At 37.7% G+C, this 72,089-nt stretch overlaps 1 protein-coding gene across 2 annotated transcripts; it reads left to right on the top strand.

Annotated features, from left to right (window-relative positions):
- The first annotated feature begins 22,550 nt into the window (after positions 1-22,550).
- Positions 22,551-67,475, top strand: LOC134855140 (prominin-1-like). Of its 2 annotated transcripts, none has more exons than XM_063871556.1 (25): positions 22,551-23,437; positions 28,155-28,224; positions 30,043-30,094; positions 30,741-30,955; positions 31,481-31,604; positions 33,102-33,168; positions 36,282-36,362; positions 36,696-36,901; positions 37,316-37,405; positions 37,920-37,974; positions 38,077-38,156; positions 39,613-39,689; positions 40,899-41,051; positions 41,727-41,850; positions 44,646-44,749; positions 50,773-50,863; positions 51,566-51,730; positions 58,612-58,749; positions 59,909-59,986; positions 62,085-62,138; positions 63,128-63,208; positions 63,503-63,571; positions 64,090-64,179; positions 65,297-65,547; positions 67,138-67,475. In XM_063871556.1, the coding sequence occupies exons 1-25, from the start codon at positions 23,143-23,145 to the stop codon at positions 67,271-67,273; spliced, it is 2,946 nt and encodes a 981-aa protein (XP_063727626.1). In that variant the 5' UTR covers positions 22,551-23,142; the 3' UTR covers positions 67,274-67,475. The 2 variants fall into 2 exon arrangements, with proteins under 2 accessions (XP_063727626.1, XP_063727625.1); XM_063871555.1 differs by having other exon boundaries at positions 22,552-23,437; positions 67,132-67,475.
- The last annotated feature ends 4,614 nt before the right edge of the window (positions 67,476-72,089 follow it).

Genomic DNA, 72,089 nt, shown 5'->3' with positions numbered 1-72,089 from the left:
TGCCGATGATCAGCAGGTTGCAAAGAAATTACCCGTTAGACGAGCCAGGAAGGGGCTGAAGCGACTAAAAGGGAAGACAGGGAGTCGAGCCATGAACCCGAGAGTGGTGAAGTCGAGAGCCAACGCAGTGGTGACCTCTTTAACGAGCGCAGGTCGTTCAGGCGAGAGCGGGCAAGGAGATAGTGCAACGCTGACAGGGGGAGAAAAAGAGAATCTGATACCCCCTATGCTCTTGGATGGTCTGACCACGACTGCCGTAAGATCAAAGAAAACAGCACGAACCCTGGCAGACACTAAATTAGAGATGGAGATCATCAGTCAATGTGGATCTGGAGGACTTGAAGATTACAGGCCCTCGCGGACCAACATAGCCAAGTTGAAGCTGGAAGGACAACTCGACGTGGTCGAGTACAGTCGAGTTACTGTGCCAGAATCAGTCCACATGGGAGATCCAGCAGGAGGTTATGTGGAAATGTTGAAAGCGAGAAACTCCGCGAGAGGGCACCTGATGGGTTACAGTGAGGGCACCTGATGGGCAACTTGGATTACAGTGCACCAAAATTAACCGATTTGTTCAATATTCTCCTCGGAAGTGTTTCAATAATTTCGTTCAATCGGTGGTTGATGCAAGAAGAGAAGGAGATGAAAACCCTTTGTCAGGAATTGTAGCAGAAACAATGAAGCTCTTGGGCAATTCCTCCTATGGATATCAGATCATGGATAGATCGAGACATACAATCACAAAATATCTCAACGATGAAAAAACTCATAAGGCAATCAATGAACCACTGTTTAAGAAACTTAACACAGTTGAGAAGGACTTATATTAGGTGGAGTTATTGAAGTCAACCATTGAGCACAGAGAACCCATCATTGTTGGTTTTTTCATATTTCAGTATGCAAAACTGAGAATGTTGGAACTCTACTACAACTTCTTTGACAAGTTCTGTGATGTGAATAAATTTGAAGAGTTGGAGATGGATACAGACTCACTTTACTTGGCACTTGCAGAAGAAAATTTGTACGATTGCATCCAACCAAATAAGAGAGCTGCTTGAGAAAAATTGAGGGAGAGTGATTGCAGAAATTCCTTCAAGGCGGATGCAAAATCTAATTTCCTTCCTCGAACGTGTTGAAGTATCCATAAAAAACATGATAAGCGGGAGCCGGGACTTTTCAAAGAAGAATTTAGGTGCACAGAAATGTTTATGTAGTAAGACATATTGCTGCTATGACAACAAGTCAGACAAATTCAAATTTAGCAGCAAAGGATTGAATAAGCGGGTTCTAGAAGACTCTGGAGATGGACCTTTAGCAAAGTATAGGAGAGTACTCGATGAAGTTATCAACCTAACATCTACTAATAGAGGATTCAGAACTATAAATGATTTGGTTGCTACATATGAACAGACAAAGAAAGGACTAAGTTATTTTTATCCTAAAAGACAAGTGCAAGATGATGGAATTCATACAAAACCATTGGACTTATAAGAACTCTTCTGACGTATTAAATTATATAAGATGTCAGATTATTATGGTTTCATGAAAATAAAATGTAAATTATGGCAGTAAGTTTACTTTATATACTTTATATATACTTTATGGCAGTAAGATTTATATACTTTCTTTGTAATTTAATTTTTTTCTCTCAAAAAGTTCGATTTTTTTTTCGATGTCTCTGTGGGTTCAGAATAGATTCAGATAGGTAGAAAGTAAAAGTTAGATCAAATTAAACAAAATCTTATCGTGTTTTGAATTTTTTCGAAAAAATTTTTTTGATAAAAATTCCAAGTTTTTGCACAGTAAATCTTACCATTGACTTACCATGCACCAAAAAACTAAATATATAACCTTTATTCTACAATCTACACTTAATTAACAATTAACTGTTCCCAATTAGATAACGCGCGCCAAAAACTTTGCGAAAAAAATAAACAAAAACCAAAAAATTTTCAATTTCTTACCATTATCTTACCATCACACAAACCATAAAACCTTACCATCGGTATTCCCTATCTTAATACATTGTAGACTCTATACCCAATCTTAATACATAGCTTGAAGACCGGATGCTCTATTCCCTATCTTAATACATGTGGGTCTTCAGGGTCCCCCCCCCCTGATCAGCTCCAACATCTACTACTGACTTGTGCGAGGTAAAAGCTTACCAAGAGCTAAAATGGGGCCATAAGAAGTGTGAGAGTTTGGTTCTTAGAAACTAAATTGGGGAATTAATGTTTGTTGCAGGTAAGATTTTAGCAAGACGTAATACGAGTGTCTAAGTTTTGCGAGAGCTTAAATGATAACAAGAGCTGTGATGCGGCTCTAAGGCTTGGAAGAGGTAAGATCTTAGCAAGTGCTTAGGCGGGGTCTATGAATTGCGAGATGTAAGAGCTTAGAAAGAAATAAGATGGGACTCTAAGACTTGGGAGAGGTAAGATCATAGCAATTGCTAAGATGGGCTCTAAAACTTGTCAGAGGTAGAATCTTAGAAAAAGCTAAGATGGGCTCTTAGACTTGTGAGAGTTTATTTCTTAGAAAAAACTAAGTTGGGACATAAATGTTTGTTGCAGGTAAGATAATAGTAAGAAGTAATACGAGTGTCTAAGATTTCCGAGAGCTAAACTGTTGACAAGAGCTGAGATGCGGCTCTAAGATTTGTGAGATTTAAGACCTTAGCAAAAGCTAAGGCGTGGATCTATGAATTGCGAGATGTAAGAACTTAGAAAGAGATATGATGGAGCTCTAAGACTTGTGAGAGGTAATATCATAGAAGAGTTTAGATGAGGCTCTAAGACTTGTGCGAGGTAAAAGCTTACCAAGAGCTAAAATGGGGCCATAAGAAGTGTGAGAGGTTGGTTCTTAGAAACTGAATTGGGGAATTAATGTTTGTTGCAGGTAAGATCTTAGCAAAAAGTAATAAGAGTGTCTAAGACTTGCCAGAGCTAAACTGTTGAGAAGAGCTGAGATGCGGCTCTAAGATTTGTGTGAGGTAAGACCTTAGCAAGAGCTAAGACGGGGATCTATGAGTTGCGAGATGTAAGAACTTCGAAAAAGATAAGATGGGGCTCTAAGACTTGGGAGAGGTAAGATCTTAGCAAGTGCTAAGGCGGTGATCTATGAATTGTGAGATGTAAGAACTTAGTAAGAGATAAGATGAGGCTCTAAGACTTGTGCGAGGTAAAAGCTTACCAAGAGCTAGAATGGGACCATAAAAAGTTTCAGAGGTTGGTTCTTAGAAACTAAGTTGGGGAATTAATGTTTGTTGCAGGTGAGATCTTAGCAAGAGGTAATACGAGTGTCTAAGACTTGCGAGAGCTAAACTGTTGACAAGAGCTGAGATGCGGCTCTAAGATTTGTGAGAGCTAAGACCTTGGCAAGAGCTAAGGCGGGATCTATGAATTGCGAGATGTAAGAACTTAGAAAGAGATAAGATGGGGCTCTAAGACTTGGGAGAGGTAAAATCTTAGCAATTGCTAAGATGGGCTCTAAGACTTGTGAGAGGTAAGATCTTAGAAAAAGCTAAGATGGGCTCTTAGACTTGTGAGAGTTTATTTCTTAGAAAAAACTAAGTTGGGAATTTAGGTTTGTTGCAAGTAAGATCTTAGCAGGAGGTATTACGAGTGTCTAAGACTTGCGAGAGCTAAACTGTTGACAAGAGCTGAGATGCGGCTCAAAGATTTGTGAGAGGTAGTAAGACCTTGGCAAGAGCTAAGGCGGTATCTATGAATTGGGAGATGTAAGAAATTAGAAAGAGACAAGATGGGGCTCTAAGGCTTGGAAGAGGTAAGATCTTAGCAAGTGCTTAGGCGGGGTCTATGAATTGCGAGATGTAAGAACTTAGAAAGAAATAAGATGGGACTCTAAGACTTGGGAGAGGTAAGATCATAGCAATTGCTAAGATGGGCTCTAAAACTTGTCAGAGGTAGAATCTTAGAAAAAGCTAAGATGGGCTCTTAGACTTGTGAGAGTTTATTTCTTAGAAAAAACTAAGTTGGGACATAAATGTTTGTTGCAGGTAAGATAATAGTAAGAAGTAATACGAGTGTCTAAGATTTCCGAGAGCTAAACTGTTGACAAGAGCTGAGATGCGGCTCTAAGATTTGTGAGAGGTAAGACCTTAGCAAGAGCTAAGGCGAGGATCTATGAATTGCGAGAAGTAAGAACTTAGAAAGAGATAAGATGGTGCTCTAAGACTTGGGAAAGGTAAGATCCTAGCAATTGCTAAGATGTGCCCTAAGAATTGTGAGCGGTATGATCTTAGAGAAAGCGAAGATGTGCTCTTCGATTTTTGAGAGGTAAGATCTTAGAAAGAGTTTAGATAGGCTCTAAGACTTGTGCAAGGTAAAATCTTACCAAGAGCTAAGATGGGAATACAATAAGTGTGAGAGGTTAGTTCTTGGAAAGAACTAAGATGGGGCGTTAATTTTTGTTGCAGGTAAGATCTTAGGAAGAAGTAATTTGAATGTCTAAGACTTGTGAGAGCTAAACTGTTAACAAGAGCTGAGATGCGGCTCTGAAATTTGTGAGAGGTAAAATCTTAGCAAGAACTAAGATGGGCTCTCAGACATGAGAGAAGTAAAATCTTAGCAAGAATTAAGATGGGCACTTAGATTTGTGAGAGGTAAGATCTTAGCCCGAGGTAGGATGGCGATCTAATACTTGTGAGGGGTAAAATCGTAGCAAGAGTTAAGTTGGTTTCCAAGACTTGTGAGATGTAAGATCTTAGCAAGAGCTAGGTTGGGGATCTAGGACGTGAGAGTTTTAACCTTAGAAAGAACTAAGGCGTGGCTCTAAGTCTTGTGAGAGGTGAGATCCTAGCAAGTGCTTAGATGGGCTCTAAGACTTGTGAGAGGTAAGATTTTAGCAAGAGCCAGGTTGGGGCTCTAAGACGTGTGAGAGGTTAGATCTTAGAAACAATTAGGATGGGGCACTAAAGTTTGTTGCAGGTAAGGTTTTAGCAAGAGCTAGGTTGGGGCTTTAAGACGTGTGAGAGGTTAAACCTTAGAAAGAACCAAGATGGCGCACTAATGTTTGTTGCATGTAAGATCTCAGGAATAGCTACTTTGAGTGTCTAAGACTTGCGAGAGCTAAAACAAAAACAGGAGCTGAAATGGAGTTCTAAGATTTAAGAGAAGTTAGATCTTAGCAAGAGCTAGGATGGGGCTCTAAAAATGTGAGAGGTAAGACCATAGAAAGAGCTAAGGCGTGGTTCTAAGACTTGTGAGAGGTGAGATCTTAGCAAGTGCTAAGATGGGCTCTAAGAGTTGCGAGAGGTAAGATTTTAGCAAACGCCAGGTTGGGGCTCTAAGATGTGTGAGAGGTTAGATCTTAGAAAGAATTAGGATGGGGCACTAATGTTTGCTGCAGACAAGGTCTTAGCAAGAGCCAGGTTGGGGCTTTAAGACGTGTGAGAGGTTAAACCTTAGAAAGAACCAAGATGGCGCACTAATGTTTGTTGCATGTAAGATCTCAGGAATAGCTACTTTGAGTGTCTAAGACTTGCGAGAGCTAAAACGTAAACAGGAGCTGAAATGGAGTTCTAAGATTTATGAGGAGTTAGATCTAAGCAAGAGCTAGGATGGGACTCTAAAACTGTGAGAGGTAAGATCATAGAAAGAGCTAAGGCGTGGTTCTAAGACTTGTGAGAGGTGAGATCTTGGCAAGTGCTAAAATGGGCTCTAAGAGTTGCGAGAGGTAAGATTTTAGCAAACGACAGGTTGGGGCTCTAAGATGTGTGAGAGGTTAGATCTTAGAAAGAATTAGGATGGGGCACTAATGTTTGTTGCAGACAAGGTCTTAGCAAGGGCTATTTTGAAAATCTAAGGTTTGCTAGAATTGAAATATTAACAAGAGCTGAGATGGGACTCGAAGACTTGTGAGAGGTAAGATCTTAGAAGAAGCAAAGATAGGGTTCTAAGACTTTGTAGAGGTAAAAACTTAGCAACTGCTAAGGTGGGCTCTAAGACTTGTGAGAGGAAAAAATTAAGCAATAGCTAGGTTGGGGTTTTAAGGCACGTGAGAGGTTAGATCTTAGAAAGAAGTAAGACGGCGCACTAGTGTTTGTTGCATTTAAGATCTTTGCAAGAGCTAATTTTAAAATCTAAGGTTTGCAAAGAATTGAAATATTTACAAGAGCTGAGAAGTGACTCGAATACTTGTGAGAGTTAAATTCTCAACAAGAACTAAGATGGGGCTCTAAGACTTGTGAGATGTTAGATCTAAGAAAGAACTAAGATGGGAAGTAAATGATTGATGCAGGTAAGATCCTAGAAAGAACTAATAAACTCCTAGCAAGAGCTAGGTTGGGGCTCTAAGAAGTGTCAGAGGTTGATCTTAGAATAAGCTAAGATGGGGCTCTAAGACTTGGGAGAGGTAAAAACTTAGCAAGAGCTGAGATGAACCTCCAAGACTTGTGAAAGGTAAGATCTTAGGAAGAGCTAAGTTGGGTTCTCAGACTTGTGAGAGGTAAGATGTTAGAAAAAGCGAAAATGAGGGTCTAAAACTTGTGAGAGGAAAGATCATAGCAAGAGCTGAGATGAGGTTCTAAGATTTGTGAAAAGTAAAATCTTAGGAAGAGTTAAGTTGGGCTCTAAGACTTGTGAGCGGTAAAATTCTATCAACTCTAAAATGGGGCCCCAACAAGCGTGAGAGGTTAGATCTTAGAAAGAACCAAGATGGCGCACTAAGACTTGAGAGCGGTAAAATTCTATCAACTCTAAAATGGGGCCCTAACAAGCGTGAGAGGTTAGGTCTTAGAAAGAGCGCTAAGATGTGGCTCGAAGACTTGTGAGGGTTAAGATCTTAACAAGAGCTAAGATGAGCTCTAGGACTTGTGAAAGGTAAATTATTAGCAAGAGCTAAGATGGTGCTCTAAGACTTGTGACAGGTAAGATCTTAGCAAGAGCTAAGATGAGGGTTTAAGACTTGTGAGAAGTAAAATCTTAGCAAGATGTAATATGGTGCTCTAAGACTCGTTTGAGGTAAGATTTCTGCAAGGGCTAAGATGGGTATCTAAGACTTGTGAGAGGTAAGACCTTAGTGAGAGCTAAAATGAATATCTATGACTTGTGAGAGATAAATATTAGCAAGAGCTAAGATGGTGCTCTAAGACTTGTGAGTGGTGGGTTTTCAGCAAAGACTAAGATGAGGATCTAAGATTTGTCAGAGAAAGATCTTAGCAAGAGCTAAGATGATGATCTAAGTCTTTTGAGGTGGGCTCCAGATTTTGTGAGAGTTAAGATCTTGGCAAGAGTAACTATGAAGATCTCAGACTTACTAGAGGTAAAGTCTTAGCAAGAGCTAAGATGGGGCTCTAAGACTTGTGACGTGTAAGATCTTAGCAAGAGCTAAGATGACGATCTAAGACTTGTGAGAGGTAGGATTTCAGAAAGGGTTAAGATGGTGCTCTAATAATTGTGTGTGGTAGGATTTCAGCAAAGGTAAGATGAGGCTCTACGATTTGTGAGTGGTAAGATCTTAGCAAGAGTTGAGATGAGGATCTAAGTCTTTTGATAGGTGAAGTCTTAGCAAGAGCTAAGATGAGATCCAAAACTTGTGAGAGTTACCATTTTAGCAAGAGTAACTATAAAGATCTCAGACTTATTAGAGGTAAAGTCTTAGCAAGAGCTAAGATGGGGCTCTAAGACTTGTGACGGGTAAGATCTTAGCAAGAGCCAAGATGACGATCTAAGACTTGTGAGAGGCAGGATTTCAGAAAGGGTTAAGATGGTGCTCTAAGAATTGTGTGTGGTAAGATTTCAGCAAAGGTAAGATGAGGCTCTACGATTTGTGAGTGGTAAGATCTTAGCAAGAGTTGAGATGAGGATCTAAGTCTTTTGATAGGTGAAGTCTTGGCAAGAGCTAAGATGAGATCCACAACTTGTGAGAGTTACCATTTTAGCAAGAACTACGATGGGGATCTAAAACTTGTTAGAGGTAAAAACTTAGCAAGAGCTACGATGGGCTCTAATACTTGTGACAGTTGAGATCTTAGCAAGAGCTAAGATGAGGATAAAACACTCGTGAGTGGTAGGATTTCAGCGAGGGCTAAGATGAGGATCTAAGACCCGTGAGAGGTAAGACTTTAGTAAGAGCTAAGATGGGTTCTAAGTGTTGTGAGAGGTAAGATCTTAGCAGGAGCTAAATGAGAATCTAAGACTTGTGAGAGGTAAATTATTAGCAAGAGCTAAAATGGTAATCCAAGACTTGTGAGTGGTAGGTTTTCAGCAAGTCTTATGATGAGGATCTAAGATATGTGAGAGTTAACATCTTAGCAAGAGCTACGATCGATGAGGATCTAAGACCCATGAGAGATAAGACTTTAGTAAGAGCTAAGATGGGTTCTAAAAGTTGTGAGAGGTAAGATCTTAGCAGGAGCTAAGATGAGGATCTAAGATTCGTGAGAGGTAAAGTCTTAGCAAGAGCTAAGATGAGGATATAACAATCGTGAGAGGTAGGATTTCAGCAAGGGCTAAGATGAGGATCTAAGAATCGTGAGAGGTAAGATCTTAGTAAGAGCTAAGATGAGGATCTTAGACTTGTTAGAGGTAAGATCTTAGCAGGAGCTAAGATGAGGATCTCAGACTTGGGAGAGCTTAAATCTTATCAAGAGCTAAGATGGGGCTCTGTGACTTGGGAGAGGTAAGATCTTAGCAAGTGTTGAAATTGAGCTCTAAGACTTGTGAGAGGTAAGATCTTAGCAAGTGCTAAAATCGGCTCTAAGACTTGTAACACTAAGAACTGAGCAATAATTAAGATAGGCACTAAAACTTGTGAGAATTAGGATCTTAGTAAGAGATAAGATGATACTAAGACTTGTGAGAGGTAAAATCTTAGCTTGAGCTAAGCTGCGCTCTTAGACTTATGAGAGGCAAGATCTTAGCAAGAGCTAAGTTGGTGCTCTCAGACTTGTGAGAGGTAGGATTTCAGCAAGGGCTAAGATCAGCAACTAAGGCTTGTGAGAGGTATTATCTTAGCAGGAGCTAAGATGTGGCTCTGAGACTTGGGAGTTTTAAGATCTTAGCAAGTGCTAAAATTGGGCTCTATGACTTGTGAGAGGTAGGATTTCAGCAAGGGCTAAGATAAGGAACTAAGACAGGTGAGATGTAAGATCTTAGCAAGAGCTAAGATGATGCTCTAAGACTTGTGAGAGGTAAGATCTTATCGAGAGCTAAGATAAGGATCTAAGACTTGTGAGAGGTAAAATCTTAGCAAGAGCTAAGATGTGGCTCTGAGACTTGGGAGTTTTAAGATCTTAGCAAGTGCTAAAAATGGGCTCTAGGACTTGTGAGAGGTAGGATTTCAGCAAGGGCTAAGATAAGGACTAAGACAGGTGAGATGTAAGATCTTAGCAAGAGCTAAGATGATGCTCTAAGACTTGTGAGAGGTAAGATCTTACCAAGAGCTAAGAGGTGCTCTAGTACTTGGGAGAGGTAAGATCTTAGCAAATGCTAAGATGGTCTCTAATATTTGTGAGAGGTAAGATCTTTGCAAGAGCTAAGTTGGTACTCTAAGAACTGTGAGAGGTAGTATCTTAGCAAGAGCTAAGATGATGCTCTGACACTTGTGAGAGATAAGATCTTAGCAAGTGCTAAGATGAGCTCTAATATTTGTGAGAGGCAAGATCTTAGCATGAGCTAAGTTGGTGCTCTAAGACTTGTGAGAAGTAGGGTTTCAGCAAGGCCTAGGATCAGGATCTAAGGCTTGTGAGAGGTATTATCTTAGCAAGAGCTAAGATGAGGCTCTGAGACTTGTGAGAGGTAAGATCATAGCAAGAGCTAAGATGAGCTCTAAGACTTGTAAGAGATAATATCCTAGTAAGAGCTAAGATGAGGATCTAAGACTTGTGAGAGCTAGGATTTCAGCAAGGGCTAAGATAAGGTACTAAAACATGTGAGATATAAGTTCTTAGCAAGAGCTAAGAGGCGCTCTTAGACGTTTGAGAGGTAAGATCTTAGCAAGAGCTAAGTTGGTGCTCTAAGACTTGTGAGAAGTAGGATTTCAGCAAGTGCTAGGATCAGGATCTAAGGCTTGTCAGAGGTATTATCTTAGCAAGAGCTAAGATGAGGCTCTGAAACTTGTGAGAGGTAAGATCATAGCAAGAGCTAAGATGAGCTCTAAGACTTGGGAGAGGTAAGATCTTAGCAAGAGCTAAGTCGGTGTTCCAACACTTGTGAGAAGCAGGATTTCAGCAAGAGCTAAGATTTCAGCAAGAGGATCAGGATCTAGGGCTTATGAGAGGTAATATCTTAGCAAGAGCTAAGATTATGCTCTAAGACTCGTGAGAGGTAGGATTTCAGCAAGGGCTAAGATAAGGAATTAAGACATGTGAGATGTAAGTTCTTAGCAAGAGCTAAGATGCGCTCTTAGACGTGTGAGAAGTTAGATCTTAGCAAGAGCTAAGTTGGTGCTCTAAGACTTGTGAGAGGTAGGGTTTCAGCAAGGGCTAGGATCAGGATCTAAGGCTTGTGAGAGGTATTATCTTAGCAAGAGCTAAGATGAGCCTCTGAGATTTTTGAGAGGTAAGATCATAGCAAGAGCTAAGATGAGCTTTCAGACTTGTAGGAGATAATATCTTAGCAAGAGCTAAGATGAGGATCTATGACTTGTGAGAGGTAGGATTTCAGCAAGGGCTAAGATAAGGAACTAAGACATGTGAGATCTAAGATCTTAGCAAGAGCTAAGAGGCGCTCTTAGACGTGTGAGAGGTAAGATCTTAGCAAGAGCTAAGTTGGTGCTCTAAGACTTGGGAGAAGTAAGATCTTAGCAAGTGCTAAGATGGGCTCTAATATTTGTGAGAGGTAAGATCTTAGCAAGAGCTAAGTCGGGTTCTAACAATTGTGAGAAATAGGATTTCGGGAAGAGCTAAAATTTCAGCAAGAGGATCAGGATCTAGGGCTTGTGAGAGGTAATATCTTAGCAAGAGCTAAGATGAGGCTCTGAGACTTAAGAGAGGTAAGATCATAGGAAGAGCTAAGATGAGCTCTAAGAATTGTGAGAGATACTATCCTAGCAAGAGCTAAGATAAGGATCTAAGACTTCTGAGAGGTAAGATCTTAGCAAGAGCTAAGATGGGGCTCTGAAACTTGGAAAGATGTAAGATCTTAGCAAGTGCTAAAATTGGGCTCTAAGACTTGTGAGAGGTAAAATCTTAACAAGAGCTAAGATTGTGCTCTAAGACTCGTGAGAGGTTGGATTTCAGCCAGAGCTAAGACAAGGAACTAAGACATGTGAGATGTAAGATCTTATCAAGAGCTAAGATGCGCTCTTAGACGTGTGAGAGGAAAGATCTCAGCAAAAGCTAAGTTGGTGCTCTAAGACTTGTGAGAGGTAGGATTTCAGCATGGGCTAGGATCAGTATCTAAGGCTTGTGAGAGGTATTGTCTTAGCAAGAGCTAAGATGGGGCTCTGAGACTTGGAAAGATGTAAGATCTTAGCAAGTGCTAAAATTGGGCTCTAAGACTTGTGAGAGGTAAAATCTTAACAAGAGCTAAGATTGTGCTCTAAGACTCGTGAGAGGTAGGATTTCAGCCAGAGCTAAGACAAGGAACTAAGACATGTGAGATGTAAGATCTTATCAAGAGCTAAGATGCGCTCTTAGACGTGTGAGAGGAAAGATCTCAGCAAAAGCTAAGAGGTGCTCTAATACTTGGGAGAGGTAAGATCTTAGCAAGTGCTAAGATGGGTTTCTAAGACAGGGGAGGTAAAATCTTAGCGAGTGCTAAGTCGGGTTCTAACAATTGTGAGAAGTAGGATTTCGGGAAGAGCTAAAATTTCATCAAGAGGATCAGGATCTAGGGCTTGTGAGAGGTAATATCTTAGCAAGAGCTAAGATGAGGCTCTGAGACTTAAGAGAGGTAAGATCATAGCAAGAGCTAAGATGAGCTTTAAGACTTGTGAGAGATACTATCCTAGCAAGAGCTAAGATAAGGATCTAAGACTTTTGAGAGGTAAGATCTTAGCAAGAGCTAAGATGGGGCTCTGAGACTTGGAAAGATGTAAGATCTTAGCAAGTGCTAAAATTGGGCTCTAAGACTTGTGAGAGGTAAAATCTTATCAAGAGCTAAGATTGTGCTCTAAGACTCGTGAGAGGTTGGATTTCAGCCAGAGCTAAGACAAGGAACTAAGACATGTGAGATGTAAGATCTTATCAAGAGCTAAGATGCGCTCTTAGACGTGTGAGAGGAAAGATCTCAGCAAAAGCTAAGTTGGTGCTCTAAGACTTGTGAGAGGTAGGATTTCAGCATGGGCTAGGATCAGTATCTAAGGCTTGTGAGAGGTATTGTCTTAGCAAGAGCTAAGATGGGGCTCTGAGACTTGGAAAGATGTAAGATCTTAGCAAGTGCTAAAATTGGGCTCTAAGACTTGTGAGAGGTAAAATCTTAACAAGAGCTAAGATTGTGCTCTAAGACTCGTGAGAGGTAGGATTTCAGCCAGAGCTAAGACAAGGAACTAAGACATGTGAGATGTAAGATCTTATCAAGAGCTAAGATGCGCTCTTAGACGTGTGAGAGGAAAGATCTCAGCAAAAGCTAAGAGGTGCTCTAATACTTGGGAGAGGTAAGATCTTAGCAAGTGCTAAGATGGGCTTCTAAGACAGGGGAGGTAAAATCTTAGCGAGTGCTAAGTCGGGTTCTAACAATTGTGAGAAGTAGGATTTCGGGAAGAGCTAAAATTTCAGCAAGAGGATCAGGATCTAGGGCTTGTGAGAGGTAATATCTTAGCAAGAGCTAAGATGAGGCTCTGAGACTTAAGAGAGGTAAGATCATAGCAAGAGCTAAGATGAGCTCTAAGACTTGTGAGAGATACTATCCTAGCAAGAGCTAAGATAAGGATCTAAGACTTTTGAGAGGTAAGATCTTAGCAAGAGCTAAGATGGGGCTCTGAGACTTTGAAAGATGTAAGATTTTAGCAAGTGCTAAAATTGGGCTCTAAGACTTGTGAGAGGTAAAATCTTAACAAGAGCTAAGATTGTGCTCTAAGACTCGTGAGAGGTTGGATTTCAGCCAGAGCTAAGACAAGGAACTAAGACATGTGAGATGTAAGATCTTATCAAGAGCTAAGATGCGCTCTTAGACGTGTGAGAGGAAAGATCTCAGCAAAAGCTAAGTTGGTGCTCTAAGACATGTGAGAGGTAGGATTTCAGCATGGGCTAGGATCAGTATCTAAGGCTTGTGAGAGGTATTGTCTTAGCAAGAGCTAAGATGGGGCTCTGAGACTTGGAAAGATGTAAGATCTTAGCAAGCGCTAAAATTGGGCTTTAGGACTTGTGAGAGGTAAAATCTTAACAAGAGCTAAGATTGTGCTCTAAGACTCGTGAGAGGTAGGATTTCAGCCAGAGCTAGACAAGGAACTAAGACATGTGAGATGTAAGATCTTATCAAGAGCTAAGATGCGCTCTTAGACGTGTGAGAGGAAAGATCTCAGCAAAAGCTAAGAGGTGCTCTAATACTTGGGAGAGGTAAGATCTTAGCAAGTGCTAAGATGGGTTTCTAAGACAGGGGAGGTAAAATCTTAGCGAGTGCTAACATGGGCTCTAAGACCAGTGAGAGTTTAGATATTAGCAACATCTTAGTTGGGGCTGTAAGAATTGTGAGAAAAAAGATCTTTACAGGGGGTAAGATGGGGCCCTAAGACTTGTGAGAAGTAAAACTTAAACAAGAGCTGAGAAGCGGCACTAAGATTTGTACAAAGTAAGATCTTAGCAAGAGCTAAGATGGTCCTCTAAGACTTGTGAGAGGTAAGATCAGAGCAAGAGCTAAGATGAGCTCTAAGACTTGGGAGAGGTAAGATCTTAGCAAGTGCTAAGATGGGCTCTAATATTTGTGAGAGGTAAGATCTTAGCAAGAGCTAAGTCGGGTTCTAACAATTGTGAGAAGTAGGATTTCGGGAAGAGCTAAAATTTCAGCAAGAGGATCAGGATCTAGGGCTTGTGAGAGGTAATATCTTAGCAAGAGCTAAGATCAGGCTCTGAGACTTAAGAGAGGTAAGATCATAGCAAGTGCTAAGATGGGCTCTAATATTTGTGAGAGGTAAGATCTTAGCAAGAGCTAAGATGGGTTTCTAAGACTTTGGGAGGTAAAATCTTAGCGAGTGCTAACCTGGGCTCTAAGACTTGTGAGTGTTTAGATATTAGCAACATCGTAGTTGGGGCTGTAAGACTTGTGAGAAGTAAGATCTCTACAGGGGGTAAGATGGGGCCCTAAGACTTGTGAGAAGTAAAATTTAAACAAGAGCTGAGAAGCGGCTCTAAGATTTGTACAAAGTAAGATCTTAGCAAGAGCTTAGATGGTCCTCTAAGACTTGTGAGAGTTAGGATTTCAGCAAGGGCTACGATGAGGTTCTAAGAAATATGAGAGATAAGATCCTAGCAAGAGCTAACAAGGTGCTCTAAGACTTGTGAGAGGTAAGATTTCCGCAAGGGTTAAGATGGTGCTCTAAAACTTGTGAGAGGTAGGATTTCGGCAGGGGCTAAGATAGTGCTCTAAGACTTGTGAGAGTTAGGGTTTCAGCAAGGGCTAAGATGATGCTCTAAGACTTGTGAGAGCTAGGGTTTCAGCAAGGGCTAAGATGGTGCTCTAAGATTTGTGAGAGTTAGGGTTTCAGCAAGGGCTAAGATGGTGCTCTAAGACTTGTGAGAAGTAGGATTTCGGCAAAGGCTAAGATAGTGCTCAAAGACTTGTGAGAGTTAGGGTTTCAGCAAGGGCTAAGATGGTGCTTTAAGACTTGTGAGAGTTAGGGTTTCATCAAGGGCTAAGATGGTGCTCTAAGACTTGTGAGAGTTAGGGTTTCAGCAAGGCTAAGATGATGCTCTAAGACTTGTGAGAGGTAGGATTTCGGCAAAGGCTAAGATGGTGGTCTAAGACTTGTGAGAGTTAGGGTTTCAGCAAGGGGTAAGATGGTGCTCTAAAACTTGTGAGAGTTAGGGTTTCAGCAAGGGCTAAGATGGTGCTCTAAGACTTGTGAGAGTTAGTGTTTCAGCATGGGCTAAGATGGTGCTCTAAGACTTGTGAGAGTTAGAGTTTCAGCAAAAGCTAAGATGATGCCCTAAGATTTGTGAGAAGTAGGATTTCGGCAATGGCTAAGATTGTGCTCTAAGACTTGTGAGAGTTAGGGTTTCAGCAAGGGCTAAGATGGTGCTCTAAAACTTGTGAGAGTTAGGGTTTCAGCAAGGGCTAAGATGGTGCTCTAAGACTTGTGAGAGTTAGGGTTTCGGCAAGGGCTAAGATGGTGCTCTAAGACTTGTGAGAGTTAGGGTTTCAGCAAGGGCAAAGATGGTGCTCTAAGACTTGTGAGAAGTAGGATTTCGGCAATGGCTAAGATAGTGCTCAAAGATTTGTGAGAGTTAGGGTTTCATCAAGGGCTGAGATGGTGCTCTAAGACTTGTGAGAGTTAGGGTTTCAGCAAGGGCTAAGATGGTGCTCTAAGACTTGTGAGAGGTAGGATTTCGGCAAGGGCTAAGATGGTGCTCTAAGACTTGTGAGAGTTAGGGTTTCAGCGAGGGCTAAGATGGTGCTCTAAAACTTGTGAGAGTTAGGGTTTCAGCAAGGGCTAAGATGGTGCTCTAAGACTTGTGAGTGTTAGGGTTTCAGCAAGGGCTAAGATGGTGCTCTAAGACTTGTGAGAGTTAGGGTTTCAGCAATGGCTAAGATGGTGCTCTAAGATTTGTGAGAGTTAGGGTTTCAGCAAGGGCTAAGATGGTGCTCAAAGACTTGTGAGAGTTAGGGTTTCAGCAAGGGCTAAGATGGTGCTTTAAGAAAGGTGAGAGTTAGGGTTTCATCGAGGGCTAAGATGTTGCTCTATGACTTGTGAGAGTTAGGGTTTCATCGAGGGCTAAGATGGTGCTCTAAGACTTGGGAGAGTTAGGGTTTCAGCAAGGGCTAAGATGGTGCTCTAAGACATGCGAGAGGTAGGATTTCGGCAAGGGCTAAGATGGTTCTCTAAGACTTGTGAGAGTTAGGGTTTCAGCAAGGGCTAAGATGGTGCTCTAAAACTTGTGGGAGTTAGGGTTTCAGCAAGGGCTAAGATGGTGCTGTAAGACTTATGAGAGTTAGGGTTTCAGCAAGGGCTAAGAGGGTGCTCTAAGTCTTGTGAGATTTAGGGTTTCAGCAGGGGCTAAGTTAGTGCTCTAAGACTTTTGAGAGTTAGGGTCTCAGAAAGGGCTAAGATGGGGCTCTAAGACTTGTGAGAGTTAGGGTTTCAGCAAGGGCTAAGATGGTGCTCTAAGACTTGTGAGAGTTAGGGTTTCAGCAAGGGCTAAGATGGTGCTCTAAGACTTGTGAGAGTTAGGGTTTCAGCAAGGGCTAAGATGGTGCTCTAAGACTTGTGAGAGTTAGGGTTTCAGCAAGGGCTAAGATGGTGCTCTAAGATTTGTGAGAGTTAGGGTTTCAGCAAGGGCTAAGATGGTGCTCTAAGACTTGTGAGAAGTAGGATTTCGGCAAGGGCTAAGATAGTGCTCAAAGACTTGTGAGAGTTAGGGTTTCAGCAAGGGCTAAGATGGTGCTTTAAGACTTGTGAGAGTTAGGGTTTCATCGAGGGCTAAGATGTTGCTCTAAGACTTGTGAGAGTTAGGGTTTCAGCAAGGGCTAAGATGGTGCTCTAAGACTTGTGAGAGGTAGGATTTCGGCAAGGGCTAAGTTGGTGATCTAAGACTTGTGAGCGTTAGGGTTTCAGCAAGGGCTAAGATGGTGCTCTAAAACTTGTGGGAGTTAGGCTTTCAGCAAGGGCTAAGATGGTGCTCTAAGACTTGTGAGAGTTAGGGTTTTAGCAAGGGCTAAGAGAGTGCTCTAAGACTTGTGAGATTTAGGGTTTCAGCAAGGGCTAAGATAGTGCTCTAAGACTTTTGAGAGTTAGGGTCTCAGGAAGGGCTAAGATGGTGCTCTAAGACTTGTGAGAGTTAGGGTTTCAGCAAGGGCTAAGATGGTGCTCTAAGACTTGTGAGAGTTAGGGTTTACGCAAGGGCTAAGATGGTGCTCTAAGACTTGTGAGAGTTAGGGTTTCAGCAAGGGCTAAGATTGTGCTCTAAGACTTGTGAGAGTTAGGGTTTCAGCAAGGGCTAAGATGGTGCTCTAAGACTTGTGTGATGTAGGATTTCAGCAAAGGCTACGATGAGGTTTTAAGACTTTTGAGAGTTAGGATCCTAGCAAGAGGTAAGATGGTGCTGTAAGACTTGTGAGAGTTAGGGTTTCAGCAAGGGATAAGATAGTGCTCTAAGACTTGTGAGAGTTAGGGTTTCAGCAAGGGCTAAGATGGTGCTCTAAGACTTGTGAGAGTTAGGGTTTCAGCAAGGGCTAAGATGGTGCTCTAAGACATGTGAGAGTTAGGGTTTCAGCAAGGGCTAAGATGGTGCTCTAACACTTGTGAGGGTTAGGGTTTCAGCAAGTGCTAAGCTGGTGCTCTAATACTTGTGAGAGTTAGGGTTTCAGCGAGGGCTAAGATGGTGCTCTAAGACTTTTGAGAGTTAGGGTCTCAGGAAGGGCTAAGATGGTGCTCTAAGACTTGTGAGAGTTAGGGTTTCAGCAAGGGCTAAGATGGTGCTCTAAGACTTGTGAGAGTTAGGGTTTCAGCAAGGGCTAAGATAGTGCTCTAAGACTTGTGAGAGGTAGGATTTCGGCAAGGGCTAAGATGGTGCTCTAAGACTTGTGAGAGTTAGGGTTTCAGCAAGGGCTTAGATGATGCTCTAAGACTTGTGAGAGTTAGGGTTTCAGCAAGGGCTTAGATGATGCTATAAGACTTGTGTGAGGTAGGATTTCAGCAAGAGGTAAGGTGGTGCTGTACGACTTGTGAGAGTTAGGTTTTCAGCAAGGGCTAAGATAGTTCTCTAAGACTTGTGAGAGTTAGGGTTTCAGCAAGGGCTAAGATGGTGCTCTAAGACTTGTGAGATTTAGGGTTTCAGCAAGGGCTAAGATGGTGCTCTAAGACTTGTGAGAGTTAGGGTTTCAGCAAGGGCTAAGATGGTGCTCTAACACTTGTGAGAGTTAGGGTTTTAGCAAGTGCTAAGATGGTGCACTAATACTTGTGAGAGTTAGGGTTTCAGCGAGGTCTAAGATGGTGCTCTAAGACTTGTGAGAGTTAGGGTTTCAGCGAGGGCTAAGATGGTGCTCTAAGACTTGTGAGAGGTAGGATTTTGGCAAGGGCTAAGATGGTGCTCCAAGACTTGTGAGAGTTAGGGTTTCAGCAAGGGCTAAGATGGTGCTCTAAAACTTGTGAGAGTTAGAGATTCAGCAAGGGCCAAGATGGTGATCTAAGACTTGTGAGAGTTAGGGTTTCAACAAGGGTCAAGATGGTGCTCTAAGACTTGTGAGAGTTAGGGTTTCAGCAAGGGGTAAGATGGTGATCTAAGATTGTAAGAGTTAGGGTTTCAGCAAAGGCTAAGTTGGTGCTCTAAGACTTGTGAGAGGTAGGATTTCGGCAAGGGCTAAGATGGTGCTCTAAGACTTGTGAGAGTTAGGGTTTCAGCGAGGGCTAAGATGGTGCTCTAAATTTTATGAGAGTTAGGGTGTCAGCAAGGGCTAAGATGGTGCTCTAAGGCTTGTGAGAGTTAGGGTTTCAGCAAGGGCTAAGATGATGCTCTAAGACTTGTGAGAGTTAGGGTTTCAGCAAGGGCTAAGATAGTGCTCTAAGACTTGTGAGAGGTAGGATTTCGGCAAGGGCTAAGATGGTGCTCTAAGACTTGTGAGAGTTAGGGTTTCCGCAAGGGCTAAGATGGTGCTCTAAAACTTGTGTGAGGTAGGATTTCAGCAAAGGCTACGATGAGGTTATAAGACTTTTGAGAGGTAAGATCCTAGCAAGAGGTAAGATGGTGCTGTAAGACTTGTGAGAGTTAGGGTTTCAGCAAGGGCTATAATAGTGCTCTAAGACTTGTGAGAGTTAGGGTTTCATCAAGGGCTAAGATGGTGCTCTAAGACTTGTGAGAGTTAGGGTTTCAGCAAGGGCTAAGATGGTGCTCCAAGACTTGTGAGAGTTAGGGTTTCAGCAAGGGCTAAGATGGTGCTCTAACACTTGTGAAAGTTAGGGTTTCAGCAAGTGCTAAGATGGTGCTCTAATACTTGTGAGAGTTAGGGTTTCAGCGAGGGCTAAGATGGTGCTCTAAGACTTGTGAGAGTTAGGGTTTCAGCAAGGGCTAAGATGATGCTCTAAGACTTGTGAGAGTTAGGGTTTCAGCAAGGGCTAAGATGTTGCTCTAAGACTTGTGAGAGTTAGGGTTTCAGCAGGGGCTAAGATGATGCTCTAAGACTTGTGAGAGTTAGGGTTTCAGCAAGGGCTAAGATAGTGCTCTAAGACTTGTGAGAGGTAGGATTTCGGCAAGGGCTAAGATGGTGCTCTAAGACTTGTGAGAGTTAGGGTTTCCGCAAGGGCTAAGATGGTGCTCTAAAACTTGTGTGAGGTAGGATTTCAGCAAAGGCTACGATGAGGTTTTAAGACCTTTGAGAGGTAAGATCCTAGCAAGAGGTAAAGTGGGGCTGTACGACTTGTGAGAGTTAGGGTTTCAGCAAGGGCTATAATAGTGCTCTAAGACTTGTCAGAATTAGGGTTTCAGCAAGGGCTAAGATGGTGCTCTAAGACTTGTGAGAGTTATGGTTTCAGCAAGGGCTAAGATGGTGCTCTAAAACTTGTGAGAGTTAGGTTTCAGCCAGGGCTAAGATGGTGCTCTAACACTTGTGAGAGTTAGGATTTCAGCAAGTGCTAAGATGGTGCTCTAATACTTGTGAGAGTTAGGGTTTCAGCGAGGGCTAAGGTGGTGCTCTAAGACTTGTGAGAGTTAGGGTTTCAGCAAGGGTTAAGATGGTGCTCTAAGACTTGTGAGAGGTAGGATTTCGGCAAGGGCTAAGATGGTGCTCTAAGACTTGTGAGAGTTAGGGTTTCAGCAAGGGCTAAGATGGTGCTGTAAAACTTGTGAGAGTTAGGGTTTCAGCAAGGGCTAAGATAGTGCTCTAAGACTTGTGAGAGTTAGGGTTTCAGCAAGGGCTAAGATGGTGCTCTAAGACTTGTGAGAGTTAGGGTTTCAGCAAGGGCTAAGATGGTGATCTAAGATTGTGAGAGTTAGGGTTTCAGCAAGGGCTAAGATGGTGCTCTAAGACTTGTGGGAGGTAGGATTTCGGCAAGGGCTAAGTTGATGTTCTAAGACTTGCGAGAGTTAGGGTTTCAGCAAGGGCTAAGATGGTGCTCTAAAACATATGAGAGTTAGGGTTTCAGCAAGGGCTAAGATGGTGGTCTAAGGCTTGTGAGAGTTAGGGTTTCAGCAAGGGCTAAGATGGTGCTCTAAGACTTGTGAGAGTTAGGGTTTCAGCAAGGGCTAAGATAGTGCTCTAAGACTTGTGAGAGGTAAGATATCGGCAAGGGCTAAGATGGTGCTCTAAGACTTGTGAGAGTTAGGGTTTCCGCAAGGGCTAAAATGGTGCTCCAAAACTTGAGAGAGTTAGGGTTTCAGCGAGGGCTAAGATGGTGCTCTAAGACTTGTGAGAGTTAGGGTTTCAGCATGGGTTAAGATGGTGCTCTAAAACTTGTGAGAGTTAGGGTTTCAGCAAGGGCTAAGATAGTGCTCTAAGACTTGTGAGAGTTAGGGTTTCAGCAAGGGCTAAGATGGTGCTCTAAGACTTGTGAGAGTTAGGGTTTCAGCATGGGCTAAGATGGTGCTCCAAGACTTCTGAGAGATAGGGTTTCAGCAAGGGCTAAGATAGTGCTCTAAGACTTGTGAGAGTTAGGGTTTCAGCAAGGGCTAAGATGGTGCTCTAAGACTTGTGAGAGTTAGGGTTTCAGCAAGGGCTAAGATGGTGCTCTAAAACTTGTGAGAGTTAGGGTTTCATCAAGGGCTAAGATGGTGCTCTAAGACTTGTGAGAGTTAGGGTTTCAGCATGGGCTAAGATGGTGCTCTAAGACTTGTGAGAGTTAGGGTTTCAGCAAGGGCTAAGATAGTGCTCTAAGACTTGTAAGAGTTAGGGTTTCAGCAAGGGCTAAGATGGTGCTCTAAGACTTGTGAGAGTTAGGGTTTCAGCAAGTGCTAAGATGGTGCTCTAATACTTGTGAGAGTTAGGGTTTCAGCGAGGGCTAAGGTGGTGCTCTAAGACTTGTGAGAGTTAGGGTTTCAGCAAGGGTTAAGATGGTGCTCTAAGACTTGTGAGAGTTAGGGTTTCAGCAAGGGCTAAGATAGTGCTCTAAGACTTGTGAGAGTTAGGGTTTCAGCAAGGGCTAAGATGGTGCTCTAAGACTTGTGAGAGTTAGGGTTTCAGCATGGGCTAAGATGGTGCTCCAAGACTTCTGAGAGTTAGGGTTTCAGCAAGGGCTAAGATAGTGCTCTAAGACTTGTGAGAGTTAGGGTTTCAGCAAGGGCTAAGATGGTGCTCTAAGACTTGTGAGAGTTAGGGTTTCAGCAAGGGCTAAGATGGTGCTCTAAAACTTGTGAGAGTTAGGGTTTCATCAAGGGCTAAGATGGTGCTCTAAGACTTGTGAGAGTTAGGGTTTCAGCATGGGCTAAGATGGTGCTCTAAGACTTGTGAGAGTTAGGGTTTCAGCAAGGGCTAAGATAGTGCTCTAAGACTTGTGAGAGTTAGGGTTTCAGCAAGGGCTAAGATGGTGCTCTAAGACTTGTGAGAGGTAGCGTTTCAGCAAGGGCTAAGATGGTGCTCTAAGACTTGTGTGAGGTAGGATTTCAGCAAAGGCTACGATAAGGTTTTAAGACTTTTGAGAGGTAAGATCCTAGCAAGAGGTAAGATGGTGCTGTAAGACTTGCGAGAGGTAGGATTTCAGCGAGGGCTAAGATGGGGCTCTCGCTTTTGAAGTTACAGCCGACCAGTTGGATGAAAACCCAATTTTGCTCAACTGACCTATCAAACTGTCAGAAAAAAAAACATACTTCTCAGATACACCAGGAAGTTGTAATGACGGACGTCGACCAAAGGAAGAGACCGAACGTTGTGAATTCATGCAGCTGACGGTGTACTCGAAATCTCCGAGGAAAATATTCAGCAGATTTAAGTCTTCTTTTGTCAGAAGGCTTTAACGAGGTGATACCTTTTGGCCTCCAACAATTATCTGAACTGGGAAATCTGTTCGGCATTTGTTGCATTTCACTTTAAATAAAATGAAGTTATTTTCAATTAAATAGTATCTTGGGTTATCTCAACAATTGATTCCTGTTTTCTGTGGTACAAGTGTCTTCAGGAAACCAAACAATGGTTGCCTGCGTACGGGTGGTGGGGTCGCAATATCCTTGATCATTCTTACAAGGCAAGCGAACTCCTTGATATTATGGTGTATCATCTCTTAAATCACGTGTTAGACGTACTTTTTCCATGGCTGGCTTTGCGATTGATTTTTGCACCTACGGAAAATCATATGCTTCGATGGCTGCAAATCATCCAATAAACATTTTAACAAGTTTTCAAACTTGACGTAGTTTGCCATTTGCTATGGTGAAAATTAATGTACATTTTTTCTTTGCTTTTTATGGCAATTTATGGCACATTTTTATTCATTCGGTTGTTAAAAAGCTTATGGTTTTTTTGCTTTACTGGTTTGATATATTTGTTATACAAGCTTAAATAATTAAAACTAGCCTCCAGAAAACATTGAATTCCTAAAAAAAATCAATCTCTGAAAAATTTAAATACCATTCCATTGTTTGTTCAATTCGCTCAAGACATGAAAGTATGGTCATACTCTTTCTTTTAAACAAGAAACGGTCTATGCTTAGACAAGCCTGTTATTATACAGTTTCTTAGATCTTTTTCGATTCGCAGAAACAGAAATCATTTTAAATTTTAATAGCGATTCTTTTGATCGCTTGATAAAGTTATTACCGATTCTGCTTTGCCTGACAGCTGGTCTTCTGTTTTTTATTGTAAGTTTTTGCTGACGTCAATAATTAATTTTTCATATTTACCAGCAGTTTTATAGTGATGCAAATGTTTTTCAGCAGTTTTATGGCTCGCATTTACTTTTTACCAAAGTAGTTTTCAAACTAGTTGTGTTCATGAATAAGTGTGTAAAGTGCTTTCAATATTTATTGTAACTTTATTCATTGGTTCAGTCAAGTCAAACCACCAAAAGTCTTTTACATAATCTTGCTTTTGCTTACGTGACTGATTATTGAGTTATAAAATTCAGAAAATGAAACTGAGGTAAAAAAAAAAACTTGACAAGATGCTGAGCGCCAGCAACCGTCAGATTATGAGTTGCCGATCCGGGATGTCCTTGGCTAGTTTGGTCTATCTGGCAACATCAGTGATATTGTTTTCTGCTTCGACAGTTCAAAGTTGTGACGTGAGCACGACTGTCTGCCTCGTCAATGGCTCCATCTCTTTCCCGCCGGCATCCGGAACGCCCTCCAATGTTTTGGTGGACACTGAGCCTGATTTCGGACTTGCGATGTCCATCTACTTGGAGGAGATAGTTAAGGGCTTCTTCAAGTTCGTCTTCCCTGCTGGACTTCCATGGGGTAAGCTAAAACTCAACTACTTTCTCGACAACGTCTACCCGGGCGAGGCCCGCGACATATATTTCAACTCCCCCCCCCCGCCCCCCGGTTGAGGTTCTTGACTCCATGATTCGACAGACCTTGGACTTTTCTCTTTGCAACTTTTCTCTGACCTGGACTTTTTGACTTCACCGGACATAATTCGACTTTGCTCGATTTTGTTCGCGTCACACAACTTTGTCAATTTTGTTCGAAACTTTTCGGTTATAGCTGACTATGTTCAGTTTTAGCACGCGGGTCGAGGTCGTGATTTTATGTCCAAATCCCACAAGTTTTTGATACCATTAGCAGAAACATCAGGTCTCAGAGAGTTGCTATGTCTCAGAAAAATATAAATAACTATCGGCAAAAGTGTGAGGAATGAAACCTCAGCCCGAGTTTGTTGGTAGTGTCGATGTTAATTCCGCGACCAAAAATCAGTAGTTTGAACAGAGTATTAAGTCACAGACAAAAGCTGGAAGTACCGTCCGTATCTTGGTCGCAATGGTCGAAAAATTAATCGTGTCTATAATGTTGTGCCAAGAATAACTAACTGATAAAAACTCCACAAAACTGTGGCCAATGCGTTTTTTAGAAAAGAAGACTGATACACAAAAAATATGAAGAAAAATGTACAAAAACTCCTTCTGGCTCAGAACATCCAAAATGTGTGAAGTAGCCGACAAGTTTAGCTAGCCAGGTTTTCAGATCCATTCATTCATGTAATGATCATACAGTAACATCCGATTGTGTAGTAAGACTACTAAGCTTTTTACTTTTTAGTTACATTGTCTGGAATTTTTTAAGCAATTTTTTAACAAAAAAAAATATTGAGCAGAAAGATTAAAAAGATGGAAACGGAACAGAAGTATTTCTCTAAAAACCCTTGATACAGTTTTTAAATTTGTACGAAATTCGTATGATAACATTTTTTCAAGGTCGCCGTATAAGAAATTGTATGATAAGCTTTTTTTATGGATGTCAACTGGGTAGCTCTGAAAAATCGCAGGTTTATCTATGCAACGATAATTAACGGTGGGACTTCAACCAGGGCTCAAAAACAATCAATGCAGAAATGAATCGAAATGAATAATTTAATTTTCGATGCCAGATTTTAGCCATTTCATATATTCATATAGCACTTTGCAGTTTAAAAATTATTGCCAAAAATCAGTTGCAATGGAAAATATTACAAATTTATTTTCAGTTTTCTCATACTAGTGGATCGTCGAGAATTTTGGAAAAACATAAAAGACTGCACTCGAAAATAAGGTCGAGCGCAGTTGCAACATAATTCGAGAGTATTCAAAAATATTTCCAGCAAAGTCTCAGAAATGTGAAAAAAAGTCATAAAATTGTCTTTCAATTGCGTTTTTTCTTCTTTAGTTTCCAATTTCTACTTTGTCTGAACCGGTTATTAGTGATTAATTTCACCTGGAAAAACAAATCTAGTTTTAATTTCTACGTTTTCAATAACTTCGGTTGTTTTTATTTTTTTGCCGCTCAGAAAAATTAATAAAAATTGTTCTTGTAAAAACTTGTATTTTTGGTTTGTATTTTTTTTCGATAAATAATAACGATTTATTTTGCTTCAATCATTTTTATTTTGACATTAGGTCTGGTTTAAAATCATTTTTAGTAACTCTGCCGTAAAATCAAGTTTACGACCAAGCCGTAAAATGGAAAGCTCCTAACAGATAGATACAGATTTACATACATCATAGATTATAATTTATTATGTTTAACCTTCCTTAAATAGACTCAGTCGTGCAGGTCTGGAATTACCAATTTTAAATCGCCCTTTTGTGAAGTTGCCAAATTAAGTCGCGCCTGTCTAAAATTCCCAATTTTGGGTGGCTACGGTCGTACAATGCTGATTTAAAAAGTCCGGACGAAACGCGTAAGAATTGAAATGTGAAACGCTTATTAATTAAATTGGGTTGACTTTTGACAAAAGATGATAAAAAACTGTCTAAGAACTTTGGCAGCTCGAGTAGGGTGGAAAACTGTTGTTTTGGAAAACCCGGACCCAACATTTTACCCCAAAAATGGAACAAATTTGGCTCTTAAAGTCAATAAAAATTTACACCAAAATAAATTATTGAGAAAACAAGGGGCGGATCTAAGATTTTATCGAAGGGGAGGCGGACTTTCAAAAAAATTTCGGACATTTGGTCGACTTTTTTTTTAGGTCGACCAAATTGATTTTCTGAGGCGTTCTTAGGTAGTTTTTGTATAAATTTGACCAAAAAATTGCATTTTTTCGGCGTGCCCTCCCCCTCAAAAAATAGTTTATATTGGAAAACTTCAGAAAGTTTTTAGGCTACCTTCTTAAAGAAAGATATCTCAAAATAGTGCAAAGGAGGACCCTTTGGGTCGGCAGGGGGTCGAATCCCTGAAGAAGGGAGCGCCTCCGGTTAAATCTGCTACTGGGTAAATCTATATCACAGTGAGCTTCTTACATGGTTCAACATAATTGAAGAGTATAATGTCCAAAGAAGAGATTATACCTTTCCTAAAATTTTTTGTTCTGCCTAAAAAATTTTTGAGGTGCAGCCGTTGTGCCGCCGTTTTTTGGGGGTAATCTGTTGGCCCCGATTATTGCAAGAAAAATTGCACTATTTAAAATCTGCTAAAAATCTACTTATTTTTTTCTCCTTCTTGTCTCCGAGTTGACCTCCATACATCTAAATGATTATCATACAATTCCATATGTCAAGTGCGTGTAAAAACATTTGTCATACAATTTTCATAAAATTCCCAAAAATGGTTGAAAAAAGATTTATTTCTGTGGCTGTTTGGTTCTAATAAAACAGTCTGGTAATAGAAAACCGAAGTTTTCGTTTTTTGAAAAAAATGCTTATCATACAATTCCCATATATAGAAACTGTATTACTGCCATTTTTTTTGATGGCGACAAAAAATTATGAAAGTGGTTTTGAAATTGCCACAATTTTATTTTTTTTATCCGCAAATTGGATTTTGTATTCAAGCTAAAATTTCTATAAAATTTTTTTTTGTGCTTGCAATTTAACTTTTTGTGCGCATAACGTAGTCCTGGATACATTGATGTTGGATTTTTTCCTTTTCGCTGAATAATTTTTTTTCAAAAACGCTGAAAATTCCCATTTTTTATATGGCATGCTTATGTATGCCTTGATCAATGTCTGACAATTTGAAAACCCAAAAACTTAAAATAATCATCTTTGAAAAGTTTTAACAAATTTCAAAAGTTTGTTACTTTCGTTATATCTTTTGCGAAAAACTGCGTAAAGAAAATTCAGGGCATATTCTATGGCTTGTACATGCAAGACCGTCCAACCTTGGGTGCTTTGAGTAAACGAAGATCTTTGTCACTTGAGTTAAGTTACAAACACAATCCAAAATTTTTCAGAAATTAAATTTAGAAACAAGAAATTAACTTTTAGAAAAACAAGAAAAACACCTATCCTACAATTTCCATATATGGAAAAATGCTTATCATAGAGTTTTCATACAATTTTCTGAACGTATGGAATTGTATGAAATTGTATGACAAGAATTTTCTCATATATGGAAATTGTATGAAAAGAAGTTTTGGTCAACCCGGTTAGTCAGCCCAACGATCATGGCTACACCTTAATCATGCACAAAAAGATGCAGTTATAGCCCGCCCTCTTTTGATAGTATTACAACAAGACTAAGAATTTTTTAAGTCATAATCATAAAAACAGCTCTTACATAGCTCAACACTTGCTCAACACTTACTCATTTACTCAATGTCCGAAGAAGAGATTACACCTTTCCTCAGTTTTTTTGTTCTGCCTAAGAAACTTTTGAGGTGCAGCCGTTGTACAGCCGTTTTTGGGGTAATCTGTCGGGTCCGAATATAGCAAGACAAGTTGCACTATTTTAAATCTGCTAAAAATCTATACAAATTTTTCTCTTTCTTTTCTATTATTTGCGGTCAAACCAATTTGAGTAAAACGCGTTTTAAGTTTCAAGTTTTTTTAAAATTTTACTCCTGATATTTTGAATCAGCTTTGTAAATTCTTTCTGAAACAAGCTGTAGTTTTAATTGTTCCGGCTTTTTTAATTCAGAAAGCGTTTGACTGAATCTGCAATTTTTGATGCGGAGAACTGATGATACGTATCTGATGCTGAAACACCTGCGGCATTTAGCAAACTGAGCTGTTAATTGCTGCTTTTATTGTAATTATACATTTAAGTTTTTTCATTTACGGCATGTTTTTGATTTGTGTGTTTATGGCGCTTCTGCTCTAAAGCGAAACGTTTTTTAAATGTTGCAACAGAAAAGGAAAAACTTTGTGACAAAACGCGACAAACAAGAAAAACGGAGCAAGATATGTTTTATTCTTCCTCAGTGATCAAATGTTTCAGAAAATGTAACTTTCTTTTTCATAAAATTTGAGAAGAGCGGAAGGTTTTAAAAATAGTTTATATTTCTTTTTGATGGGGGGTTCCTTGGGTCAAAGTACCCATATTCTTTTTGGGAAACTGGAGGTGGTTAGCGTTGACCTTAAATGCGCACAAGGCAACTCAACTAGTCTACAACGACAACACTGCAATTAGTAAAGACATACCGATACATCGGTAGATGTCTTGACTATATGATAACCAGGGCATCCGCTTACAATTCACAAAATAAAAAGTTTTATCTAGTAATGGTCATGATAGTGTGTGTTTGTTTTTTGTTCAGACGGCATTGGCGCCATGGCACAGACGTTCCTGGGCACTGACAGCAACGAAACTTTACTTGCAGATCCAAGGTAAGATCAAAACCCATTTCTAACGCTGTACTCATAAGTTGTAAGTTAATGAGCAATTCTAATAAAAACTTGAGAAGATGTCTGCTACAAAAAAAATCAGACCAGAAAAACCTTACATAGTTAAACGGAAAAAAAATTAAATCATCATAGGTGGACCAAAAATGCTTGTCATAAAGTTTTGATACTTGGAAAAAGACTTATCATACAATTTCGTACATTCCATTCGTACAGAAAATTGTGAGAAACTCTACGACAAGCTTTTTTCAAATATGAAAATTGTGCGACAAGCATTTTTCTATAAATCAACACATTATTGTTTATAGTGTTGGCCAAATGTTTTTGCATTTTCTCTGAAAACACCAAACGGAAGGGTTTTCGCACATGAGAAACATCAAGGGTTGAGCGAAAAATCTCACAGATCAAAATCATCTAAAATTATAATTATGAATAAGGTTTCATAATTCCTTCAGAAATTTTTGAAAAAAAAAAAACAGGAACGTGTGTCTATGGCTGGAAAATATTTTGTCAAAATTTACTACACAACAATGGCGGCCTGATCTTTGTAGGACTAATTGAAGAACATTTCACATATAAAGGCATTTAAAATTTCTAGTTGTGACTCGCGCAAAAAATCTATGTCGATTTTGTTTTTCTTTTGTATGAAAAAATCAGCCTGTATTACGTTACTAAGTTATAGATAATTATAACAAAACTTTTGATATGTAAATTTTTTGTCAATAAATGCTTATTTCAGCTTGAAAATGATATTGTGACTAACAATTGAGAAAAAAATTACTGAAATTTGAACTTTCTTCTGCAGCAAAGTAAAAGTTGTTTATCATACAATTTTCATATTGTTAGTTGTATGATAAAAAATTTTACCAAGCATTTCGTGTAGTAAACTGTTTGACAAGCGTTTCTCTTGCATGGAATTGTATGATAGACAACTTTTGTGCATGAAGGTCATACTTGAATACAAAAAACCAAATAAATATTAGAAATTATAGAATAATAAAAAAAACTTTTTGTGTAATTTTTTTTAATTAAATTATATCTAAAAATTGTTCTAATAATGAGCATTATGATTAAAGCGTTTTATTTTGTAAAATTAAATTCAAAAAAAAATTTTTTATAGCTATCAAAAATTATTAACAAGAGTTGCCGGTTGCTCTTTAAATAGCACAGAATAGTCCGACCAGAAAAAAAAAACATATTTTCTCAATTTAGAGTCTTTTCATGTATGTAGTCTGATGATAACTTTACAAACACGTAGCAATTTAGTGAATTCGGCAAACACCTTTACATTTCTTTTTTTTAAAATAGCCAAAAATATGATATATGAGTAAATATTTTAAAAGATAAGTCTGTAAACAAACTTTACATTTAATGAAACCAATTAAAATTAGCCTAATTTGGAAACTTTATAGATAACGAAGGTTACTCGATCTCTTTACTCGTTCAAAAATATACGAAAAATCAAAATTTCAAACCGGTTTTTATCGACGTTGGCAAAAAAATGTTGGCAAGTTTTTAATGTCGTTTCAATTACGACTGCAAGGGTTTCATGGGACCAGGGCTCCGTTCTATGTCTCTTTGGCGATTATTGGACTCCATTATTGATGTATTATAACTTATGACGAGGAGAGACCGGGTTTGAGATTATCAATAAAATTTTCAAGTACCGGTTTGTTGATTATTGAGATAAATTATAACTTTACATTGATTCAATCAACTTTTTTCTTAAGTCCTGTCTCTAATTATTATGTAATATTTAATTATAAGGTGAATTGTTTTAATCACATTTTCAATTTTTTTTAGCCTGGCTGACAAGAAAGGGGATCCATCATACATACTGGAGGAAACACAGACGGTATTTCAATATTTTTTTAAATACAACTTAAAAAAGCCCCATTTGTTTCAACCCGAACAAGCAACCTCATTTTTTGCAGATGTACATTTTCATATATTTTAAGGCCCCCACCCTTAGCAGTGATTTTTGTATTTCGAGGGGTCTATAATCTAGTGATGGAAGAAAACTATAGTGGGAAAGACTCAATTATCATTCATTGAAGTTACTCAAGACCCCTTTCGAAAAAAAATAGGCTGGTAGGGCAAAATTAAAACCAAAAAGTAGCACCAAAAGTGAAGACTAATTCGAAGTAACGGAGAGTGTTTCTATCTCTGATGTTTCTGAAAGAGGAAACAAAACGTATCTCAATGATTCTTTTCATTCACAATGATTTTTTCATAAACCAGGGTCAACTTCAAAAGAAATACTATCCTTAAGATCTTAAGTACAATTAACGATAGGAAACTGAACGCCCCCTAGTACGCCCCCCCACCCCTAACTTTGGCATTATAGAATAAATTTGTAATGAGTTTCTTTAGTTGTCGGAACACATCATTAGAATAAAATAGTAATGTGTTTCATTAGTTCATTAGAGTCGGAACACAGCATTAGGATAGAATAGTATTGTGTTTCATTAGTTGTCGGAACACGACATAGATTGTTTCAGCTGTTGTCGGACAACTACAGCAGCTACATAGTGTTCACAGTGATCGTGACCTTGAGTCTGCTCTTCGTTTTCTGCTGTCCACTTGTCAGCTGCTGCTTCTGCATCTGCAGGTGCTGCTGCAACAAGTGTGGTGCCCAGAAGAGACAGAAGAACCCCACCACTGTATGCTGTGTCGTTCTCCTCGTGGGAACCATACTCGGAATGGTGCTGGCCGGGTAAGTAGAATACTTTGAACAGACTACTGGATAGGTAGCTAGATGGCTTTATGGGTGTTCTTCCAAGATGGATTGTTTTTTTGTTATGAGTTGTATAAATAATAGTCGAGTATACTCCCTATAATAAACATATTTATTATTGATAATAAAGATTTAACTAACTACCCCTTCGGCTACCCCTCACCCATAAAGATCAATCGCTTACGATTTATGATTTTCTAACAAAAGTTTTTTGGACTGGAGTCTTAATGATCTAGAGTTTGAAAAAGTATATATTAATAATTTCTTTTTTTTTCTACAATTTTTATCATAAATTAAAGAAGTCGCAAGCTTTCTAACACTCTTTAATTACGATTGTCAACAGTTTAGGTTTGAAATGTGCTAAAAACTTTAGGTGTTTTTGGTGTTTTTCAACAGTTTAGTTTTAAAACTTTCTAAAAAAAATTTCTCGCTAAATTTATATTTTTCATGTAATTTTTTTCTCAGATAACAATTTTCAGTTAGTATTTCATTTTTTTTGAATAGTTTGGGTGGGGCCATGTTGACTGCAACGAACAATCAGATCACTGAAGATATACCAGACAAGGCCTTCGAGTTCCCACAAGACAGCATTCAAACCATCGGTGACTGGGTCAACAACGTCATTTCAGTCAGTAGATTACAATCTAAATACTCAGACAAACTACTTTCTTCAAGAATTTGTTATTAATGAATTTTATGTGAGCGAAAAAAAAAGATCGAAAGAGTTTGCTCACTGCGTGTTGTGCCGAGTCGAACATTAGAGTCTTTTATGTTTTACACGAAGAGAATTTCTTAGATACGACTGTTAATTCATCAAATAAGAGTCGTAACTAAGAAGCCCCCTTGATATATAAGAAAAAAGATCTTTTTAATTTTTGAAACATAAAATTCACATTGACATGGCACAAAACGTAGTGTGCAGACCCTTTGGGTCTTTTTTACTCACATAAGAGTTCGGGTGATTGCCTGAGACCCGGCCTGAGGTACGCTACCCATGCTGAGACCGATTTGGGCAGCCGAAATAGACTTTCTGTGACCGAAGTTCTATACTCCAGCAAGAGGCTTGAGTCGCTCAAAGTCGCAAAATGGGTCACGCAAAGTTGCAACATGAACCGCGCGCAACTTGAGTCCCACAAAACAAAATTTTTGAGCAGTTTTAGAAACCAAATTGTTGTCCGTTTTATTTTGCTCACATAGGCACAATAAAGATGCAAATTACAAAATAGTCAAATGTACTTTTAAGGATCAGCTAGCTAGTCCAACATATTTTGTCATGTACAAGACTGCCATACATGGTCTCAAAATAAAAAATAAACAAACATTTTGGGCAAATTCGTCACAAAAAAAAAGCTAGAAAACAATTTTGATGATTAGAAGATCACAGTGTCACAATTTTGAAACAGTTTATCTGGTTAATTTTCGGTTGAACTTATATGGAACCCGCATCCAGTTTCAAACGTCAATAATCGATTATATTATGATTATAGTACCAGTCTTACTGAAACTGAGAAAAAACTGATTTTAATCAATTCACAATTAATTATAATCTCTCTTTTCAAAATCAAATAATTATCGATTAAAAGACATTTCAATCGATTTTAAGCAATTATTAATCCATCTTTTTTTCGAGACTATTATAATCAATTTAATTGATCATTTTTAATCGAATTTCTAATTTATTTGTTTTGCAGAAAAAATCCATTATAATCGATTATAATTTCTTTTGTTTGTCAATTTTGTCTTCGTTATCATTATAATGAGTTATAGGTCGTTCAAACATCTAGATTTGGCGCTTATAATAAATATAATTTTGATATAAGTACAATTGTAATTGTAATATAATCGATTATTTTCTCGTTTTACTGAGTGCGGGAAAGTTGTGAAATCTGTCACTCATTCCAGAATAAGACAAAAATGGTACTTTATTTGGATCTCTTTAACTATTCTACCCATTTTTCTCAGGGGGAAAAAGATTCATTACTATGGTACAAAATTCACATATCGTAACGGTTGAACTAATTCTGTATACGTGTGGCAATTTTTTACTAGTAACATTGATGGGATGAATTGGAAGATCCACGTACTTGATCTATGTTTTTGCATGGCACTTTGCTGACTTTTTCAGGACATGTTTGACACTGGGACTTTGATGTTCTCCAATGTGACTGACATCATTATTGCCGACATGCAAGGCAAGTCATTTTCAATCACTATCGCAATGATGACAAAGGCTTTCAAGGTCACACTATATTCTTAAGATGCCATCACTCCCCCTATTAGTACAATATTCATTTTTAACCTTTTACTATTAAAAATACAACTTAAATGTTTTAAAATAGTATTAGTAGAGCACCCCCCCCCCCCCTAAATGCCCTACTGGTGGGCAATTTCATTGTTTGTGATTTCCCCGGATCTCACAAAAACGCCTCTCAGAAGGTTCTCCTAAAATTAGTCTTCATTCAGTTATGGTTCGTCACAAATCTGACCTACACAAAAAGCTTTTAAGTATACAATATCTGAAAACTTGAATTAACATCGCCGCCGAAATCGATGAACAGGTGCTATCGAATAGAGTATACAAGAAAATCAATCTACTTTTCTTTTGAGAAAACAAAGCTGGGAAGATGAGACTAAATAAATGATTAAGATGAAAGAAATGAGATCCAATAAGCCGATGTAGTAAAAAAAGCCAAAAAACTTTGAATCGATTTAATCATGCATCTGTCCATGCTTGATCCAAGTTATTACCAATCGAGGTTGGGCTGAAAACTATCTCTGAGTTCAGGAACAGCATTCCCGGGTTGACCAAAATGTGCAACCATACGTCGCACCATGCATGGTTCATGGAAACCATGAAAAATTGCCGACGTATTTTTATGTTAAAATAACACACTTTCCATGCATGGCGCGACGTATGGTTGCACATTTTTTTATTATAGGAGCTTCAAATTAGACAATATTGATACTTTTACCAGGGCTGTTGATAATTTATATGTCACCATGGATGCTTGCAATGTATGGTTACAATGGTATCATGGATGGCGCGACTTATGGTTACTATGGTACCATGCATGGCGCGACGTATGGATACCATGGAAACATATATTTGGCGCGACGTACGATTAACAAAGAACCATATTTGGCGCGACATAGAAACTGAATAAACAAATAATTTCAATATTCTCGTGGGTTTCCAAAAAATGCTCTGAACGACCTCAAAGACGTTGGTAGTAAAAATCTTTTTCCGCCGTTCAGAGCAAAATTTTGGTTCCCAAGCAAAGCCATTATTATCCGATGAAAAAATAAATACCTGTAATGCAGAAAACTTTACCTGATGACGCCGGAAAACATACTTGGTGATGGCTGAATAACTGTTTCAAAAAACTGTCTAAAACAAAACAAGCATTTCAGAAACATGAAAAAAATTATCAATAAACAAAACAACATAATAATCATCAACGAAACAATTCAACGCAGAGGCATGGAATTGTATGATAAGCATTTTCAGTGTATGGAGGTCAACACGGGTTGCATTAGCTTTTGCTTCAAATTAAGCGAAGTCTCACTTCTAGGTTTGTGCGGAATTACTTACTAGTAACATACTAGTAAGTTAAATAAGGCTTATTACTAGTAAATTGAACCAAAATAAAATTTTTGTAAAAATGAGGCTCAATTATCAGTCGAAAGAGCAGATAAACTTGTTTTCATATACTGCAACGCTGCTTTACTTGATAATATTGATCATAATAATTATTTAGCGGATTTTTAGTTCGTGTAAAAGAATAGTCTTCAAAGCTGCTAGTTTTCAAGCAGACCTTGAGTTTTTGAAACATACTAGTAAGTTAAAGTAATTTAAAAAATGATAACTTTCTAGTAACTTACTTGTAAACGAAATTTACTTACAAGTAACTGCCCCCCTTCTCACTTTACACTTTTCTTTTTCAAAGAAGTGTTGTCTGAATATCCCACAACTTGATTTTGAGACAGTAATTAACTACATATTCACTATCTAGTCCCCGTCAAATAATATCAAAAATTTCGCCCATATTTGAACAAAAGAGCCCAACAAAATCAGAGCAATTAAAAAACGAACAGTGTTTTAATTGTAAAAGTACAATGTTTAAGAAGCCAATTCAGCCCTGATTGTTTAAATGAAACCAACAATCGCAATGATGAAGAAGGCATGGTGATGCAAAAAGCGAAATAGTTACTACTTTGGTCAAAAAATACTGCCCTGACGGGTTCATCCCACAAAGATCGTCATCGCTGTATCATTTACAATTCTTTTTATGAAAATGATTTTCAAGTGTTTTTGCTTCGCAGGTTCAATGCTTCTTTCAGCATGATTTACAGCAGTCAATTAGAACCAGTACTGTTTATTATTATGAAAGTAGCGCTGCGCTGATCATTGAATTGATTTAGCACTGAAATTTGCTTTAAGTTAACAATACTTTGAATTTTGATTAGATTACAAGCAATAATTTTTTATAGGGAACAGTAGTGAGACAATGTATGGTAAATTGTTCAAAGAAGACTGCAAATCCTAAGCTAAAATTGATGAATAACCAAAAAACGAGCCCACACAAAAAAAAACAGTGGCCCTTGAATTGATCCGGTATTTCAGTTTCTAATCTTATTTTCAAAACAAATTTATTTTGGATCGATGCGCGGGCTAGTCTTAAGAATAGACATCATGAAATTCTTATACGTTTTAAAAGATATGGGTGTATTAATTTCCAGAATGAAAAAAATAATTACCCTGCTTTAAACTTTTTTATGTGAATTTGTTTGGTTTAAAAACGGCCTATGTGATGTCCAAATTTCAGTTTAATTTTTCCCAAACTCAATCGGTACCTGAAAAACGCTAAATGAAGCTTTCAAAGTTTCGATCGGTAAATTTTGTGCAGATTTTTTAGGAAGTTTTTGCTTTTACTTGCCCGCTTTATTCCTTTTCTCAACGTCGATCTAATCATGCTTGAAGAGGCTCAAAAAAAATAGCAAGGTTGAAAAAACAACAGAATACGAAACAAATTTTCCGTTTCTTTTCGTGGTCAAAACCAGTAGCGGATTTAGGAGGAGGGGGGAGGGCGTAGCGGCGGGGGCGGTAGGCCCCTCCCCCCTCAGGGATTTGACCCTCTGGCGCCTTCAGAAAACTTTTGGGTCCTTATACCAAAAATGGATATCTCAAACTAGTTCAAAGATGGGACCCTTTGGGTCGGCAGGGGGTCGAATTCTTGAGAGAAAAAGGCGTCCCCCCCCCCCGCCGCACCTAATTTCGCCCCTTGATTCAATTCGTATTTTGCAGAAGCGGGAGATCAGATTTTCCAGCCGATCATAGACTGGCTGGAGGATTCGCTGGCCTCAGAGTTTGCTGCCGTCGACACAGGTGACGTTGAGTTTTGTAAACTATTCTGATTAGATAAACACCCAAACCGCCTGCACTAAGTTATACGTTGCATTTTTTTAGCAAATTTTTGCAAATTTTTCGTCTTGAGACAATTTTTTCTGATTAACAAGTCAATGGCAGAAGGAATCTTTTATCACTCGGATCGAAGTGCCAGGACTCATGTCCAGACTTTGAAAGTCGCGCCGGATCGGAATCCAGACTCACATTGCATATACCTTCTTCAATCTGGAAGGTCTGGATATGTAGTCGCTGGTTGACGCGTGATCTCAATTTTTGTACATGTGTATGTGTATGTGGATGTTTGTATTGTAGCCATGGCGGACTACAGCAACTACTCTGGGATAATGGACTCACTTTATGATGACATATACTACGGGCGAAGCACTCAGCCTGAGAACATGAAGGAGATTAGCAATGCCCTGGCTGCTATCAGTGCTGCTCTTGGTGGGGATGCCACATGTATGGGAGATGCACCTTGCAGTAATGTCATAGCAGAGATCGACAAACACATCATAGACGTAAGCTAATCTCCGCGTTTGTTAGAGCGGTCCAGGTGAACAATTTTCCCCCTAAACAATTTAGGGGGGAGATTGGTCACTTATAGTTAAAAATATATGTGGGTCGTTGAGAACAATCAGATTTGAGCATAACGCATGCAGGCCACTTACTGCTTGAATTTGTCATTTAACTTCAGGGGGATTGTTCACTTGGTCTATATAGGGGGAGATTGTTTACATGGGCCAATACAGCATTTAGGCGACGAAGAGGAGGGGGCATATTATCAACAGTTCTTCTTAAAACTAGTTGAAACGTTTTTTCAACGCTTTGTTTGTATTGTATTCTGAAGTGAAAAGTTTTAGTATGGAGCGTCTAGCATGCAAACGAGCTAATATGTCGAATATATAACTGCAAGCAATTTTTATGATGCTTAGGACAGTACTTACACCGGTGCATACACGGAAACACCTGTGTCAGGGCCAAGCATAGCGTCTGGTTTCAACTCTTCCCTACTTCTCCAAGATGTAAGTGCTCAGTGCTGCTTCAGTTTTATCGTCTTTCAACTCATTGGGTTGGGGGCTATTCTCATGCGCGAAGAACCGAACGCGAAAAAATTCTCAACCAATCAACGCCCTTTAAAATGTCCGAAACTGTTTGATTCATTGCTCATTTTTTTTCGAAATATTGAATACTGAGCTCTGATTGGTTGAAAAAAAAATCGCGATTTTGGCCATTCGCACATGAGTGATTATCTCCGTTGGCCTTAATACTTTTGTGAACAATGAATTGCGACCACTGGAGAAGCGGAGGCAACTGAGCCAGAGCTTGTCCAAATAAAGTTCAAACTATCCAGGCGTCAATCTTTACAAAATAAGGGCATACGATATCAAATGACTTCTGAAGTTATAAGTTTAGAACTGTATAAAATTTTTGAATTAATGATTTGGGAGATCATTAAAAAACAAAAGAAAACAACTCAGAAAAGTTTACAGTTCGCTGAACTGTTTTATTATAACATAAAGCAACTTCCTGTTTTAGGCTCTTACAAGGGCGGGCGATACTCTGAACAACCTTACGGAGTCCCAATTGGATGGTTAGGTTCTGCTGAACAATTTATCAATTAGCCAGAAAAAAACATAAATTGGAATAGAGTTTATTTTCCAAAAGTTTTTTTTGACCTGCTTAATTTCCTTAGCTCTCGAGCAAATGATGAAAACTACAATTTCAAATTTGACGGATGTCTTGGATGAAGCTCGGGATGGAATAACTGACACCGTAAGTTAAACCTTCCAAGCTCTTCTAATATACAACAACAAGTTTCACTGAAATCAAAAGCGACTAGCTGGTCATTTATAAAAAGTATTTGATTAAGGCTAGCTTCTACTGGATATATTTTTAATTATCAAATTTATTGTAACTACTTACCTTGGAAGTTCAATAATCCTATTTTTCAATGGTTTTTGAAATAGTGAAAAATCGATTGAGCTGCGAAAAATTCTGAAAAAAGCTTGAATCACATTACGAGGCCAAACTTTGCTCTGGATAGGCGCACAATGTTGTGTCTGTATGTTCCTGGGTTCCAGAGACAAGTCATTAAACGTGTTCCAAAATGTAAGTAGATTTCACATACAAAATTTCAGTGGATTCCGCGTACAAATAGCTGTAAGGCAAATTTTGTCGGCACTTGATTTTGTTACGGATTCCGCAGCGAGCGAATATAGGTAGTCGTACCGGGTTCTGCAAATGTAAGCGGATTCCGCTTAAATTTTGGGGATTCCGCTTACAGTTTGCGGAATCCGCTCACAATTTGCGAAATCCGCTGACAATTTGCGGATTCCACTTATAGTTGCGGATTCCGCGACATCTTACTTAAGCTTACTAAACACATATATTATTCTTTGCCATGGGTTCCACAAACTGGTTCCGGATTCCACACATTTGTTGCAAAGTTTGACTGTTTTTGGAGTTATTTTAAGCAAAACAGTGTTTCAGCTATTTGTCAGTAGAACCCAAAAACAACAGAGAAGTGTTGCGCGACAAATTGGGATTCCGCGACAAATTTGACTTTTGCTTGTTGCGGAAATCCGCTTACAATTCAAAAAATGCATAGTTTGGTTTTTGAAAAAAGCTTGAAAGTAGTGGGGAGTTCTGAAAAAACATCCAAAGTGAAAAAAGAGCTTGAAAAAAGCCAAAAAGTAGTAAGAAGTTGCAAAAAAAGTTTTGTTTTTTCTTATAAATAGTCACTGACTTTCAAAGATGGAAAATCTTCTAAAAGAAAAAAGAAGATGCCCTGATTAAACGTGGTACTGAATAAACATGAATGACCTGAATAAACATGAACACCCTGAATAAAAATGAATAAATAAGTTTCTGGGGTTATAGCAATTAGCATGTGTGCCTATTAGCATACGATAATTGTTATGATTGGATGTGCATTCAGATGAAAAACAACTTAGCCTAAAATTTCAAATAATTTCGAAAACCAAATGATTTGTTAAGGATTTAAGAATTCAATTTTCGCCTAATTAAATGTTCGGATAAATACACTCTGATATAAATGCAAAGTTGAGTAAACAAAAGCGGATCTTCAAACTGTTTTATTTTACATGGGCATGCCAATCGGCACACATGCTAATAGGCCGGTCCCGTGTTACTGATCATATAGCAGTTACTTTCCATTTTTGAGATTAAGTGTAATCTGTCAAAAAGGACGTTTTTGTTTTGATTGCAGATCAACAAGTCGTTGTCCACTCTCACCGATTCTCTGGATGACATCAGAGAAGACTCAGCCGAGTACGACGACTACAGGTACATTCCTGGAATGCCACTAAATGTTAAAGTTGAATTGAGGAGGCTTAAAGAAAGCACTCATCGTCATATGTTTTGCATCAGAACCTCTTTCGATGGCTTTTTGACCTGTTTTTTTTTCTTCAAATTTTTGGTTTAAAAAAAGTCTCTATTGTGTTCTGAAAGTGCTGGGAAAATCAACTTGATCAAGCTAAGAAAAGTTCGACAAAGTTGTTGAAACATCCCCCTCGAAAAAATCCCAGATCCGCCATTGCACATAACATAATTATGAGTGAATATTGACTACTTTCTTGATTTGTCACATATGTTTATGCCCAAAATTTGACTTACAATGATTATTTTTTTGTAGTTTTGTTGCATATTTTTGAGATAAAAATTCTGGTTTATTTTGACATTTTTCTTGATTTTTTACATATGTTTATGAACGAAATCTGATTTACAATGATGATTTTCTAAATTTTTGTGGCATATTTTGAGCGCAAAAATTGATTTTTAGCAATATTTTTCTCTATTTAATACATTGGTTTTTGCACAATATCTGATTCACATAGATAGTTTTTTGATAATTTTATTGCATATTTTATGCCCAAACTTTTGTTTATATTGATGACTTTCATGATTTTATTGCATTTTTGTGACTGAATCTTGTTTATATCGATGATTTTTTTGATTTGTGTCGTTTACTTACAATTCAACTTTTGTTTCGAGTTTTTAAACAGCATGCTACTAATATTTAAAATTAAACCATTTTTTAGACAATTTAATCGACTTTTTTGGGTCCTTAGAAAATTAGAAAATGCATTACAATCGATTATAATCAATTTTATACAGATTCTATACAGATACTATACAGATTTTATACCGCAAAAAAATCCATTTCCAGACTAAAAATCCGTTTTTCTGAACTGTATAAAATCCCTATGTTATCCATTTTAGTGTCTAATTGGGTTACATACAATCGATGTTTTACTGGTATAAAATCTGTATAAAAATCGATTATAATCGATTGCAATCTTATTTTTGCCAATGCGCGAAGAATTTTGGTCAAAATATTCATTGTTCTTTCTTAGAGTTTTATTGAGAAATAATAGTGCAATCTTCCAAACTCATACGAAAGATCGAATTTTTCAGTTTTTTTTTTGCTTTGATAGTGCCGACAAAACAAACCTGACCTTGTTGTAATTAATGTTTTCTGGTTCTGCTGAACAGGAAAGGAGTGGGTGCGATCCCTATGGCCCCTGCAGCACTGGTTTTCTTCACTGTGCTCCTGGGTCTCATTCTCGGAGGCGCCGGCTTCAAAAAACACACGGAACCCCACGAAAGATCATCCCTCTCCAACGGTGGTGGAAAGTGCATCTGTTTGTGAGTACAATCAATGCAGAGGCTCTTCAAAGGATGCTGTGATAGGCGATTGGTATTTCAAAAATTCAAAAACTGTGACGATCTTTCAGGACTTGCATAGATTGATTTTTCAAAGCTTTTCACAAACATTATTTTGGAAAAATTTTTGAAGAAAAAACCGGCCAAAAATGCCGCTTTTCTTATATTTTTAGAAAATTTCAACCAAAATGGAGCCAAAAAAGAACCTTAAAAACTGATGTTGTGGTGAGGGGTTCGAGGAATCTCCGAGAGGAATATTTTTTCTACTTCCTATTGGTCAGAAAATGTAAAATGGCATCTATTGAATTTAGAATTCAGAAACAAAATTCATATTGCTCGGATAATTAGCAAAGACAATATTTATGCCGTTAGCCACTGGAGATTTTTTATCAGATTTGGAGTTAAACTACTAAACTATTTTTCTTGAAAACGATTTTTTTATGCTTGACAAAGGACTGCTTTTTAACGGGAAGATCTTGATTGAGAGCTATCAGAAGGCTATTTTTAACTTTTATCATAATTGGTCATAATAAGCTTACTTTAGTGATGCTTCAAACATCATTACGCCCACAAACCCCCCTTCCCCTCCTAAACCGTATATGCTTAACCGCTCTCTAAATACACTACCTGGATGTGAGAGTGTGTTCTGTGTTCTAGGGGATCAGTGTGCTCGTTTCTGTTCGTGTGGTTCTACATGATTGGCTTCATATTCCCCCTTCTCATTTTCTCAACCCCCCTCATGATCTGCCAGGGTCTCCAGTCCAACGAGATCATCGAAAATGTAAGTATACATGAATTGTGTCCTATTCGTCCAACACTTCCATCTAGTTAATTATCCCTCCCCAACTCAAAACTCTTTGCGTAAAACCCACTTATTCAAATAATTAATCAAATCCGTTTGTTACTGATAAAAACTTTTGCTTAGAATCAGTTTAAAATTACCACCTTGACGGGCGAGCTTGAATTTTGCCTCAAGTTTGTTTAATTAACTCGACCGACTAAAACTTTTTGCAGTCAATTTTTTACTCTCCAAAGAACAGTTTTGCACAAAAAAAAGACAGTAGCATTAAAAGGTTAAAAACGAGAAAAAAGCAAGTGACGACCCGTAGCGTTTATAAAAAACGACAATTCACAAAGAGTGAGAATGGCAGACGGCAATTAGAAGCAATCTGAATTACCCTCACCCAGTTTCAAGCGTTAATAATTGATTATATTACGATTTTAGTACCAGTCTTACTAAGTTGAGAAACATACGATTTTAATCAATTAAGAATCGATTATAATCTCTCTTTTTAAGATCAAGTTATAATTAATTATAATCCATTATAATCGATTATAATGGATAATTTATTCGTCCATTTTTCGATACAGTTATAATCAATTACAATTGATTATAATCCATTATTTTTATTCAAACTTCTAATTCAATAGTTTTGCACAAAAATACATTATAATTGATTATAAGTGATTATAGTCTTTTTTTGTTTGTCCATTTTATTTTAGAAATTGCATCTAAATTGCTTATATTTTATGCTTTTTGTAAACTTTGGTTTCTATGAAAAATGAGAAAATTCTAAATTTTTCCAATCAATTAAAATTTACAAGGTTCTTTTTTCATTTCTTCTCCATTTAAGTTCTTTTGTGATGCATATTTTTAACTTTTTAACCACCAAAACATTATCAAACTGATTTAGTTTCATGATTGATTCTGAAGATTTATTTTTCATCTACCGCGGGAATCTTTCCACTAATATGAAGAATCTCAATGAAATTTTTGTTTCGAGGTAAAACTTTGTGTTCAGATGAACCAAAGTGTTCAAGAGGTCTCTCTTTTAACGATTTTCTTATTGACACAAAAACAATAAATCATAAGATATAATTCGAATATAGTTTTGATCTGAAACAAATTGGTGAAATAAGAGATTATAATCGATTATAATTGATTCTAAGGGTTTTTTCTAAGAACTATAATCAATTATAAACGAATAAAAGAGATTATAATCTCTTGGAATATATCACGATTATAATCAGATATAAATCTTTTAAACATCTAATTTTGGTAATTATAATCAAATATAATTGTCAAAAAATCATCATAAAAATCCGTTATAATCGATTATTTACGCCTAAACTCGGATGCGGGTAATAATAAAATCTTTCAATTTAAATAAGGAAGAAATTTGACATTGCATCTGAGAGAATGAAGACTCACGAGGGGATAAAATTTTTGTTCAGCTCCAGTTTGTTTTGAATTGAATGAGATAATTAACACTAAAATAAGAGCATGTGGAAATAAGTAGCTCTTAAGAATATTTTGTTTCGCCAATTTTGCTTCTTTCACTTCTTGCTTTTTATTTTATGATTCTTATTTTTGTTGATTCTAATACACCCTTGAACTTTGTCATCAGCAAGCGTGGCAAACAGCAGTTTTTCCATTGAAGGCGATCCATTTAAACTGGGCCGCCATATAAATTCATGAATAAATTTACCAGGAAATGCTTAAAAAAAAAATCTGCGCATGTGTTATTACTATCACCTAACATTAAAGACTGCTCGTATCAAGGCAAAGCCCTGAATTTTTCTACTGCCCTTTTAGGTCTATGGAACATTAGTAACACGAAAAAATTAGAAGTAATAAAATGAAGAAAAAAACAATTAAATTTGAGATTTTTTGAAAAAATCATCCCACCACAGGCCAAATGAAGTACAAAGTGATAGATTTCGCTCCTAGTAATGGCAAATGAGCAAATGGCAAATGAGCTTCTTTCAACCAATTTGGGTTGATTTCTAAGATGGATTAAATCTTCGCACACGCATTAATAGGTCGAAATGTATCGCGCGATACTTGTTCCAGTTTGGCCAGAATGGCTATCTTTAAACCCCCATAACTCTACAAAAAAAGGTTACAGGTGAAATATCTTTTCATTTTAAGCTCTAAACAACAATTCTTTTTTGAATGATATTTTAAAAATTTGTCAAAAATGGCTAGTTAAAAAGTCGAATTTTGTCAGAAGAAAAAAAACCGACCCCGAGCACAAATATACTGTTACTTTCGTAAATCCATTATTAAACATAAAACAGAACAATTTCACAAAGTATTTCTTATGTGGAAGAAGTCCTCTAGCAAAAACAAATTTTAGCAGCTAATTAAAAATCATTCTCAGCACTTTTTTTATCATGATGACAAAGTACCAGCAGTAGTTATCGTTAAAAAATACCAGAAACAGACCACATTCGCTATCTTAGATTTTATCTCGTTCGAAGATTTTACAAGATTGTAATTTTTTCGTATGAGAAAGCTGTAAGATATGTAAAAAACCCTATAATTCGTATAAAAAACCTGGATCTCTTTAACTATATCCTGCTTTTTTGCAAAATAGATTTTCGTTGCTATAGGCATAAAATTCTCATATGCTTAACCGTTGATTTATTTCTTTATAGGGGGATATTTGTTTCTAGGTACCCAAGAGGAGCTATAGTTAAATATATCCGAAAATCTAAAATAGGGGAATATTTTGTAAGATATTTGATCAATCCGGATCTCCCATATCTTAATTAAACTAATTTTCACTTCAGATAATAGACAGGCCTTACTTTCTGGATGGGGAGAATGAGTACTACCTTGCTAAATTGATTCTGGGGAACAGTTCAATCGAATTGTCTATCGCAACAGTTATGAGGTGAGATGATCATAGTTTCAACCGACTACCTTAAGATGTTCAGTTCTCATTAGTTAGAGGTCAGCTCTTACTAGTCAGAGGTCAGCTCTTATTAGTTAGAGGTCAGCTCTTATTAGTTAGAAGTCAGCTCTTAATAATTTGATTGTGAAAAACTGATCTGTAAACTAAAACTGAAAAAAGAACACTTCTCGTATCAGGGAAAACCTTTTTTAACCATATGGAAAAGTGCTCGCTTTCAAAAAAGTGATAAATTATTCAAAAAATCGAAATAAAAATTCAAAAAAAAAGATTTTTCTTCGGTATACTATCCCCCTACTTGCTTTGCGAAAAATAAAGTGATATATTTAGCATATAGCATAGTATTAAATAGAACAAAAAGCAAGCATCAATTCAGTTTGGAACAATTTCTAACACGGATTAATTCTCCGCTTAAGCGTTATTAACAAGAAATATATCGCGCGCTTTTTTCCCGAAAAATGGCAATCCTTAAAACCCCAAATCGTTACAAAAAAATTGGAGAACGTTTTTTTTACGAACGAGCTTAAAACAACAATATTTTTCCGATGAAAGAAATTTTGTCCAAAATTGCCAGTCAAATAGTCGAAATTTGTCAGGAGAAAAAACATCGCACCGAGTACAAATAATCCGACACTTTCTTTCTTCAAAAGTCGGAACAATAAACCCATCGCGCGAATCCATCATCTAAAAGACAGATTGCGCAAAAAATTTGCCAACCAATTTGAGCTCAGTATTCAAAAGTTCAAAAGAACTAGTAAAAAAACTCAGCCAGGGTGATTGTTTGAGTTGATTCGTTTTTGTTCCGACTTTCAAATAAGCACGGTTTTTTTATTTTTTGGGTGATTTTATATTCAACTTTCAATTTTCTACCAACATTTTTTGATGGAAATTTCTGTAATTTCTAAAAAATATTTTGTTTTACCCGTACCCAACAAACGGTTCTTATCTGGATGGAAATTTATATAGATAATCTCACCTAATTTTGTATAGAGAAACAATTTATTTCTCATGTAAAAAAAATGTTTATACAGTTTCTGAGAAGCGTAACCAGGAATCAGTTCACTGCTCAAACGCAATGGGATAAACATGATTCGAGTAAACACAAAAGCCGTAGCAAAACAAACTTACTAAAACTAAATCTGTTTATCTATTTGATTGTATGTGGCCTGTGATATCCGATGCGGTATCGAGTGAAAACTAATTGTAATTCAATAATGCATTCTGATATATTGAACTTTGTTTTCTCTTCCCTTTTCTTTGTGTCTTTTGATTAGTTACTGAGAGATAGATCAAAATTGAAAACTCTGAACTCTCAACTAAGTTTCAATGTCACAACACACTGTGACCTTGAGTACACATGAAATTATTAACTATAGCACCGCAGGTTGGTAGTACATAACATAACTCAATTACTGCTATTGCAGTAGCAGTATGACACACCCCCTCGGTAAAAATAATTTATTCAACATATATGGAATAATTTATATTAAAAAGAGTTTAATACACTCAGTTCACAAGAAAATTTTTGGGTTACTTGAAAGATTAGTTCATGATCTTCCATTTCAGTTTTCTTCCAGCTCTATTTTCCAGCTCGGATTCCAGTCCACTCCTTCATCCAGCGTCGCATAACCAAATTTCCGCCTGAATAAGTGTCGTTCTAACATTTTCATTTTCGATTATACAGGCCTATCTTTTCGTTCCTTGAAATCCCTTAGTCTTCTACGGTATTCTTGAAGTGCCGTCTTGAGTAGTGCCCCCTGTCAAATTCTCTGAAATCTCTTTAATGGAGTGTTTTATTGGATTACCAAAACGTTTGTTTGTCTGGAGCTTCGCCTGACACTCGACTCCTCCGCACTTGACTCGTCGGAGAATCCTTGCGGCTGTTCAAATGCTGCATCTCTTTCCGAAATTGGTTGTGGAATTCCTCTGATATCGTCCGCGACTCTTCGAACCCCACGTTTTAGCAATTGGTCTGCGAATTTCTCCCATTCAGCTGGTGCCAAATTTCGATTTTGAAATGTATCGAATATGTCCTCCGGAGATGTTTGAGAATCAATACATTTCAATTTGGTCCGCTGTTTTGTTTTTGGCGTAGAACTTGTCTGAGTGTTGTGACCCAGCGTCCCCAACTTTGATGTTGATTGTTCCTGCCCCTGATCAGTTGCTATCGCAGTTTGACCTGTAAGGTTGTTTTGTTTACTTTGAGTTCTCTTTTCCTTGACTTTCTTGTCTGTCCTGTTCTTGTCACTCTCGTCTGCCGGTGAACTTGGACCAGCCAAATTCGGTTTCGCTCTCTTAATAGCTAAGTTGAGGCCCCCACCTGCGTTCGTGTCTTTGGAAATTACGACTGTTTGGCTCTGTTGGTATCGGTCTATGGGGTTCACCGCATCAGCTATTTCCATATCTCGTTGTAGCTCTTCGTCTGACCCGATATCCTCGAGTGCTTCAGGGGAACTAATCCTTTGAAATTTCTTCGTAGGCTCCGCCGATGGGCTCGTATGTTTTTCGTGTGACAGAGTCGTCCTCGTTTGAGCAATGTCCGATTTCCGGTAAACAGAGCTTGTTGCCGTCTTAATAGTTGAGTCTTTTTCGGTTGCTATTTTACCCTTCAGTTGCTTCGTCAGTGCCTGTCCACTTTTCCGTAACGGATCCTTTCTTAAGATTGTCTTCGGCGGAGATTTTCTTTGTTCTGGTTCTTTGTCCTCGATGAATCCCTTCTCCCAGGAGTATATCATCTCCTTCCGTAGATCACGATTTAATAATCCGGTCTTGTCCACAATCCGCCTGACATCATTTTTTGCGGCATCTCTTCTCTCGTGATTCCAGCGGGCATTCGCCTCCAGCAGTTCTTTTAGGGCTTTAGCCCTTTGTCGATCCCTGTATGATTTTACTTGTTGCTTATGCAGCGGGCTTGTGTCCCTGCTGAGTTGTCCTTTGCGTACGATTTTGAGGTTCTCTCTTGATTGATCGATTCTGCGTTTCAGTTGTGATGCTGTCAATGCTGATCGTTCCAAATGTTGTTTGTCTAAATAGTCAGAATCGTTTAGAAACCTATCCCTTACAATTTTAAATTCTGTTTTTGGTAGTCTGCCAAAATGTGCTTGAAATGGGGATACTTGTATAGTTTTCTGCTTGTTCCACCGTAGATCTCGCATTATGATACTGAGACATAAATTGATCGATTTATTATTTTCTTCGAGCAACAATACCCCGAATCTTCTCTTTATGGTTTGTATTGTTCGTTCTACCAAACCACAGCCTCGATGATCCCCCACCGGACAGAATTTCTGCTCGATGTTAAGTTCCGAACAAAACTTTTCAAATGTCCCTGATCAAACTTCCTTCCACGTCTGTTACATGGTTTCGTTTTCATGTTGTGGTTTTTTTTATTGTTTTGCCTTTCATTTGTTTCCCTTCTGTTTTGATTCTTTGTCGTCCCTGACAAAATTCTAACTGCCATTACAGGTTCTTGTTTTATCCTCACTCCCGAAGTGTAATTGTTACTTGTTCCTCCTGTAGCCGCAGCATTCGTCTTTTCAGTAGCCAAGACGAAAAGCATTGTGTAGCCGCAGCATTGTGGTTAACTTGCTGTGTTCGAATTTTAACTCCCTTTTCAGAACCTCTTCCGGATCTAGAGTTTCGAATGTCAACGTGTCCTGCAACGTTATATTTTTCATTTTCGAAATGAATAAATCACGGACTATCTCATTTTCCAGTGTTCCCAGTTCAGATCGAGCTGCTTGCGCAGTTAGCGCTGTGTGAAATGCCTCCAGAGATTCCCCGGATTCTTGCATTCGTGTAAACAGTTTATATCTTTATTATGTTACACATTTTACCTTTTGGAACGAAACTTCTGCAAGTTCTGTGATTTCCCTGAACGACATTTTCGATATCGTTTCTTTCCCTCTGTACCCAGAGACAAAAATAATCTGGACACCAGTTTCTTTTGTACTTCGTTATAGAAAACATTGTGTCCGACTCGTGGACCTCTTGTCATTTTCTCTTCATTCTCCAACAAAACTCTATCTCTTGCTAACTTGTCTCTAAGAATCCTCGCATTCCTCGCATCTTCACAGGTATTCCCAAAATACGGGTATTCCCATATCCGTTCGATTGTCTTGAGCTGCGAATCCTGCTGGCTGCGCCATGTGATATCCGATGCGGTATCGAGTGAAAACTAATTGTAATTCAATAATGTATTCTGATATATTGAACTTTGTTTTCTCTTTTCTTTTCTTTGTGTCTTTTGATTAGTTACTGAGAGATAGATCAAAATTGAAAACTCTGAACTCTCAACTAAGTTTCAATGTCACAACATACTGTGACCTTGGGTACACATGAAATTAATAACTATAGCACCTCAGGTTCGTAGTACATAACATAACTCAATTACTGCTATTGCACTAGCAGTATGACATGGCCAAAGGGTTAGCCCGACCATCTAGCCAAAATTAAGTCGGAGTTTCCAGCCTCATCGCGAGAATTGTTCTGCTAAAAATAACCTAGGTTTAGTTGATTTTTGATTAGAAATAAAATGAGAAATAAAGAAGTTTTAGAAAACTCTGCTTCATTTAAACATTTCAAAAAAACTTTCAGATTTTCAGATTGAAAAATGAGCATTTCTTGTCAGATTTGGAAGTTTTTTTTTGCTACGGGTGGAGTTCGAAAAAAAAACTCAACAATGATCATTTTTTTTAAAATTAATGGTAGATTGAAAAGAGCTTATTTGATCAATTTGGGATGTTTAACGTGCGAGTACTTGTGTTCTTATAACACGCCTAAGCTGCTGCTTGATGTTTTCCAAATTGAATTGAAGCAAGATCTTTGGTCGTAATATTAGAATACGAGAATATGTCAATATGAAAATATTTTGTCAATTTTTCACTCAAAAACTTAAGTTGTTCTTACAGGACAGTCAAAACAAGCTTGGCTTTGCCCTAATCTACAAGCCTCGTTGTTCTAACATTTTCACGATTTTTTTTGTCCCCATAAAATGCTAGCCAAAACTTTTTTCGAATGATTCTGATGGATTGTTTTTAGAAAACGCTCTAAAAATATTATTGTCTTGATCTCAAATTTAAAAAACCATTCGATCTGTGGTCTTTTTTGAAAAATAGTGAGGGCTGATAAGATTGCTAATTTGGCCGATTCGTGTCAGGTAACGCGCAAATTTTTGCGCTAGTGGATTTTTAACCCCTCTTAAAAATCGTTCCAAATTTGGTTGAAGCATGCTAAATGGACTATTCAGTAGGTTGCTATATACAAAATATAGTTTTTGCACTTAACGTAGCCAGTAGGATGATGATTTTCAAAAAAAAATTATAAACTAAATCAATTTTCTTGAAAGATTCAATTAAGTCTCAATTTGAATATGCAACAAGTATTTCTTTAACCTAACTGATAAGAGCTATGGCCTCTTTCAGGGGAGGATCTAAGATTTTCTCGAGAACATTACGAGGCCAAACTGTGCACTGGATAGGCGCACAATTTTGTGTCTGTTTGTTCCTGGATTCCAGAGACAAGTCTTTAATTTTAAAATCTTGTCGGAACGGTCAAAGGAAATCAAAGGAAATGAAAGAATCTTGTCGGAACGGTCAAAAGAAGAACAAAGGCAGCGTCCTTGTTGCGGAATTCACTTTCGGCCTCGTAATGTAGTTCAAAATGCACAGTTTGGCCTCGTAATGAGGGGGGGGGGGCTGGTCTTCCAAAAAAATTTAAAAAAAAAACAGTACAAAAAACGCGTTTTTAGGCATTTTTTGAAAAAAAAACACCAAAAATTGCATGTTATGCGCGCGTTTTGCCCTCAAAATTAGTAAATATTGGTGCCAAAGGCGCCTTTAGAAAAATTTTATGGTCCGTCAGGCAAAAATGGATACCTCAAATTAGTACGAAGGGGGACCCTTTGGGTCGGCTGAGGGTCGAATTCCTGAGAGAAAGGCGTCCACTCATCCCCCCTACCTAAATCCGCTGGGGACCTCATTTAAACGTTTGTTGTTGCTTTGAAGTGACTGCAAGAGTGGAAAGACAGCCTGGACTGCATTCCACGTGAACGAGTCCACCCTCTATGACTACAACTCGTTTCTCAACTCATCCAAGGTACAACTTACGCAGTGCTTCCGATAATTATGCAATTATTATGTAACAGTTACGAAAGTCTTGCAAATTCTATTCTAATGACGTCATTTTTCAGCTGGTTTATATGGTTTATACTCTCCATTCAAATTCCTTCGATTTTTGGCTGGCTTAGTCTTCTGCTGGCTGGTTCAATCTTTTTAATGGTTCCGTTTTCAATTGCAACGCCAGTTCCCTTCCCATCCAGCCATTTCAAAATTTCCTGATTAAAATATTAAAGAAAAAACTAGAAAAACAATCCGTGGAAAAAGCTGAGGATGAATCGGCTCTTTTTCCTATTCCCCCCCCCCCCCCCCACCTCACTCAAACATGAATTTTATGGTCTAACGAGCGGTCTTACAAGGTTAATTATATAAGACCAAATATGTTTGTCATGGCCTAATCAGTCTACAAGCCAATTTTCATGACAATCGGACAAAGTGAACAGTAACTTGAAATATAAAAGTTTGCAGGTGGGGGGGGGGGAAGAGCCGATGAATCAAGTTTGTTTTCTCCAGTTGTATCGCTTGCAATGCCCGTACTTTGGTCTATAACAGGTTAAAATGATTTATAAGACGTTCAAAGGGCAGGAAATAAATTATTGTCTTGAAGAGTCGAAAAAATTCACTTAATTAATTGGAAAAATCAAAATAGCAAGTTTAACGAAAAAATCGTCATTGTATGTAGTTGATCGATGATGCGATGTCACAATTCAACGACTCTTCTAACTTCAACTTCTCTGAATTCGAATTCATTGACGGGGACTTTCAGAGTGACATAGATGATATCCAGGCCAACGAAGCTTCCTACAAGACAGCACTAGACAGTTTCAAGACTTTCGTCCAGAGCACCGTATGTACAGAAATTTTACTGAATTGAACTATTTAGTGAAAAATATACGTATACAATTTTTAATTCACAAGGATTGCGGACGAGCCCTGAGGCTCAACGAGGCGAGACTCCGGAAAACCAAAAACACGAGGATCAAGATACTAACAATCAGGGGCGGATCTAGGATTTTTTCGAGGGGGGGGGGCGGATTTTCAAAAAATTTTCGAAAATTTTGACGACCTTTTTTTTTAGGTCGACCAAATTGCTAGCTCGACCAAAGCTCGACAAAATAGGTCAAACAAAGCACTAAAAAAACCCTGTTTTGACCAAATTTTCTGCGCCGCAGGCAAATTTTTGAAAAAACAGGTCAAAAAAGCCGTTTTTAGGCACTTTTTAAAAAATTTTGACAAAAAAAATCGAGTTTTTTTGGTGCGCGCTCCCCCTCAAAGTTATAATATATTGGCGCCCAAGGCGCCTTTAGAAAAACTTTGGAGTCGGTCGGCAAAAAACGGATTTCTTAAAAGTACCAAAGGGGGGACACTTTGGGTCGGCAGGGGGTCGAATCCCTGAGGGGGGAGACGTCCGACCCCCCTAAATCCGCCCCTGCTAACAATTATGAAAATTTGATTTCATGTAAATCGGAATTATCTATCAGAAAACAGTTTATAATTATATATCTGTATTTATTAATTTCGCTTGTCTTTAATTGTTTTAAATTGTCAGGTAGCAGTTTGTTTGAGGGTAAAAAGTGAAAAAGTTTTGAACATTTTTTTCTTCTGGCTGAAGCACCTGTGCAGCCCATTTGTTCTTGCTAGCAGCAAATTGAGAATTTTTGATTAGCAAGCTCTTGTGCATCTCTTTTTTGAAAATTGTTCTTTGTTCAGAAAACTGAGTGGAGATTTTTAAGGTGATCAATAGTTTCTTTAAGTAATTGATCAAGAAATATATCGAAGATTGTTTCAATTTCGTATTCATGAAAAATTGGCATCACGGTTTTGTACTTTCTTTTAAGAAATAAAATTCTTAATATCCGTTTTTGTCAAACTAATAGTTTTTGTAGAACTTTTTTTGTTGAACAGCCACATGCTAATAAGCCATACAAAGTATTGGCCGTGGCATAAACATTATAAATTTCCGGACAAAACTTTCGAGAAAAAAACCTTCTTTGCTTGATCTATTAAACCATTAAATCGAGCTAGTCTTTTTGCAAAAAATATCAACATGTTATCAGTAGAAACATCAGCGGCCCAGGTACCGAGTTCTTTGGAACACCGTGTTTTATCTGTTGCATGTTCGAATTATTTTTATTTGAAGATATGTATTGACAATTATCAGTTGAATACGACTATTTTAGGTTGTAGCGTATGCCACAAAAGCCATAGCTTTCAAACTTTTCCATAAGAATAGTATGCTCGATAGTATCAAACGCGTTTTTGGAAACCCATAAAACAAGCTATTCTTATGTTTTTCGAATCTGCGTACTTTTTTTGCTGTCATGACAGCGTGGATATTTGAACTGATTTTTCTGAAGTTAAATTGTTCCGCTGCAATGATGTTGAGCTTACCAATAAACTTCAATAAACGATTGAAAAACATAACTTTGTTTTGATAACTTTGTTTTTTGATGAAAGCAGGCTTATTGGTCTAAAATTGGATGGGTCCTAGTAAGAACTCTTTTTATGAAACGGTAGAACTTCGGCTAATTTAGACACATCTGGAAACTTTTCATGGATTAACATTTGGTTGAACAAATCACCTATTGGATAGCTAACTACATCAGCACATAAATTAATCATAGTATTACAAAAGCCATCATGACAACCATACAATTTTTTAAGAGTTTCAGTAATTTTCATTACTTCATCATGAAAAAAGAAGAAAAAAAGAGGAGTTGTTCATTTTATCTCTAAATCAAATAATGTTCTGATTGTTTTTCATATAAGCCATTTTTTCCTCCAATGTCCAGAAAAAACTGGTTGAATTCATTCAAGTCAATTGGAAAAATTAAAGTTAAATTTAATTTTGATTAAAGATAAAGAACAGTGAATTGGGATTACAATTGGCATTAGATTTTTATCATAGCTGGTCCTCTTGCTCTATCTAATAGGACGAACAACTTGGCCACATGAAATTCCAGTTTTCAAGTTTTTTTCAAGTTTTTTAGGAGTCCGGCTGACGTGCTAGACTCATACTTTGACCTAAATGGAAATTTATGTGCGTTGGTATCCACCTTGTTGGTCGGTTTGCATCCCTTTTCCATTTTGCCGTGTTTTCCCGGTACCACTCGACTTCGCCCAAATTCTCTACACTTTTCGTTTCAAAAAGATTCCAAGGTCAAAGTCCGCCTTTTACTTTCAGAGTTTCAAAACCCAAAACCCTCCGATATTATTTCCGCAACCGAAAAGTTTTAGGCTGGGCAGACCTGTATAATCTCGGACAAAGTCTAAAAAAAATAAATTTTGGTCTGATAGTTCTAAAGCTTACAGTCCGAACATGAGTGGCGACGATCTGGCCAAAAACTCGCGACATACTTGGCATTAATTGTCTGATTTTTTTCGACTAAGTTTTCGTAAACATATAGTTTTTGGCAGATAACATCTGTTTAAATTTTATAACTATTAAGCTATAGTAATCAAACAGTTTAGTTTGGTATTTTAATTAGGAGTCGATGAAAGTTGCGAAGGCATTAATACAGATCGAGTTGAATTTATCTATTTTGTATTTTCCCGAATAAATCTTGCTATGCAAGCATGCTCAGATTTGGTTTTTTGCAGTTTGTCTTTGGATTTTTATTTTTAAAGTTTATCTCATTTTTTTGTTTAAAAAAACAAAACTCAACTTTTGAGCAACAGAAACTTAAGTCTCAAAAAACGCGACCGATGCTTTGATTTTTGGAAGATTTTCACGCGGATTAAAAAATTGTCCATTGATCCAGTTTTCTTATATTGGTTTAAATCATAAGTTGTCAATCATTAAGTATTGGAAATTAAAGAACTCTAAGGTCAAGTTATTGTTTCTTCTGTTTTTTTCATTTCCTTTTGTTTCTTCACATTTTTACAATTTTATGTTGGTTTTGTTATACAATTATACTCACAATCCAATTTTAATCACTTATAATCGACTTTTTTTGAATTTTATAAGGTTCTGACATTGAAAATCAATCATATTCGATTAACATTAGTGACAATCCTTAGTGGGTACATAATAGATTCCTTTAGATTGGATTTTATCCAGTCAATAACTCCGATAAGGCCATCGTTTACTGCTTCATTCGAACTCGTCGCGGTTTCTTCGCCTACCAGGATAGCAGTTAGGGGGGCTTTCATCTATCTTATCTTTTTTCTCGATATTCCAAACGAGCGTTGGGTCTTGGAGATGCACACTTCGGGAAGGTTTGAAGTATCCTGAATACTAGTTTGGTCATTCATCGTTCTTCTCTGAAATGATTTACGAAAGTTATCACAACAAGTAGGCAATTAACCAAGCTCGCGAGAAGTTTTGAACCTGTCATACAACTACTGCAATTGCAGTAATTGCTGGATGTAATAATAATATTCAGTGGTATTAATTATTAGTATTAAGATGTGTCCAAGTCCAAGGTCACTAGACATTGGTAAACCGCTGATAGTTCAGAGTATGAACTGCTGTATCACTCTCAGTGGCTATAAAACAGACAGAGAAAACAATTAATTCAAGCTACAAAGAATACATTCTTGAATTATCAACTAGTTTTCCAACGAGATACCGTATTGGATATCACATTGCGCAGCCAGCAGGATTCGCAGCTCAGGACAATCCTACTGATATGGGAATACCAGTATTTTGGGCTTCAGCAAATCTAGACCCACCGAGGCAATTTAAAATCTGGTTCGAGCAATTTCTAATGGCGCTAACCGTAGAAGAAAATGTAAACCCGGAAGTTATGTTGGAGGATCCAAAAGATATTTTAGAAGAACCACCTCCACGACCAGAAACGCCACGAGATGGAGAGGATGAAGCTGCGATGACAGCCAGAAACCTCAGAGATAAACAAGCAAGAGATCGAATTATGCTGGAAATGAGGAGAGGAACACGCGGCCCAAGGGCTGGTCACAATGTTTATTATAATGAGGTACAGAAGAAGCTTGTATCAAGATTATTTCTCTCTCTGGGAACTGAAGGAAAGAAAAGATTTTTGCAGAAAAACCCACCAGCTGAAATTTCCAAAATGTCAATCAAGGACATTACAGAAATAGCATCAATTTCATTTCAAAAGGCTTAATGCGTGACTTATGAAAGATACAAATTGTTCACACGAATTCAAGAAGTAGGGGAATCGCTGGAGGAATTCCTCGCAGCGTTAACTGCGCAAGCAGCCAGATCAGGACTTGGTAGACTTGAAAGTGAGATAGCTCGTGATCTTTTCATTTCAAAAATGAAAAATATGACCTTGCAGGATACACACAGATTTGAAACGCTAGATCCAGAGGAAGTGTTGAAGAGAGCTATAAAACTCGAACATAGTAAATTGACTACAATGGCATTCCAGAAGACAAATGCAGCAGCAACAGTAGGAGCGGGCAATAATTACAACTCTGGGGTGAAAATAAAACAAGAACCAGTGATGGCTGCCAGGAACTCAACGGGAAGCACAAAAAATCAACAATATAAGAGGGAAGCCAATAAACGACAAAACAATAACATAACAAACCACTCCAATGGAAAAACAAAAACATGTAATAGATGCGGAAAAAGCATTTGACCAGGGTCATCTAAAAAGCTGTTCGGCACTGTGCAAAACTTGTAAAAATTGCGGAAAACCCAACCACTTTGCAAAAAAGCGCAGATCTCAGCAAGTGAGCGAAGTCACGGAAGACTCCGAAAGATCGAAAGAGGAATGTGACCTCGAAGACACGGAATCAGGAGGGGGCCTAAACGTTGCCATCAAACGAGCGAAACCAAACACAGCGGGCCCTAGTTCGATACCTGGACCTAAAACTCAGGAACTGGTTGCATTAAAGTAATCGGAGAAAAAGACGAAAAGCAAGAAACCAGGCGACAAACCAGAAACATCGCCCAAACATACTGCTACTGCAGGCGATCAGAACAGACACAAACAATCAACCTCCACTATAGACACCTCAAACAGAGACGTCCAATCGAGCTCCACTCCAAAAAAAAGGTCAAGTTGAAGAGGATAGACTCAGAAACACGACCTGAAGACATTCTAGACACATTTCAAAACCGAAACCTAGCACCAGCAGAGTGGGAGAGTTTGGCGGACCAATTTCTTAAGAGGGGGGCTCAAAAAGTCGCAGACGACCTCAGGGGACACGACCAGCCAACATCCGAACGGGATACGAGATTCAAACCTCCTCAGGGGGCTTCAGACGAATCTAGCGTCGAAGAATCAGGGGTCCGAAGAAGCTCAAGACAGAACAAGAGCAAGGAGCCAAAACGGTTTGGGGACCCGGTCAAACATTCCATCAAGGAAGTATCAGAAGATTTAACAGGGGGAGCACTCCTAAAAGCCGCACTCCAGGAGCATCGACCACGATTAACGGACTTCCAAGAAGGAAGCGACAGGCCTACGGAGTCAAAATTACGCCTCCTAGAAAGACATTTATTCAAGAGAAAATTCGGCTATGCAACGCTGGACAAAGGAGTGGATTGGAACCCTTGCTGGAGAATTGACCTGGAGGAAAATTGAAGAAATTGAAATTCTGCAATTAAAAATTTTCGAAAACTCTTATTGAACTGAGTGGATAAAACTCTTCCTAGTGTAAATTATTTCATATATAGAAAAATTTAATTCCACTCGGCGGGTATGTCATACTGCTACTGCAATGTCAGTACTTGCATGATGTAAAAATAACCTTCAGTGGTATTAATTATTATTATTAAGATGTGTCCAAGTTCACTAGATCAGAGACATTGGTACACAGCTGAGAGCTCAGAGTATGAACTGCTGTATCACTCTCAATGGCTATAAAACAGACAGAGAAAACAATTAATTCAAGCTACAAAGAATACTTTCTTGAACTATCAACTAGTTTTCCAACGAGATACCGCATACAATATCACAGAACCAAATACAACAAAAATTGTGCACAATTCGACGGCAATTGTCCCGCTTTATGTTCGTTTTGATGGTGCTCGAACAAGCATGTGGTTCAATTTTTTGCTAACTTCCTGCTTTAGCCAAAATAATTTATTGTAGCTATGATACAATGATCAAAAACGACCCAATGAAATAGAAAACGCCAAATTCGGCAAAATGAACAGCTGCCTTATTACGTTGATTTAACTTTGATTGCAAAAAAAACGTTGAAATAGATTAGTTGCAAAACTTTTCTGGTAATATTATTTAAACATTCCGGTTATTTGACGACGTGGCGCTAAAAAATACTTTTTGTGCAAATTTTTTTCTCCTTTTTTTGCATTTTTTAGCAAATTTTTTATCAATTGCAGTAAATTTGAAACTCATATTTTCAACTGAAATGATTAAAGAGGCTCTATCATTGACAATGAAAAGCTTCAATTCAAAATAATGCAAATGTATCAGGGTAAGCTCTATCAAAGTCAACCCTAGCCGACAAAATCGAACATATTCGACCAACGTGACTAGTGTCGACAAAGGACACCATTCAAACAACAGTGTCCCGAGAGGTCAACCGATGATCTTTTCAGTTTTACATCACAAAACAAGAGGTTGATTTTTTTTAAAGTCTCACATCACAGAACAGGGCGTTGGATTTTTTTTAAAAAGTCTCATATCACAAAACAAGGGTTGAATTTAAAAAACACAGTTTTACATCTAAAAACGGAGTTGTATTAGAAAAAAAAACCATTTTTTATATCAAAAACAAATTGCAAATTAAATAACCTAAATTATTCTTTTAAATATATGCAGTTTTCTCCAGGTGGGTGTTTACTACACTCAGCTGAATACAAACCAAGCAGCTACACCCACTGGGGTGACTGGCACCCCCTGTGAAGACTCAGCCACCGCTTGTGACTCACTCGATACCATTTTAACCAGTCTACAGGCAGTAGTACCGGTGAGTATAAAACTCGCGCGCATTTTGGCGAAACTAATGATGCAATCGGTTGTACCAGTTTCAATACAGTTTTAATATAGTTGTACCAGTTTTAATACCAAATTTGGGGTTCATGGGGTAAGCTCTACTTGTGAAAAATCGATTTTAGGTAACACAATGAGGCACTGAACTGGATTTAATTGTCTAAAAAATGTTTTTTTTTTATATTTCAAAAACATGGTTTTTGATTAGTTAATCACTTCTTGTACATCAATCGTGATCTGATCAATCGTGATCTGAAAATAGTTATCTAGCAAGGTCTTTTGCGAGAATCCTTCAAAATATTGCCAGATAAAAACTTACTTTCAATCAGATCTCAAGCATGCAAGGCATCTAAAGATTCTTATAAGCAGCTCTCAGCGGAGGTGATGCGTATCAATTCACGTGATTCTCGCAATATCCTACACTACAAAAGATTGCAAACTAAAGGTTTTTTATCAAGATTCATGAAGAATATTAGCGTTGAAACTTCACTTACAGAAGTTAAAAATTATTATATTGTTATGAATATTTTGCCCTTGAGAAAATTGCCATAAGACCCGGGCTGAGGTCCGTTGATGTCCGATTTCGACTTCTTGAGTCAAACGATGTCCGTTTTCGACTTTGTTCGACTTTACATGACATTGTTCGACTTATTCGACTATAGTGTTCGTTCGACCGTCTTAATTTGCGACAAAAATTGCACGCCGTTCGAACGTGTCGGCCAAATCAAGAGTCGAACACCTCACCCCGGGAAGACAAAAACTATTGTCAAATTTGAACACCTGGCCCTCGGAAAGTCTCGATCGTAGAGACGAATAAATTATTTATTAAAAGTTCGAAGAACTTTTTTATGAAATGTTTTTTTTTTAAAACAAAATCTGATCAATCTGATTTTTATATGACTTATCATTGTACGCAGTTCAATGTTCAGTTTAGCCGAAAAAAAACAAACAAATCTAACATGTTTTCACGCAAAATTCGTGGAAGGGGGCAATCTATTTTTAAAAGATGATTTAAATTGAGGCTCAAATTTTCTGGGTTTTTGCTGCATTTTTACCACGGAAAACGTATTATTTGTGAAATTGGTGACGGTTGCCGGTGATGACACAGCTATGTTTTTCAATCTTGTTTTTTTCAGACTTCGTCTGCAATTACTCAAGCCGAGACTGATTTGATAGCTGTCATCGCATCACGAGACCAAATGAAGACAGATCAGGTAAAAACTTTTATGAGTGTTGATTAGTTTGTGTTGATTACAAAATATATGGCATAGAGGCTAGACCCCCCCCCCCTCTTTCGACTACGCACTAGAATCAATTTTATGGTGTAACGAGTGGTTTGGAAGGCTAAGTATGAAGATCAAATGTGTTTCTGTCATGGCCTAATTTTTGCAAATAAAATTTTTGTTTAGATTGTAATTTTCCAATTCTTATGAAAATTGGCGTTTAAGAGTTAATCTGTATGTCAGTTTTTAATCATTTAAGTTTTACAAATAAAAGGTTTTCACTATTTGTCTGATTGTTATGAAAATTGACGTAAAAGAGCTAGTCTTTATACGTCAATTTTCATAACAATCGGACATGTTTAACAAACATTTTATTTGTAAACTAAGCAGGTGGGGGTAAAGAAAAAAAGAGCCGGTATAAGCTTCAGAACATGCACTTGGTTTTCGTCATTTGAAAATGTTGAAGTTTTTTTTCATGATTACGCGTGTGTCATAAAAGTTCAGTAAAACTTAACGAGTCGTTCTGCTGTTTAATGCGTCATAAGTCTGAATATCAGCATGCCATTCTATTCATTTTGCTTAGGCATTGAATAATGTACAACCAAAGTTCTTATTTGGCTGAATCACTCTATCACCACCAAAATAAGAACTCTTCGCTTAAATAACAATTAATTTTCAAAAAGTATGTCAATTTTTGTTCCGACTTTCGATACGAAAGTAACGGAATATTTGTGCTCGGGTGGGCTTTTTTTTTCTTCAGACAAATTTCGACTTTTTAACTAGCCATTTTTGACGGAATTTTTTTATATCATTCGAAAGGTATTGTTGTCCTGAGCTTAAATTTGAAAAGATATTTCACCTGTGATCATTTTTCGTAAAGTTACGGGGGTTTAAAGATTGCCATTTTGGCCAATTTGGGACAATTAACGCGCGAAATATTTCGCGCCATTAACGCGTAAGCGGAGAGTTAATCCGTCTTAGAAATCGTTTCAAATTGGTTGAAAGACGCTTTTTTGCCATAATTGATTTGTTACAAGGAGCGAAATTTATCCTTTTGTACTTTATATGGCGTGTGGGGGGATGATTTTCAATAAAAAATTCAAATTTTAGAAAAAAAATTTCATTTTGTTTTATTTCATTTAATTTCTTAAATGTTATTACTGCTCCATAAACATTAAAAGGCGGTCGGAACATTCAGGGCTTCGCTCTGATACGAGCATTCTTGTTTTTGTTACTTTTCAGATACCTGCTCATGCGTTTTTAGCAACATCAGAAATTGTAAAACTGCCGATTTTTTTAATTGGCGTTAATTACAAAAATTACACTTTACTTCAAGCCATTTAGAAGCATTAACTTTACAATAGCTTAAAGCTTCTCAAAATGCATGATCAAAACAACCGAAAAGCATTTTAAATAATAACGCCAAATAAGTACGCAACTTCTATCGCCGATAAGCATGTTATTTATGTCTTTTTCAAACCGTAAAAAAACTTTTTTTTTCAAAAAAGGGCTTTTATAAAAAAAGAGCGGGGAAGCCATTTCGGCTCTTTTCCAGTTCCCCTCTTTCAAAATACCGAGTTTTATGTTTGTTTTACGTGTTATTACGGCTAAATGCGCGATGTTACCCTGTAAAGTATGGAGAACAAATCTGGTCACTACGCCAAATTTCATTGCATTATGGCAACGTTAAATTAGCTTTTCAAAATTAACTTTGAAAGGGGGGAACTGGAAAAGAGCCTTCATTTCAAAAAAGAAAACTCTTGGAACAGCTGAAGTACATTTTATTGTGGTTCTACAAAATCTAGTAAAAACCACCAAAAAATAATGATATTTGGATGCCCCCCCCCCTAACCTTTAAGTCCTCCTTGGCTGTTTTCAATGTGCCGACTGCATGAATTGCTTTCTGCGGGTTGATCAAAAGTCGATGCCTTAGAAACTTTTCTTGTAAGTTTCTTACAACTTCTTACAAACTTACAAAAATAGGCTCTGAGAATTATTCAAGACAGGCGGACTTTTTCTTAAAAGAAAAAATTAAGATAGTAGGAAGGTCAACCCGGGTCCCTACATCAGCTGGTGTTATTTGTTTCAGACGGACTTCGAGGCTGCTGTGGATGCCAGCAAGACTGCCATTGGGGACATTGCGGTCTGTTGCTCACACTTTGATTTCATTTCAACATCTAATTTTTTACTGTAGAGCTCAGAGGTGACGCTTTTAAGAAAAACGAATTTTTTAATTTATTACTCCAGTATATAATTTCGGCAAAAAATTATACGAAAGCAGTAGTAAATATACAGGGGTGGATCTAAGATTTTCTCGGGGGGGGGGGGGATTGAATTTCTGAGCTCCCCGAAAGCAGTGAAAAGAAACTGTTTTGAACAAACTTTTAATGTGACCAAACTTTCTGCGCCGCAGACAAAATTTTGAAAAAACAGACCAAAAATGCAATATAATTAATTATTATCCATGAAAATTCAGTGCGGGCAGGCGCGGATCTAGAAATTTCTCGAGGGGTGGGGAGGTTTCAAAAAAATTTTGTCGACCTTTTTTTTTCAAGTTGACCTAGTTGATTTTTTTGAGGCCTTCCAGACCCATATAAAGACCATAATTTGACAGACCAAATTTTCTGCAACGCAGGCAAATTTTTGAAAAAAGGCCAAAAACGGCGTTTTTAGGCACTTTTTGGAAAATTTTGACCAAAAAATAGCGTGTTTTTGGCGCTCGCTCCCCCCTCAAAATTAGTATGAAATGGCGCACTCAAAAAAAAGTTAGAAAATAAGTCAAAAAAATTTTGGGCACTTTTCCGAAAATTTTGAAAAAAGGCGTTTTTTAGGTGCGCGCTCCCCCTAAAAAAATAGTCTATATTGGCGCCCAAGGAACTTTTGGAAAAGTTCTAGGGTCGGCCAACCAAAATCTGAGGACAAGCTGCGTTGGGAAGGCTCAGAAACTTGGTCGATCTAAAATAAAGGTCGACAAAATTTTCCAAAAATTTTCGAAAATCAACGCCCCCCTTTCCCCCTCGAGAATGACCTAGATCCGCCCTGAAATTCTTAGCAAAATTGATTCAATCGACTATGATTGATTATTTTAACTTTTTTTCAAAAAAATTATCAACGAAACATATCTTTTTTTAGACAACAACTGCAGCTCTTGAAGTGGCAGTTGATAATGCACAGACTGCCCTGCAGACTAATGGAACCGATTGGATACTCAACGTAAGAAGGAGTACACAAATTCAGACACCAGAAAAGCCACGATATCAAAAGTGGCAAAAGTTGGAACGGACAAGTAAAATAAAAATGAGCAGTTTGCTAAATTAGGCAGTTCTTCCATGTTTGTTAACTTGAAATTTTAGGTGAACTTGAGATATTCTTTTGTCTGCAAAATTAGCTTTTGCATGCAAAATTTTAGATTATTTGCTCTTTTTAATTTTTTTGTCTGTTCCAACTTTTTACAACTCTCTCTACCACGAGTGAATATGTTTTTGTTTGTCTTTAATTTGTGTTTAGAATACAGAACAATACGCTCTGAAGTTGTTTGGCTGGTTTGACGATACTTTTGCTTACATTTTGAACGCGGTAAGAATTGTTAGCGTTCGCGTAGCTATAAATGCGCTTCAGGCGATGAAGTTGATGCGGGATCTCTTTTACTCCCCCCCCCCCCCCCCCGCTCCAATTGGTACCGAAACGAATTTTTGCCCCTCTAAAAAAAAGAATTTAACAGTTTAGCATATGCGAATTTTGTACCTGTTAAGGAAACTCTCCTCGTTAACAAAAGGAAGGGAAATATCCTTGATTGATGCCTAACTCTATTTGTGATGCAGTTTTAGTGGTCAGGGTGACAATTCGTAACAAACGACAATTCGTAACAAACGACAATTAGTAACACGGCATTGGCAAGCAGAATACGCTTGCTCGGCTGCGCTTACATCCGGCACGAGAGGAATATTGCACTTGAATCAGTGTTCTCCGCTTAATCTACTGTTACGAATCGTCGCTTATTACGAATTGTTGCCTTTTACGAATTTTCGCCTGTTACAAACTGTCGCTTAACGGTTTTAGTAATTGGGATTTTATTTTTGGGAGATTTGTTTCAGTTCGCCAATGACATCGGTGAGTGCGAGAGCTTCGTCAAAATCTACGACGCCTTTTTGGTCTACATGTGCGACTATTTCTTGCTTGAACTGGTAAGTTTTGCTGTGCTGTTCGTTGTGTCGGCTCAATTTGAAGAAAATGCATAGAAGCAAAGGATTTTTCATTGTCGTCAAACTTATTGATTATAATCATCAGAAAAGAGAAAGTTAAATTTTCGCCAGTGGAGACTAAGACAAAAGCTGCTTACAATGAGAGGAGGGGGGGGGGGATAGAATTCGCATGGTTGGCACCGACAGCAAAGAATCCCCGGATCACAGTTAAAAATCATTGCGCCATGTATGGGATCAATTTAAACATCCCCCCATAATTAGACCAAGTTATAATCTCCCTTACACATTTTTAAATTAGAATAATATAGCTCAGCGCTGCGTATAAATTGCTCAATTATGATTTGCTAAAAAATCCAGCTTTCAATCAAGCAGTAGCGGATTTAGGGGGGGGGGGGGATGTGTGGCGGGGGCGCTCTTTCTTTCTCGGTCCCCCCTTTGTACGTTTTTCAGATATCCATTTTTGGTGAAGGATCCTAACATTTTTTGAACTTGTATTTGGCGCCAAAAGATACTAATTTTGAGGGGGAAGGGCGCCGAAAAAACGTTTTTTTTTTTGGTCAAAATTTCCGAGCTAGCCTAAAAACGCATTTCGTGGCCTATGTTTTTCTAAATTTCCCTGCGACGCAGAAAATTTGGTCAAAATAGGGTCTTTACTGTGATTAAGAGAGCTTAGAAAACCAACATAAAACTTCGACCACATTTTTGAATTTTGTTTGAGGGGATTCGAACTTATTGCCTCAGGGATTCGAACCCATGAACAACCAAAGTGTCCCCCTTTGGTATTATTTTATGACATCCTTTTTCGGCCGACCAATCCTGAAATTTTTTAAAAAGCACCTTTGGCGCCAATATGGTAAATGCGCAATTTTTAGGTCAAAATTTTTGGTAAAAAAAAACACCCAAATACTGCCATTTTGACCTGTATTGTCCAAGGTTTACCTCTCAAAAACCTAAATATTATGATACTGATTATTATGCTTATTATGATTAGCATTATAATGAATTTTTATGGTGACTATTGTGGTGGTTATTATGATTATAATTGGTGGCTACTTGCACAGCAACCGTCTATCTTTATTTTTATTAAAACTGTTTGCAGAGTGGTCTCTTCTTTGCCTCTGGAGTAGCTGCCGTGGGTCTCATCACGCTTATGGTTTTTGCCACAAAACTCTCGAAATACTTCAAGCGGATGGATTTGCCGGAGGGAGTGGTGGGAGAGCCGAACGAGTTTGAGGCGGCGTACACTGCCGACAACTCCAAGACACTGGAGAACCCGCCAGAGAGGAGGGTGTACACTCCCAAGCAGACACCAGAGAGGGCGTATACTCCCATACAGAGGCCGACCAAAAGGTCAGTCAGGGGGGGGGGGGGGGGGGGGGGGTTGGTTACTCGTGCCCGTAGAAGCAAGTGCTCAATGATTTCCTGTTGATGGATGAAAACAGATAGCATGAAAATATGTGGGTCTTGATTTTTCTTTTATACTTTTATGAGATGCTTTGAAAATTTTTTCTTTTTACACAAAAAAAATTTAATCTCCTTTTAATCGATCTTTGAAAAATTTGAAAAAGTGATACCAATCGTCAGCCAGGAAGAAACCCTTCATGAGCAAAAAACCAAATGCGCGAAAGTTTTGTCAGCCAATCAGAGATCAATAATGAAAAATTCGAAAGAAATCAGCGGTAGATAATCAGTTTTAGATTTTTTCAAGGTTTTGATTGGTTGAGATCTTAGCGCATTTTGGTCTTTTGTGCATGAGAATAGCCCTAATTAACCAGTAATCTCATATTCTCATTTTATAGTTTCAGCAAAACAGTTTTTTTATACAAATTAGGAGTACTTGGGTGACGTATGCAAATGGCACAGAAGGTTTCGAATCACCAGTGACAAAAAAAAACGAAAAAAAAAATGTAAATACTGAATGGTTATTGATATAAATTTTATCCTATGTTGTTTATGTACCCCGGTATTGACTTGAATTGGTCTCCATTAAATAGATAATATAAATGAATTAACTTAGAAACCAACTGTAAATTACGATTTGGAGTAATTTAAAGGAGAGACCAATTTTTCTCGACGCTGAGAGGACTTTTTCTTTCGGGAATCGTTTGGTTTCTGGATCACGAGTCTGATGCGTTCAATTTGATAAGACGATTGTTTTTAGAAGTGTTCTGGGATTTATTTCAAATCCAATATATATTTTTTTGAAATGAAGTTTCGAAAAACACCTTTTTAAAAATAATTTATCAGCGGTTAAGTTTTAAGTCTTACTTTTGCCGGTTTTGTCCGAAATTTTTGGTGCCCGTTTTTAACTACCAGCCATAACAGTTATTTTAGAATGAAATATTTTAAAGTTGAGTTACTATTACTGTTATACTTTAAATAGATCAATAATACAAAGTTATTTTCTTTTTTTATGAATATACGTAAATATGACACATACATGCTGTTTTGAAATATTTTAAAAATGCAAATAAAGTGTTTGTTTTTTCTTTAGCATTGGAGCTCAACTAGTAAGTCATCAGTTCCATATCTAGATCCCTATAGACTCAGAAGAATTTTTTGTAAATTGTTGTAGAATGGGAGTTTCATCATTCAAATCATGCGGTGATGGCAAGAACTTAAGTTCGATTAAACCATCGAAAACAAAAACTCACTGGTCTTCATGGGACAAAAAATAACAATCTCTCCCTTTTGTTAAAAGCAATCTCTTTCCGCCAATTAGATTTGAACATTTTACATGCAAGCCTTACTGCTTGAGTTGGCTTTTAATCTCATGGGGAAGATTGTTCACTGGGTCTATTGAGTGAAGAGGTTGTTTACTTGGTCTATTGAGGGGGTATTTGTTCAGTGGTCTTTTGAGTCTTTTCAGGATGGGGAGCCTTTGTTCAAATTGGCTTTTTCATGTTTTTGACGATATTTTACCGCGTGTTTTAGTAACAGGGTCGTCCCGGTGATCACTGAAGCGGCACCGGCACCCGTCGCAGCCTCTGCTCCTCCTCCGCCTGCCTACGCGGCACCCCAGCCTCGCCCCAACTTCGGCTATGTGTGGGACGCCAAAAAAGACTGGGAACCCTAACCAATCAACGGGATTCACAATTATATCACGGGCTCACAATAAAGATCACAATAACAATACGACTGCAGAAACCAATATCAGCTGCTCTATGGAATAATTATTTTACTATCAAAATTTTACTTCTTACAATCCTTCCCGTACATTATCTTCAAAAATTCTAACAGACAAACGTGTATCATATATAAGATAATTGTATTTTACCCAAAACAATTTTGCCAACCTCTGAAAAGATTGTCACACATTTTCAGCGACCCGCGTTTACCTCCGTACACTCGAAAAGTACTAGTCATGACTTTTTTATCCATAAAAGACAATAAATGTATCATACAATTTCAGTACGAGGCTAAACTGTGCACAGTATAGATGTACAATTTTTTGTCTGTATGTTCGTGAATTCCAGAGACAAGTCTTTAAATATGTTCCGAAATATTAGTAGATTCCACTGACCTGTAACGTATTTTTTTCCGGCAAATTAGTTTTGTTGCGGATTCCGCAACGAGCGAATATAGGTATTTCTTCCGGATTCCGCAAAAGTAAGCGGGTTCCGCAAATGAAAGTAGATTCCCCAAAATTATGCGGATGCCACTAGCATTTCGCGGATTCCGCTTACAATTTGCGGATTCCACTTAAAGTTGCGGGTTCCACGACAGCGTATGTTTACCCAGCTCATATATGATTATTTGCTCATGGATTACACAAACTGATCCGGATTCCGCAAAAATTGTTGAGGAGTCCACAAATATTGTTGCGAATTCCGCAAAATTGCTTGTTTTTGGCGCAATTTTGAGCAATACAGTGTTTTGGCTGTTTGTCCGTGGAATCCAAAACAGCAAAGAAGATATAAAAAGTCTCTTGCGGATGTTGGCCTGTTGCGGAGTAAATGAAAGTTGTATGATAAACGTTTTATACGGGTCTTTAAAAAACTAAAAAAGACTGATGTCTGAATTATTTTTGTTTCTTATTCTTAGTCGCCAAATTACTCCCGTGCTCAAACAACCATTAGCGGTTAAAAAAATTTTATTTCGAGCATTTTTTTGTTCCGATTTTCTAAGACACTTATTCGTAAAGTTATGGGGGCGCAAAGATTGCCATTTTGGCCAATCTGGACAATAAACACGCGATATAGTTTGCGCAACTAACGCTATAGCCGATTTTACTCCATCTTAGATATCGTTCCAAATTAGTTGAAGAAAACTTATTTGACATAACTACTTTGTTTTTTGTTTGGTTTGATTTTTTAAAAATCTCAATTTAAAAAAAAAAGTTAGGTTTTTTTGATTATTTTTCAATTGTTATAGAAGAAACACTGCTTCATAGAGCTTATAAGGCAGTCGGAATATTCAGGGCATCGTCTGATCTGAGCAGTTTTGTTGTTGATCTTGTCCAGACTGATATTTAATCAAATTGTTTCAAAATGAGAATGTAACTTTTGGGTGAACCTCAAGTTTTAAATATATATATTTTTGTAGTGTAAGATATATTTCACTCTGTTAAAACGACAGGACCAGTTTTTCAACGACTAAATGTTTAGAAGTGCAGTTTTTCCAGCCATGAAAAAATATACGGCTTAACGTATAATTCTTATTGAAAATTATAAGTTTGGATGCCATGGCAAATCTCCAAATGCAGCGGTCTGTGAAAAACTCATCGATGAAAAAAAGTTTTTTCTCTTTGGGTAACAGTTCAAGTGTTTTGTACAAAACCAAAAACAAGCAAAAAGTACTATATTTTTGATTTTTCGAAAACGTTAGTAGTGAACTTATTATAGAAGTTTTTCATCTATGGGAATTGTATGATTAGAAAGTTTGGTCAATTCAAAGAAGTGTTGAAAAATACGCATGTTTTCAAATACGCATTTATCTTTTTCCGATTTTTGAAGAAAGTGACGGGATATTTGAGCTCGGATTGTTTTTTTGTTTTTCCAGACAAATTTTGATTTTCTAACTAGCCGTTTCTGACAAAAATGTTTTTATATCAGCCAAAAGGTATTGCAGTCCTGAGCTCAAACTTAAAAAAATGTGTTACCTTTGATCAGTTTTCGTACAGCTAGGAATGTATAAAGATTGCCATTTTGAACAGTTTGAGAGATGTAACGCGGAAGATATTTATTCTAATAGATGTAGTTAATCGATTCAATCAGATTGTTGCATAGGTATATGCTACATGTATTACTTACCACTTTACATAGCGTGTGGGGGGATATTTTTTGCATAAAATCTGATATAAAAACTGTTTTGATTATTATGTTTTTTAAGCAAACACTACTCCTGAGGAGTTAAAGGGCAATTGGAACCAGTTCTCACAAGATTCTCTAAAATGAAACAATATTTTATGCTAATTAGATACAGCGCTAGCCTTTTGTTGCTTTTTTCCTATCCGGCCGATGTGTTGTGGCGGCCAGTTGCACGACATGTCCTTCCTTGAAATCTCGATCGATCCAGATTCTCTAATAAATAAAGAGTTCGAAGATTTCTAATTAAGAGTTTTGTAGGTTTAATTTGTAGAATCCTGAGCCATTTCTCTTCTACCCGTCTCTGGGTGTATTTTTAAAATTTTAAATAATTTTCTCTGATTTCCACACAAAATATTCAACTCAAACTATCATTGAAATGAGTCGAGTGATTTATCATAATAATGTCTTTTCAGTCGTGATTCGAACAAATTCTCAAAAACTCAAAATTGACACCGTGTCGAGAAAAAACAGTTCGAAAGTTTTGAGTTAGAATCTACCCGCACTGACACAAATGGTTTCCGCTCGATTTAAATTGATTTTAAATCGATTTTAAATCGATTTAAATTGATTAACCATGTACATTTTACGAACTAAAATAGATTTTAAATCGATTTAAATCGATCTTTTTTAAAATTTGAAGTCGATTAAAGTGTCTAAAAAATCGATTTAAATCGATTTCGATGGATTTTACGACACACTAAAGTCGATTTTTTTTGCTAACAAGGCAAAAAAACAAGCAATTTAGAAAACTAATTAAAAACCCTATTCATGATTTTTTAAATAAAAACACACGTGCCAGATATTTCAGAATTCAAGAAATAAATAAAAAAACTTGAAATAAATCAGATTTTGTGCATTAATATATGTAACAAATCAAGAAAATTGTCGAAATAAACCAGATTTTGGGCTCAAAAAAATGCAATGAAATCATAGAAAATCATCATTGTAAATCAGATTGTGTGCATTAACATATGACCGTCACTTTTCCTTGAAAAGCCCAGAGAATTTTGCCGCGGCCGCCGCCAGCTAAAAGGAGCCCAGATTCAATTTGGAGTGTTTCCCTCGTCGCTTTTAGTTGTTGTTTTGAACTTTATTATTTTGAACTGAGCCCATGATTTCCTGAAAATGTTATTAAATTAACTGAGGGACTCACTGTAAATGTACTCAACAAAATAGAATTCACAGACATCACAAAAAAAACAAGACAAAAAAAGGGAAAATCTCGGTTATTTAACACCTTTGTTTAGTTATTATTTCTTTTATTTGGCATTTTAGTCAATTTTGGCATATGTAACGACACGTAACAAAACTTTTCAGTTTTTTCCGCCATTCGAAAATTTGAAAAAAAAGAAGTGAAAAAAAATCGATTTAAATCGATTTAAAATCGATTTGGATCGATTTCTTTTTAGGTCAGATTTAAGATCCAATCAAATCGATTAAAAATCGACTGGAAACGATTTTTTTAGCGTTGAAAATAAATCGATTTAAATTCGAATTTTTTGTTTTGATTAACTTATTTTTTTACAACTTAAATCGATTTCAATCTATTCTGCATACTTTTTTCATACTAAAATTGATCGAAATCCATTTTTGTCAGTGCGGGTAATTTCGTGCAAAAATTGCAACCGACCAACGTAGTTAGAAACAAATGGTGAATTGTGCTGAGAAAAAGGAAAACATATGTTCAAGTAGTTTCTAAAGGTCCTTTACCGCTTCCTTGGCATTTTTTCTCCCTCAATTATAACCACAATTTTTTTCTCAGCATCGAGAAAAGCTGGTTTGGAGTAGTCAGTTTATTTTCAAGCGAAGAAACCGAATCAAGAAGACTTAATAAAAACTCTGACAAGCGCTTAGTAAGAGACTCAATCAATCCAGAAAACAGTTTCTTTGAAAATTTCTGCAAATAATTTTTATACTTTTTTTTATATTTTTTCAAGCATATTCTAAGCGAAAACTGATTCATCCAAGGAGGCAGGTTTTTGTTCAAGGTACCTAATGCATTATTACGATCGAAGTTCTACACCTTCGTTCAGTTCCTCGCTTGAACAAAAATAGCTCAATTTGAATTAATGTATTTTTGTGGTCAAAATTTATTACTTCTGTTGTTTCCTTTGAACTGGGCCGATTAGTTACCAGGACGATCCCAAGAGTTCATCTAAGAGCTGCATGAAGTTGACGACTATAGGTTGCTAGGAGTTGGTAATCTCGTTTTTTTAATAACAATGCCTGCTGCGCCATTGTTAACGCTATCTGCTACGGAGCCGTCTTTCCATTATTTTTGGATAGGCTTAGCTCCGGAAGCAGGCTTAGTTTTGGATCGGCTTAATTTCTGAATCAGGCGGTTGTTATGTCAAGCGGCTTTTTTTGTTTGTGGATCCGGCGGTTGTTATGTCAGCGGCTTTTTTTGTTTCTGAATCCGGCGGTTGTTGTGTCAAGCGGCTTTTTTGTTTGTGAATCCGGCGGTTGTTATGTCAAGCGGCTTTTTTTGTTACGGAATTCGGCGGTTGTTGTGTCAAGCGGCTTTTTTTGTTTCTGAATCCGGCGGTTGTTATGTCAAGCGGCTTTTTTGCTTCCGGTAGTTTT

The sequence above is a fragment of the Symsagittifera roscoffensis genome, chromosome 10, assembly GCF_963678635.1.
Source record: "Symsagittifera roscoffensis chromosome 10, txSymRosc1.1, whole genome shotgun sequence".
NCBI classification, from domain to species: domain Eukaryota; kingdom Metazoa; phylum Xenacoelomorpha; order Acoela; family Convolutidae; genus Symsagittifera; species Symsagittifera roscoffensis.
This window is presented reverse-complemented; position numbering and strand designations above follow the sequence as displayed.

Excerpts from the sequence above, each read along its gene's own strand:
- LOC134855140 (XM_063871555.1), top strand. The coding sequence starts at position 23,143 with ATGCTGAGCGCCAGCAACCGTCAGATTATGAGTTGCCGATCCGGGATG. Across the intron at positions 37,406-37,919 it reads CTTCCCTACTTCTCCAAGAT|GCTCTTACAAGGGCGGGCGA; the intron begins GTAAGTGCTCAG and ends TTCCTGTTTTAG. Across the intron at positions 37,975-38,076 it reads TACGGAGTCCCAATTGGATG|CTCTCGAGCAAATGATGAAA; the intron begins GTTAGGTTCTGC and ends TAATTTCCTTAG.